Source organism: Bombina bombina, chromosome 1 (assembly GCF_027579735.1).
Source record: "Bombina bombina isolate aBomBom1 chromosome 1, aBomBom1.pri, whole genome shotgun sequence".
NCBI lineage: Eukaryota > Metazoa > Chordata > Amphibia > Anura > Bombinatoridae > Bombina > Bombina bombina.
The window spans coordinates 854,028,118-854,091,905 of record NC_069499.1 but is presented as its reverse complement, the minus strand read 5'-3'; the positions used below and the strand labels follow the sequence as shown (position 1 = coordinate 854,091,905).

Genomic DNA, 63,788 nt, shown 5'->3' with positions numbered 1-63,788 from the left:
TTTGTATAATGCGATACTAGGTGGGAGAGCAAAATTATCTAATCGCTTCGCAGAAGCGAATGTGACAGTCATACCGAAACAGGATAGAGACCCGTTACTGACGGCATCATATCGTCCAATTTCCCTACTAAACGTAGACTATAAATTGTTTACTAAAATATTGGCCAATAGACTTGCAGGAGTACTCCCTTTCCTAGTACATAGAGACCAAACCGGGTTTGTGCAGGGTAGATCTGCGGTTCGGAATATGAGACAACTCCAATTAATACTTGCCCATTTTTGGGGTAAGAGTATTGAAGCCCAACATAGGAATGACGAAGATGCTTGCCTGATCCTGGTGGATGCGGAAAAGGCATTCGATAAGATGCTTTGGGATCACCTCTTTACGGTGATGGGGAGATTCGGAGTGCAGGGTCCTTTTCTGACGGCTATTAAAGCTATTTACAGTAACCCCCAGGCAGCGATCTTGATCAATGGAACACCGTCTGAACCATTTTTCCTCATGAGGGGTACGAGGCAGGGGTGTCCCCTCTCTCCACTCCTTTTCGACTTGGCATTGGAACCCCTAGCGATTAAAATTAGGAAAGACACTCTGGGGATTAACATAGGCAAGGAAGTTATTCACTTATCTCTCTTTGCGGACGACATGATATTATACACGCGAGACCCTAGAACACATATTCCCACTATCATGCAGATTATATCAGACTTTAGTGACATATCAGGGTATAAATAAATAAGGATAAATCCGAACTGTTATGGTTGCATAATGGAAACCCCTCTATCCCCTGAGGGACAATTTCAAAATCATCCACGGCCCCTTTAAGTACCTAGGCATCACGCTGACTAGCAACCCTGCCAATTGGTATAGAGCAAACTTCACGCCACTGTTGAAAGAACTAAAGCAGTTGCTGGTGAATTGGGAGGGGTTACCGCTAACATTATCCGGGAGAGTGGGGTTAATTAAAATGATTTTATTCCCCAAACTTTTGTACACTTTACAGATGTTGCCGGAACTGCTGCATAAGCAGGATCTTAAAGCCTTAAATAGGGATATTCTCCATTTTCTATGGAAGGGGAAGAAACACAGATTGAGCTATCATAAAATGACGTGCCAACCTGCAATGGGAGGCTTTGGACTCCCAAACATTGAACATTACAACTGGGCAGCCTTGGCCAAGTATGTAATGGATTGGCTAGTTGATGGGAACTACTTTACTAACTATGCACTCGAATCAGAACTTATTAGTCCATGGTCCCTGAAGATGCTACCACATATGTCGCATGCACAGATCCAACCCATAGCTAGGGAGATACCCCCTCTATACCAGCCTATAAGGGCCTGGTGGAAGATGTGCAGAACGCTTAACGTTTCACACAAACATACAATTTATTTACCGTTGCAGGGTAACCCAGACTTCCCTGCAGGGTTCACGACAAAACCCTTTAAACAGTGGGAGAGATGGGGGATCACTATGGTTCAGCAAACATTAATGGATGATAGAAAATCAATTCGGCCCTTCAGAGACCTTCAAAAAGACTATAATATTCCCAACACACACCACTTTGCATACCTCCAGATGCGACACTATGTCCAGAACCTGCTGAGAACAGGATCCATGCCTGACACTGCCTGTAGCATATACAGACTTCTGACACTGACGAAGGGGGGGATGACCTCCATCTCATGCGCATACAGTGCCCTTCAAACTGAACCTAATAACGTGCTTAAAACACACCTCCAGAATACCTGGAGCACACTGATGGGTCACGATGTGACAGATCACGATATAGAACAGAGTATATCTAGAGTGAGAAAAGCCACTTTATCGAATGACTTACGCGAATCACACACAAAATTGATCCACAATGTGTACATCACACCCAAGATGTTCCACAGATGGGTACAAAGCTCTTCGGGTCTGTGCCCGAAATGTGCATATAAAGATCCTGATGTATTACATATGATAAAGACTTGTCCAAAGCTAACTAAATTCTGGGGTATGACGCGGAGATGGGTTGAGAGTAGTATTGGAGTGAGATTTAGCTTAACGATAGAAATGGTTATCTTACTACATTCACAGACAAAATTAGGGAAGCATTCAGAGTTCATCCACAATGTAGTTTTGCATGCCAGAAAACTCATCCTCCAACAGTGGATGATGTCTACCTCGCCCAGCCTGCTGCAACTCAAAGGGGCTCTAAGAAAACAGATGATCTGCGAACAGTTAGACACACAAGGGGACATTACACGACGGACGAAGAAATTCATGACTAAGTGGGAACCTTTTATAGATACCCTAGATCTCACACATCAAAGACAGGTCCTATACCCACTTAAAAACTCTGATTACATTTTGAATGCTCAATTACTGGGAAAGTGGAACATCTTCAACTAAGTAGATAAACATACTGATATGAGAATAGCTGAGTGGAGTCGGAGAGGGTAGCCCTGGAGGGCGCCCCGGGGGAGGTCAGAAGTGCACATTTTGGTAGAGGTGTGAAAGGAAGGGGGAAGGTATGGGTAGAGGGAGTTAATTTTTCATTATTTGATGTTTGTAATTGTCCTCTTCTGGAGATCAGACAGGGAGCTCTCTGTCTAGAGGTAAGCCGGATCCCGCAATACAAGAGACTTTTGGAGGACCCCAAAAGAGGACAATGGTTCTTACATGAGGAGAGTAATAGGAAATACGCTAGCTTGATAAGGAGAGCTCCTAGATCACGAGTTTGTTATCTTAGATGTCAAATATATATTCCAAGGATAAAGGTAGGGACAAGATAGGGGGAGAGGGTGTGGGAGGGAGAAGGAGAAGTATTATGTTAAAAATCAAAACCCAGTGCTGTGGAAGGCTAATTGTTCACTGCTTAAATGTATGCTGGTTTTAATGTTCTTGTTTTTCATTTGTGGCCTGTCTGCTGTACTGGAAAAATAAAATATTTAAAAAAAAACATGCCAGCAAACGTTTAAAATACACTTTTATAAGAGTATGTATCTCTATTAATAAGCCTGATACCAGTCTCTATCACTGCATTTAAGGCTTTACTTACATTACTTCGGTATCAGCAGCATTTTCTAGCAAATTCCATCCCTAGAAAAATATTTTAATTGCACATACCTTATTACAGGAAAACCTGCACGCTATTCCCCCTCTGAAGTTACCTCACTCCTCAGAATATGTGAGAACAGCAAAGGATCTTAGTTACTTCTGCCAAGATCATAGAAAACGCAGGCAGATTCTTCTTCTAAATACTGCCTGAGATAAACAGTACACTCCGGTACAATTTAAAAATAACAAACTTTTGATTGAAGAAATAAACTAAGTATAAAACACCACAGTCCTCTTACGACCTCCATCTTAGTTGAAAGTTGCAAGAGAATGACTGGATATGGCAGTGAGGGGAGGAGCTATATAACAGCTCTGCTGTGGGTGATCCTCTTGCAACTTCCTGTTGGGAAGGAGAATATCCCACAAGTAATGGATGATCCGTGGACTGGATACACTTAACAAGAGAAATAAAAATAAAAAACATGAATGACATGGTTATCACAAATTCTGGATTTACTGCTTACCATTTAGCAAGAGGGCTCATGATCTGAGGATGGTCACATATAAAGGTTGGGTTGATGCAGGTTACCTCCAAGAAATCACCAACCAGCTGCAACACACACAAAAAAGACAAATGCAAATTTAAAAAAAAAATAAAAAACAAAAAAAACACCCCACTACACACATTTATTAGTAGTAATTGTTATTACTAGTAATGCAGAAATATTTGTTAGACGTAACATCATTTATCAGCTGACTGGATAACTGCTGATTACTCCATCACGAAAATTAGAAATCTGTAAACTGCAAAGAACATGGCTGATATAGGCCATTTGCACCATTTTAAAAACCATTCTGACCTATCTAGGGACTGGAGAGTGGAACACTTCACAAAAAAAATTGGCGTTATACAATTTACTGCTACCTATATGGCTTTTTAATAACCATATAATATTGATCATTAAAATAAATTGGTATCACATCTAAACCAAATATTTAACATAAGCAGCAGTTTTAGCTCATATTCTAGTTCAAGAGAGGGAGGCAAGTCAGCTCACTATAGCGGCTCAAGTGAGGACACCTCATTCTCAGTATTTTATGTAGAGATGTTGTTCGATTTCCTCCTTTTTCCCCAAACTAAATGAACAAAAACCGCAACAAAAAAATGAACAGCATTCCAGACCAAACAATAGAAATATTATGTTGGCAATGCATACACTTTAAACTAAAGACCATTTAGTCTTCCGTTTTAGTGTAAATTTGCAAAATGATAGTGACACTTGAGAATCAGGCTGACTTTCATTTCATATGGGAGATGTATAATACATATAGTATACATTAGCTACTCCCCTCCCCCATTTAACTTTGACATGTAGACAGATGCCTATATACATATAGCTAGTGGCAGTAAGAGCTCTTTCCCTCAATTCTTTATAAACACCTACATGTAGAAAAGATATGCTCTGTTAATAGGGACTATTAACCAGTTAGTTAATGTTGAATTATGCTGATGACCCCCCCCCCACTTCCGAGGACACAGTTGCAATTCAGATCTGTGTACACAATCTTCCCCCACAGTTTTATAATTTTATAGTTTATTCAAAACACTTACAGGGTTCTTCTTATTCTGTTATTCCCATCTAGTGAAGAGATCCAAGAGTGTCCACTAATTATCATTATGGGTTTATCTCTCAGTTAATAATATACACTAGGGCCTATTAAACAATATACATTTGAGACAGATATCTGCTCACTTCTTGTTCTCTACTAGTTAATAAATCTGATCACATCAAGTTCTTTACCAGTTAATACAATCATATTCCTATAGGTTATATTACCAAGGAAAATGGGGTCCCAGAGTGGCCTCTGATGGTGTTAAGCGAATCATTGAATATAAATAAAACTGGAGGTTTTGCAAATAAGGTAAGGATAGTTTATGCAGCTGTTCTCAAGATATACATGTTCTAAGTGCCATACAGATAATAGTATTATAATTGTTGTTTTGTCTGCAAAAATGTCTCTAAATTTACATGTCAAATGTTTCTGCACATTTTATTATCTGTATACCTGCTGTGTTTCATGTTTAAAACTCAATAAAAATATAAAAAAAAAAAATTAAAAAAAAGGGAAGCAAATTTGTGCTTCCTGTAGACTCAGCCCATTTGAACAGGGATGTTCTTCAGCACAACGGGTTATGGTTTCTATTATAAAAAACAAAAGCTTGAAATACAATACAAAATTTAATATTCTGCAGCTGGTACTGAAAGCAGATTAAGAAAAATTACAGTGTGCAATTAAAGGGACAGTCTAGTATAAATTAAACTTTCATTATTCAGATAGGACTTTTAATTTTAATCAACTTTCCAATTTACTTTTATCGTCAAATTTGCTTTTTTCTCTTGGTAATCTTAGTTTAAACTAAACATAGGTAGGCTCATATGCTAATTTCTAAGCCTTTGAGGGCTGCCTCTTATCACATGCTTTTTAAATCTCTTTTCAATACAAAGAGACAGAAAGTACACGTGGGCCATATAGATAACACTGTGATCAGGCACAGGGGTTATTTAAGATCTAGCACAACACAATGCTAAATGCAAGACGATAATAAACAGTCAGTCATGTGAACAGGGGGCTGGAAGAAGGTTCCTAGATACAAGGTAATCACAGGACGTAAAAAGTATATTAATATAACTGTAGAAATAAAAAGAGCGCACAAAAGACTCAAGTGTAGATTTTATTAGAAGAGTTTGCACACAAGATAAGTTACACTTACTAGAAATATAGTTTAAAACGGCATTCAGAGTTCAACTCTCTTTCCTCTGCTTAAGAAGCCGCTCCACACTACTGCCTAGGAAGTCAGTGTCTCCAGGTGTTTGCAAAACCGGCGTCTGTAACAGGGCTTTCCGGATGCCCTTGCTAACTGCCCGTCTGCCAATAGGAAGGAGTGGTTTAAGTTGAAGTCGGAGCGTCGGACCTGTCAACCGATACCTGACGAGTTTCCCCCAGTCAGCGGGTGGGCTTTTTCAAAGATAAAATACGCGTCAGGTACCGGTTGACAGGTCCGACGCCCCAACTTCGACTTAAACCGCTCCTTCCTATTGGCAGATGAGCAGTTAGCAAGGGCATCCGGAAAGCCCTGTTACAGACGCCGGTTTTGCAAACACCTGGAGACACTGACTTCCTAGGCAGCAGTGTGGAGCGGCTTCTTAAGCAGAGGAAAGAGAGTTGAACTCTGAAAGCCGTTTTAAACTATATTTCTAGTAAGTGTAACTTATCTTGTGTGCAAACTCTTCTAATAAAATCTACACTTGAGTCTTGTGTGCGCTCTCTCTTTTTATTTCTACATGTATCATCGTTCCCACGACTGAGGTTTGGATCTACCTAGTTTGATTTGAGCTGCACAGGAGAAGACTCGTGTTTGGATATCAAAGTGGTACTTATTTTAAAGGGACATACTACCCTGTTTTCTGAAGACTCTTTATATGTGATAATATATAAGAACATACAAGAGGTACTGTTGGATTGGAAATACAAACAGTGTGCAATATTTTGTTTTACTGTTGGATTGAAAACACAAACAGTGTGTAATACTTTGCAATATTTTGTGTCACTTTTGAATATTTTTTTGCGGTTCAGTTTTATTCTTATTCAATCGAGTTTTTTATCTAATTGTTTTTTATTTTTTGCATCTGGCTACATTTATTGCTACTATTTTAAATTAAGGTGCTGCTAATTTAAGGTGCTGCTAATTTTAGGTGCTGCTAATTTTCAAGAGGTGTTAGTGTGAACTTATGTTTTGATAATTTCAATGAATTTTTAGTATTTTAGGATTTTCTAACACTATTTTATAATATCTTTTTAGCGGATCGACTTGTGCACATATTTATATTTACATTTTTATTTCTATTTAAAATTTCAACTTGTATATTTGTGAATACAAATATTTTAATCTATTTATTTTTATATATACACATATATCTATTCATATCGAGTACTGTATCAGTACATATAGCGCAATTTACTTTTTCTTTGTTTTAGTCCTATATTAATACAACTGTTGGCTATGCAAAACTGGGGAATGGGTAATAAAGGGATTATCTATCTTTTAAAGCAAATTCTATGATCGACTGTCCCTTTAACATGCAACTATACCAGTTGTTCCGTGCAGTAGTATACTGTTAAAACAACAAACCACTTTTAAAACAAGTGCACAATTTGCTAACCTTATCTAGTAGCCTGGCAGTGGATCTTGGAGCCGCGCACTCAACTTCTTTTGCTACACAGAGATCATCAAGGAACTTGCGTGTTACTGTTCAAAAGAAGCAATACACATTGTAACTAGCTGATAAAGATAGAGACACTTATTTGGGATAAGGTGTAAGCAAACAATCAGAATTGTATGAGAACACAAACTTTTTTTTTTTTTAGTTCTGATACGAATGACATGTCATAATGCAATTTGCTACTTTAAAGGGATATTCCAACCAAAATTGAAAACCACATGGATGCATTTTGATATTGAACAGAATAAATGTTGTAATATACATGCATTAGCAAAAATGCTTCTAATAAAAGCTATAGCTGTTTCAAGTGTATTTAAGTATGCACCGTGCACCAGCATTTTATACACAGCACTTGCTCAGAGAGCCTAAGGTGCTTGTATCATCTGATAATGATTCCATTTGTTAATTGCTGACATGATACAAGCCCCACTGGTGCTCTGAGCAGCTGCATTGTTTAAAATGTGGGTGCAGAGACAATATCTAGCTATGCTTCCCATGCACATGCAGATAAAAATGCTAACACTAAAACATTGATAACTTTTACTAGAAGCATTTTTGCCAATACATGTATATTGCAAATATGTTTCTTTTCAAAGATGTAATAAATCAACGTGCATTTAAATTTTGACTGGAATGTCCCTTTAAGTCATCTTTTCTTTAAGATTTCCTTTGATATGTATCCAATCAATATAGTTTATTGGTTACCAGAGAGACGTAATGGGGGTTAGTTTTTGTGTAGAGTATAGAATCCTTAGGATATAAAACATGTAAAGCTAGTCAGCACTACACAGGTACTAATTTTGACGTAAAGTTGCAGGAAAAGGTCTGAGAACCCTTTGGAATTGCCTGGTTCTCTTCACTGATGAAGAATTTCAATTATAGACCAACACAGTCTGACTAAACCAATAATACACAAACAGTTGTACTTTTCACATTTTTATTGAAGACATTGGAGTGATCCTTCACAGTGTGGGCTGTAAAAAGTAAGTGAACACCAGTGTTAAGGGATACTAAACCCAATTTTTTTTCTTTTACGATGTAGAAAGAGCATGTCATTTTAAACAACTTTCCAATTTACTTCTATTATCTAATTGGCTTTATTCTCTTGATATCATTTGCTGAAAAGCATATCTAGATAGGCAAATAGAGATTACTCAGGACTGTTGATACTCTCCCTAGGAGTGGGTACCCTACAAAGATCACAACGGCAATCCTAAAAGAGATGAGAAGCCTAATGTAACAAAGATCTCCATAAAACTCTACAAGCTGCGAAAGTCTTTGTGTCCTCTATCAGAAAAACACTGAAGAACAGTCTTCATGGAAGGACACCATAATGGAAACCACTGAGGTCATAAAATAAACGAATAAATAAATAAATTGCAGCATGTCTACAAAAGTATGCCCAAGATCACCTGAATGCTCAACACTTATGGGAAAATGTGCTGTGGACAGAGGATACAAAACGTTGAACTTTCTAGTAAAAATGGACAACTTTGTGTAAGAAAAAAAGGGCACTGCACACAAACACCAAAACCTCATCCCAGCTGTGAAGTATGTTGGAGGGGGCATCATGGTTTGGGGCTGCTTTTCTGCCTCTGTGTCTTACAATCATTGAGAGAACAATTAATTAAAAAGTGTATCGAGACATTTTACTGGGGAATGTGAGGGCAGCAGATCTTAAAGTGATGGTAAACTCTCCCCTTTATAAAATCAGATCTGGAATGTAAGCACTATTTTAGATGGAGTTTAATTCATTAGCTGTAATGAAGATGCAGTATAACTTAGTTATTAACATAGATATGAAAATCAAATACTGCATGCTCCTCCGCCCACTTCAAAAGTAAACTTTTCTGTGAGCTAACAGATTGAATTGTTGTCCAATCAGCGCTCTCCCCATATGGCACTTTTGTTGTAGCTAGAGCATTGATTGGAGAGTAATTCAATCATTTAGCTGACAGGAAAATTGACTTTTGAAGTGGGTGGTGTAACGTGGGGTAATTGAATTTCATATCTATATTAATAACTAAGTTATAGCGCATCTTCATTGCACATGATGAATAAAACCCCATCTAAAATAGCGCTTACATTCCAGATCTGATTTTTAAAAGGGGAGAGTTTACCATCACTTTAACCCAATTGAGATGCTGTGGCATAACCTGAAGAGGGCTGTGCAATGAACACAAGCCAGAAATATTGATGAGCTGAAAGATTTATAGGAAGGTAGGGTCCAAAAGTCATCCTCTGTGTTGTGCAGGTTAAGCATCTACAGGAAACATTTGGTGGAGGTTGTTGCTGCTGCTAAAGGAGGATCTACGAGTTACTAAATTCAAGGGTTCACTTTTTTCCAGCCTGCACTGTGAATTTAGTCAATGTCTTTAATAAACATTTGAAATGTACAACTGCTTGAGTCTTATTAGTGGAGTCAAATTGTGTTTGGTTATCATTGTGATTTAGATAAAGATCATACCACATTTTATGAGTAATCCAGCTAATTCCAAAGGGTTCACAATCTTTTTCTTGTAACTGTGTGGTGAAAATGTTGGTATCCCCCCCCCCCCCCCCACCACCACTTTTTTTTTGGAAAAAGTTTTTGGTTATCATATTTACTTCATGGCATAAAAATATTCATAGATTATGTCAAGGACAAGCCTAGAAAAAAACAAAAAGAAAGTTCTCTGGGGGATTCCATCTCAGATTACTTGTGCATGTTCATAAGAAACATTTCTTAGACTGCAACCCTCCCAAAAAAATAAAATAAAAGGAAGGTTAAGAACCAAGATTTCAGACAATTCACTTAAAGTGAAGGTAAACTTTGGCGAATGAAAGCCCGTTTTTAAAAATACTATTAAAAACAGGGGCACTTTCATTCATCAAAGTTTACAAATCAGCCGTTTTGATTAAAAACTTACCTTTGTTTCTTTTCACAGTTACAGCAGCTTTCCCCTCCTGGAAATCGTCTCTTCACACGTCAGCAATGACTAATACGGCTTCCTCCAATCATGGCTTTCCCCCCAAGGGTGGTTATTGCCTGAGACCATGCTGTGATTGGATGAAAGCCGGATTAGTCATTGCTGACGTGTGAAGAGAGGATTTCCAGGAGGGAGAAGTTGCTGTAGCTGTGAAAATTTTTTAATCAAAACGGCTGATTTGTAAACTTTGATGAATGAAAGTGCCCGTGTTTTTAAATATCGGACTTTCATTCATCAAAGTTTACCTTCACTTTAAAGGAAACAGCCTTCCCGAGCCAATGAAGAGAGTCATTTGTGCGCAGCGACCATCAGCAGCCATCTCCCAGTATTGCATTGCTGATCGTGAGCCTACCTAGGTATGCTTTTCAACAAAGACAATGACTAATGAGAACAAAGCAAATTAGATAACTGAAGTAAACTGTAAATATGTTTAAAATTGCATGCTCTATTTAAATAATGAAACGTTCATTTTGACTTTAGTGTCTCTTTAAAGAGTAATTTTTTCCTGAAGATCAGGATGAAACCACATTTTTATGCAAAACACAATTTATGCTTACCTGATAAATTTATTTCTCTTGTGGTGTATCCAGTCCACGGATCATCCATTACTTGTGGGATATTCTCATTCCCAACAGGAAGTTGCAAGAGGACACCCACAGCAGAGCTGTAATATAGCTCCTCCCCTGTCATAGCCAGTCATTCGACCGAAAACAAGCCGAGAAAGGAGGAACCATAGGGTGCAGTGGTTACTGTAGTTTAAATTTAAAAATTACCTGCCTTAAAATGACAGGGCGGGCCATGGACTGGATACACCACAAGAGAAATAAATTTATCAGGTAAGCATAAATTGTGTTTTCTCTTGTAAGGTGTATCCAGTCCACGGATCATCCATTACTTGTGGGATACCAATACCAAAGCTAAAGTACACGGATGAAGGGAGGGACAAGGCAGGAACTTAAATGGAAGGAACCACTGCCCGTAAAACCTCTCCCCCAAATATAGCCTCCGAAGAAGCAAAAGTATCAAATTTGTAAAATTTTGAAAAAATATGAAGCGAAGACCAAGTCGTCGCCTTGCAAATCTGATCAAAAGAAGCCTCATTTTTAAAGGCCCAAGTGGAAGCCACAGCTCTAGTGGAATGAGCTGTAATCCTTTCAGGAGGTTGCTGTCCAGCAGTCTCATAGGCTAAGCGGATTAAGCTTCTTAGTCAAAAAGAAAAAGAGGTTGCTGAAGCCTTTTGACCTCTCCTCTGTCCAGAGTAGACAACAAACAAAGCAGATGTTTGACGAAAATCTTTAGTAGCTTGTAAGTAAAACTTTAAAGCACGGACCATGTCCAAATTGTGTAACACAAGGATGGAACAACAATCTCTTGATTGATATTCTTGTTAGATACCACCTTAGGTAAGAACCCAGGTTTGGTACGCAGGACTACCTTATCCGTATGAAAAATCAGATAAGGAGAATCACATTGTAAGGCAGATAGCTCAGAGACCCTACGAGCCGAGGAAATAGCTACCAAAAAAAAGAACTTTCCAAGATAAAAGCTTGATATCTATGGAATGAAGAAGTTCAAACGGAACTCCTTGAAGAACCTTAAGAACCAAGTTTAAGCTCCATGGTGGAGCAACAGGTTTAAACACAGGCTTGATTCTAACTAAAGCCTGACAAAATGCCTGAACGTCTGGAACATCTGCCAGACGCTTAACGAGCTGACAATACTTTTTCCAAACCTTCTTGGAGAAAAGATAATATCCTAGCAATCCTGACCTTACTCCATGAGTAACCCTTGGATTCACACCAATAAAGATATCTACGCGATACCTTATGGTAAATTTTCCTGGTGACAGGCTTTCGTGCCTGTCTTAAGGTATCAATAACTGACTCGGAGAAGTCAAGCGTTCAATCTCCAGGCAGTCAGCCTCAGAGAAATTAGATTTGGATGGTTGAAAGGACCCTGAAGTAGAAGGTCCTGTTTCAGAGGCAGAGACCATGGTGGAAAGGATGACATGTCCACTAGATCTGCATACCAGGTCCTGCGTGGCCACGCAGGTGCTATCAGAATCACCGATGCTCTCTCCTGCTTGATCTTGGCAATCAGTCGAGGGAGCAGAGGAAACGGTGGAAACACATAAGCCAGGCTGAAAGACCAGGGTGCTGCTAGAGCATCTATCAGTGTCGCCTTGGGATCCCTGGACCTGGATCCGTAACACGGAAGCTTGGCGTTCTGGCGAGACGCCATGAGATCCAGTTCTGGTTTGCCCCAACGATGAATCAGTTGTGCAAATGCCTCCGGATGGAGTTCCCACTCTCCCGGATGAAAAGTCTGACGACTTAGAAAATCTGCCTCCCAGTGCTCTAAACCTGGGATATGGATAGCTAATAGGTGACAAGAATGAATCTCTGCCCAACGAATTTTTGAAACTTCTAACATCTCTAGGGAACTTCTCGTTCTCCCTTGATGGTTGATGTAAGCTACAGTCGTGATGTTGTCCGACTGAAATCTGATGTACCTCAGAGTTGCTAACTGAGGCCAAGCCTGAAGAGCCTTGAATATCGCTCTTAGTTCCAGAATATTTAATGGAAGGAGAGACTCCTCCTGAGTCCACGATCCCTGAGCCTTCAGGGAGTTCCAGACTGCACCCCAACCTAGAAGGCTGGCATCTGTCGTAACAATTGTCCAATCTGGCCTGCGAAAGGTCATACCTTTGGACAGATGGACCCGAGATAGCCATCAGAGAAGAGAATCCCTGGTCTCTTGGTCCAGATTCAGTTGAGGGGACAAATCTGTGTAATCCCCACTCCACTGACTGAGCATGCATAGTTGCAGCGGTCTGAGATGTAAGCGTGCAAACGGCACTATGTCCATTGCCGCTACCATTAAGCCGATTACTTCCATACACTGAACCACCGAAGGGCGCGGAATGGAATGAAGAACCCGGCAGGAATTTAGAAGCTTTGATAACCTGGACTCAGTCAGGTGAATTTTAATTTCTACAGAATCTATCAGAGTCCCTAGAAAGGAAACTCTTGTGAGTGGGGATAGAGAACTTTTCCTCGTTCACTTTCCACCCATGCGACCACAGAAATGCCAGTACACGTCCGTATGAGACTTGGCAATTTGGAAGTTTGACGCCTGTATCAGGATGTCGTCTAAATAAGGGGCTACTGCTATGCCCCGCGGCCTTAGGACCGCCATAAGTGACCCTAGAACCTTTGTAAAGATTCTTGGGGCTGTAGCTAATCCCAAGGGAAGAGCTACAACTGGTAATGCCCGTCTTAAAAGGCAAACCTGAGAAACCGATGATGATCTTTGTGTATCGGAATGTGAAGATAAGCATCCTTTAGATCCACTGTAGTCATATATTGACCCTCCTGGATCAGTGGTAGGATGGAACGAATAGTTGCCATCTTGAACGACGGAACTTTGAGGAATTTGTTTAAGATCTTTAGATCCAAAATTGGTCTGAAGGTTCCCTCTTTTTTGGGAACCACAAACAGATTTGAGTAAAAACCCTGTCCCTGTTCCTCCTTTGGAACTGGATGGATCACTCCCATAACTAGGAGGACTCGTACACAGTGTAAGAATGCCTCTCTCTTTATCTGGTGTGCAGATAATTGTGAAAGGTGAAATCTCCCTTTTGGGGGGGAAGCTTTGAAGTCCAGAAGATATCCCTGGGATATAATTTCCAACGCCCAGGGATCCTGAACATCTCTTGCCCACGCCTGGGCAAAGAGTGAAAGTCTGCACCCTACTAGATCCGTTCCCGGATAGGGGGCCGTTCCTTCATGCTGTCTTAGAGGCAGCAGCAGGCTTTTTTACCTGCTTACCTTTTTTCCATGTCAGGTTTGGTCTCCAGACCGTCTTGGATTGAGCAAAAGTTCCCTCTTGTTTATTATTAGAGGAAGTTGATGCCGCACCTGCCTTGACGTTTTGAAAGGCACGAAAATTAGACTGTTTGGCCCTAGATTTGGACCTGTCCTGAGGAAGGGCATGACCTTTTCCTCCAGTGATATCAGCAATAATCTCCTTCAACCAGGCCCGAATAGGGTCTGCCCCTTGAATGGAATGTTAAGTAGCTTAGATTTTGAAGTCACGTCAGCTGACCATGATCTAAGCCATAGCGCTCTGCGCGCCTGTATAGCAAAACCAGAATTCTTAGCCGTTAGTTTAGTCAAATGAACAATGGCATCAGAATAAAAGAATTGACTAGCTTAAGTGCTCTAAGTTTGCCAAGTATGTCATCCAATGGAGTCGCTACCTGTAAAGCCTCTTCCAGAGACTCAAACCAGTACGCCGCAGCAGCAGTGACAGGGGCAATGCATGCAAGGGGCTGTAGGATAAAACCTTGTTGAATAAATATTTTCTTAAGGTAACCTCTAATTTTTTATCCATTGGATCTAAAAAAAAAAAAAAAAAAAAAAAAAAAAAAAAAAAAAAAAAGCACAACTGTCCTCGGTTCCACCATGGCTTTTAAACATAATAAACAAGGAGTTTCTTCTATGTCAGACATGTTTATACAGAATAGCAATGAGACTAGCAAGCTTGGAAAACACTTTAAATCAAGTTAACAAGCAAATATAAAAAACGGTACTGTGCCTTTAAGAGAAACAAATTTTGTCAGAATTTGAAAAACAGTGAAAAAATGCAGTAAATCAAACGAAATTTTTACAGTGTGTATAATAGGCTAACAGAGCATTGTACCCACTTGCAAATGGATGATTAACCCCTTAGTTCAAAAAACGGATAAAAAAAAACGAAAGACGTTTTTTTAACAGTCACAACCAACTGCCACAGCAAGCTGTGGCCCTACCTTCCCCAATAAACGACTTTGGAAAGCCTTTGGGCCCTTTAGAGATGTCCTATAGCATTCAGAGGGCCTTTGAGGGAAGCTGGATGTCACAGTTTGTAATTTTAACTGCACCAACTGTAACTTTTATACTACAACAGTGGAAATTGTTTCTAGTCAAAATTTAAGCTAGCCATGTGGAAAAAACTAGGCCCCAATAAAGTTTTATCACCAAAGCATATATAAAAACGATTAAACATGCCAGCAAACGTTTTATATTGCAATTTTATAAGGGTATTACTCCTGAGAGTAAGCATGATACCAGTCGTTATTAAATCACTGTATTCAGGCTTAACTTACATTAATCCGGTATCAGCAGCATTTTCTAGTGTTTTCCATCTCTAGAAAAAAATATAACTGCACATACCTGATAGCAGAATAAACTGCACGCCATTCTCTCGCTGAAGTTACCTCATCTGTGTAATCCCCTCAGACATATGTGAGAATAGCAATGGATCTTAGTTACAACCTGCTAAGATCATAGAAACCTCAGGCAGATTCTTCTTCTATTTACTGCCTGAGATAAAATAGCACAACACCGGTACTATTTAAAAATAACAAACTTTTGATTGAAGAAAATAAACTAGCTATATTTAACCACTCTCTCCTACAACGTCCTAGCTTGTTGAGAGTTACAAGAGAATGACTGGCTATGACAGTTAGGGGAGGAGCTATATAACAGCTTTGCTGTGGGTGTCCTCTTGCAACTTCCTGTTGGGAATGAGAATATCCCACAAGTAATGGATGATCCGTGGACTGGATACACCTTACAAGAGAAATATTGTTAATATATATTTTAACTGTTGACGTTTATCTCCTTGATAAAAAAAAACAAAACTGAATTTAACGTCCCTTTAAAGACAATTAGATTTGTAGGTCTTGTTACAGCAGAAATGTTGAATTGTGGTTTCCAAAGTTTAAAACCAACAAAAGACATTGCAGGCTTAGATTTGCTTTTCTTGGATCCATTTTGCTCATATTTAGATGTTAGATAGTACTACAGTAAAACATTTACAACATCCCTTTAAAAATGGGCAGCGGCAATAGATGTTGTAAATTCAGTTAAAAACAATTTGTAATTACCTTCTGTTTCAAACTGATCCAGCGGTGGGAACTTTACTCCTAATTCTTTTTCCAGCTCCTGAACCATGCTAATCTTCTTAAAGGGAGGAGTGAAGTCTATTTCTTGGGCCGGACCTTCCGGGCCCTCAGGATGATACGTCACCTTGTAACCACCAGTTAGGTGTTTAACCATACCTAAGAACAAAAGCAAAAAGAAATCAGGTTACAGCGCTATTCAAGGCAGACTGCATCAAGACAGGTCTCTCCAATTTGTCATCATACCTGAAAGCAGTTTTTCTGTGATTTCCATGAGGTCATGATAGTCTGCATATGCCATATAAAATTCACAGGTAGTGAACTCTGGATTGTGGGTCAAGTCAATTCCTTCATTTCGGAATTGTCTGCCTATTTCATATACTCTATCAATACCACCAACCACAAGCATCTGTACAAGTGGAAAAATAAGTAATGTAAACAAAGAACATTTTAGTTTCAATACCAAGCTTTTATGGGGACATAATGAATAATTCCACTTTTTTTTTTTTTTTTTTAAATAAATAACCACACACACCTAAAACAACTTTGCAATATACTTTCATTATATTATTGATTTTTCATGTAATTAAATGGGACATGAAATACAAAAAGGTTTATTTCACGATTCAGATAGAACATACAATTTTAAGAAACTTTCCAATGTATTTCTATTATTACATTTACTTTGTACTCTTAATATCCTTTGTTAAAGGAGCTGCAAGCTATTATTGGGAGCTATCTGACCACATCAGGCGAGTTAAGACATTTATGCAGCCACCAATCAACAGCTAACTCTCCCAGTAGTGCACTGCTGCTCCTGAGCTTTTAAACAAAGGATATCAAAAGAGTAAAGTAAATTAAAGAAAATAAGTAAATTGGAAAGTTGTTTAAAATTGCATGTTCTACAAAAGATAGAATGTGGGTTTTCAGTCCCTTTAAACTATACATATGGTGTATTTTTCAATTTCTTATAAGAACAGTCAACACTAAAATTATTATTGTTTAAAAAAAGATAGATAATGCATTTACTACCCAATTACCCAGCTTTGCACAACCAAAATATACTTTATAACCTTTAAACCTCTAAATTTCTGCCTGTTTCTAAGCCACTACAGACAGCCTCTTAATCACATGCTTTTTTATTTGCTTTTCACAACAGGAGACAGCTAGTTCATGTGGGCCATAGAGACAACATCGTGTTCACGCCCAAGGAGTTATTTAAGATTTAGCAGAACATAGTACAAGTCAATAAAAAAAGTCATGTGATCAGGGGGCTGTCAGAAGATGCTTAGATACAAGATAATCACAGAGGTAAAAAGTACTTTAATACAGCTGTGTTGGTTATGCAAAACTGGGGAATGGGTAATAAAAAGGGATGATCTATCTTTTTAAACAATACAAATTCTAACGTAGACTGTCCCTTTAAACAGATTGAAATATTTTATTTTTGCAGGAGCACATGTATGTTTGCCGCTAACTGAATCAACTGAAGAGATAAGGTGAAGAATACTCAAGACTTTTCTAAGTGTGTGAGTTTAAATACTTATAAATATTACTACACATTCTGAAATAGTGTTTACCTGCATATATTTGAACTATACATATCTTTAAAAGAGGATTTGTATTACCTTGTGGTACAGTTCTGGTGCTATTCTCATGTACAGGTTCATATCCAAATCGTTGTGATAAGTGATAAATGGTTTTGCAACAGCACCGCCAGGAATCATGTTCATCATCGGGGTTTCAATCTGAGAACAAAAAAAAAGGTTAAATAGGTTTAAATAAATAAAAATATATAAAAAAAAAAACTACATCTAATTAATAATCAATAAATACCTCAAGGAAACCTAAGTCATCAAGAAATTTTCTGAGGTAGGTGATAATTTTTGCACGAACAATAAACTTCTGTTTTACGTAGTCATTTAGAATGAGATCCAAGTAACGCTGGCGAAATCTGGTCTCCTGAAATGGACAAAAAACAAAAATAGTGGGCAGAAGACTCCCCAAGGACCTAAAATAATACATTCAAAATCACATTATATACATATAGACACTTTTTTGTCAGAAAATATTCTCTAAATAGAAATATACTGTTATGTTAATTTTGAACACTAAATAAAAGATATAATGAATTAAACACATATTAGCCTTCTATTTAAGAAACTTACAAACAATATAAAAATGCAAATGTGTGAACAAAATGCTGTATACTATCGATTTTTGTATTTTGTTAATTGATAAAACTAAAATAATGAATTTTTCTATTTGTGAAAGAATTCTTACTTTACAGCATTTGTGCACAGTAGTGTATATAAATCGGGACTTCAAATCTAGGCAAAATAAATTTGTTTCTGTGCATACTTTAAACATAGGCTATACCTTGTCCTTCAATCCAAAGTGCAGATGAGGCAACATGTGCAGGCAAGGTGAAAGCAGAGTTATCTCCTGCGGGATTATACTGAGTTCTCCCTTTTTAGTTTTTCCAGGGTTTCCTTTCACCCCAATAATATCACCCCGGCGTAACTTGTTATTAATTGACATGAACTCTTCTTCAGATTTGTAAAATCTGTGGTTAGAAAATAAAGTTATAAGTCTAATTGACAATATAAAAAATACAATTGGCCTGCTTAAAGGGATTTTCTAGTCCACTTTAAAGTTAAAGGAATAGTATAGTCAAAATGAAACTCATGACTGATAGAAAGATGCTTAAAATTGCATGCTCTAATTTACTCCTATTAATTTTTCTTCATTCTCTTGGTATCTTTATTTGAATGTAAGCTTAGAAGCCAACCCATTTTTAGGTTCAGCACCTGGGTAGCACTTGCTACATTTGGACACCGATCAGAAAGTGCTACCCAGGATCTGAACCAAAAATGGGTCAGCTCATATGCTTACATTCTTGGATTTTCAAATAAAAAAAGATACAAAAAGAAGAAAATTAATAGGAGTAAATTAGAAAATTGCATGCTCTGAATCATGAAAGTTTAATTTTGACTAGACTATCCCTTTAAGTTTAAATTGAGAGGCAGGGGTGACATAACCCATTGTTACCTTGCTAAAAAAAAAAAAAAAAATCCTTTTAAAAATGCTCCAGGCCTTCCTACCAGTCATAAAACATGAATTTTGATGAATTACAGACATATTGCTTCGGGATTGGCTGGGAATCTACCTACAGCCAGTCTGGATTAACCAAGCCAGCTGGTGAGCAATGCAAGACCACCGATTGTTAGCTACATATTTACAATGCTCCTAATTGGCTCACCGGTTAGGTTTTACTCCGCAGCACCAACGAACTGTTAAACAAGGAGCATTCCTGTAGAAAACTGCTCTAACATTAACATAAGATTAATGTTAACATGGTAATTATAGTGGACTAGAATGTCCCTTTAACATTATATTTTTAAATAAGCTTCCTTTGTCATCATTTCAGACAATATTTCCAAGCTACATTAGATATTAACTGGTTTCTTATGGACTATTTTATAACGACGGACACTAACAAAACATCTAAATTCAGGAAACCATTTTCAACCAGGGGAACAAAACTAACGTTTAGACATTCATCAGGAAAGGGATCCAATCCACTGTTGCAGACACAAACATATAGAAGTTTATTAATGTCAAAGAAATATACTTTAGATACAAAGTAAAGAAAAAAATTTAAACCAAATTTGAAGATCTGCATCTTAATTCAGAAACTACTTGGAATATTTTATTGACGATAGATAGAATGTTTTGTGAAAATGATGGGAGTTTGCACTGGGCTTAGTAAAGATATGTTAACATGAAAATTAGTTAAAGGGGCATTCCAGCCAAAATTGGAATCATTTTTGTAATATACACGCATTAGCAAAAATGCTTCTAGTAAAAGTTATAGCTGTTTCAAAAGTGAATTTAAGTATGCACCGTGCACCAGCATTTCAAACGAACACAGCACTAAGGTGCTTGTACCACCTGGTATAGACTCAATTTGTTAATTGCTGACATGCTACAAGTCCCACTAATACTCTGAGCAACTGCAGTATTTAAAAACAGAATTTATGCTTACCTGATAAAATTACTTTCTCCAACGGTGTGTCCGGTCCACGGCGTCATCCTTACTTGTGGGAATATCTCTTCCCCAACAGGAAATGGCAAAGAGTCCCAGCAAAGCTGGCCATATAGTCCCTCCTAGGCTCCGCCCACCCCAGTCATTCGAACGACGGACAGGAGGAAAAAATAGGAGAAACCATATGGTGTCGTGGTGACTGTAGTTAGAGAAAATAATTCATCGGACCTGATTAAAAAACCAGGGCGGGCCGTGGACCGGACACACCGTTGGAGAAAGTAATTTATCAGGTAAGCATAAATTCTGTTTTCTCCAACATTGGTGTGTCCGGTCCACGGCGTCATCCTTACTTGTGGGAACCAATACCAAAGCTTTAGGACACGGATGAAGGGAGGGAGCAAATCAGGTCACCTAAATGGAAGGCACCACGGCTTGCAAAACCTCTCCCCCAAAAATAGCCTCCGAAGAAGCAAAAGTATCAAATTTGTAAAATTTGGCAAAAGTGTGCAGTGAAGACCAAGTCGCTGCCTTACATATCTGATCAACAGAAGCCTCGTTCTTGAAGGCCCATGTGGAAGCTACAGCCCTAGTGGAGTGAGCTGTGATTCTTTCAGGAGGCTGCCGTCCGGCAGTCTCATAAGCCAATCGGATGATGCTTTTAAGTCAAAAAGAAAGAGTGGTAGAAGTTGCTTTTTGACCTCTCCTTTTACCAGAATAGACGACAAACAGAGAAGAAGTTTGTCTGAAGTCTTTCGTAGCTTCTAAGTAGAATTTTAGAGCACGGACTACATCTAAATTGTGTAGCAAAGGTTCCTTCTTTGAAACTGGATTCGGACACAAAGAAGGTACAACTATCTCCTGATTAATATTTTTGTTGGAAACAACCTTTGGTAGAAAACCAGGCTTAGTACGCAAAACAACCTTATCTGAATGCAACACCAGATAGGGTGGAGTACATTGTAGAGCAGATAACTCAGAAACTCTTCTAGCAGAAGAAATAGCAACCAAAAACAAACCTTTCCAAGATAACAACTTAATATCTACGGAATGTAAAGGTTCAAACGGAACCCCTTGAAGAACTGAAAGAACTAGATTTAAACTCCAGGAAGGAGTCAAAGGTCTGTAAACAGGCTTGATCCGAACCAAAGCCTGAACAAATGCTTGAACATCTGGCACAACTGCCAGTCGTTTGTGCAGTAGGACAGAAAGCAGAAATCTGTCCCTTTAGAGAACTTGCAGATAATCCTTTATCCAAACCTTCTTGTAGAAAGGAAAGAATCCTAGGAATCTTTATCTTATTCCATGGGAATCCCTTGGATTCACACCAGCAGATATATCTTTTCCATATTTTATGGTAAATCTTTCTAGTTACCGGTTTTCTGGCTTGAACCAGAGTATCTATCACTGAATCTGAAAACCCACGCTTTGATAGAATCAAGCATTCAATCTCCAAGCTGTCAGCTGGAGGGAGACCAGATTTGGATGTTAGAATGGACCCTGAACAAGAAGGTCCTGTCTCAAAAGGTAGCTTCCATGGTAGAACCGATGACATATTCACCAGGTCTGCATACCAAGTCCTGCGTGGCCACGCAGGAGCTATCAAAATCACAGAGGCCCTCTCCAGTTTGATCCTGGCTACCAGCCTGGGAATGAGAGGAAACGGTGGAAACACATAAGCTAGGTTGAAGGTCCAAGGCGCTACTAGTGCATCCACTATAGTCGCCTTGGGATCCCTGGATCTGGACCCGTAGCAAGGAACCTTGAAGTTCTGACGGGACGCCATCAGATCCATATCTGGAATGCCCCATAGTTGCGTCAACTGGGCAAAGATCTCCGGGTGGAGTTCCCACTCCCCCAGATGGAATGTCTGACGACTCAAATAATCCGCTTCCCAGTTTTCCACACCTGGAACGTGGATCGCAGATAGGTGGCAGGAGTGATTCTCCACCCATTGTATTATTTTGGTCACTTTTTTCATCGCCAGGGAACTCCTTGTTCGCCCCTGATGATTGAGATACGCAACAGTCGTCATGTTGTCTGATTGGAATCTTATGAATATGGCCTTTGCTAGCTGAGGCCAAGCCTGGAGAGCATTGAATATCGCTCTTAGTTCCAGAATGTTTATCGGGAGAAGAGACTCTTCCCGAGACCACAGTCCCTGAGCTTTCAGGGATTCCCAGACCGCGCCCCAGCCCACTAGGCTGGCGTCGGTCGTGACGATGACCCACTCTGGACTGCGGAAGCTCATTCCCTGGGATAGGTGATCCTGGGTTAGCCACCAACGGAGTGAGTCTCTGGTCTTCTGATCTACTTGAATCACTGGAGACAAGTCTGTATAATCCCCATTCCACTGTTTCAGCATGCACAGTTGTAATGGTCTTAGATGAATTCGCGCAAAAGGAACTATGTCCATTGCTGCAACCATCAATCCTACTACTTCCATGCACTGAGCTACGGAAGGACGAGGAATAGAATGAAGAACTAGAAGTTTTGACTTTCTGACATCTGTCAAGAAAATCCTCATTTCTAAGGAATCCATTATTGTCCCCAAGAAGGGAACTCTTGTCAACGGAGACAGGGAACTTTTTCTATGTTCACCTTCCATCCGTGAGATCTGAGAAAGGCCAGAACGATGTCTGAGTGAGCCTTTGAAAGAGACGACGCTTGTACTAGAATGTCGTCCAAGTACGGTACTACTGCAATGCCCCTTGGTCTTAGAACCGCTAGAAGGGATCCGAGTACCTTTGGGAAAATCCTTGGAGCAGTGGCTAACCCGAATGGGAGGGCCACAAACTGGTAATGTTTGTCCAGAAAGGCGAACCTTAGGAACTGATGATGTTCCTTGTGGATAGGGATATGTAGATACGCATCCTTTAGATCCACGGTAGTCATAAATTGACCTTCCTGAATTGTGGGTAGAATCGTTCGAATGGTTTCCATCTTGAACGATTGTACTCTGAGAAATTTGTTTAGGATCTTTAGATCCAGGATTGGTCTGAAAGTTCCCTCTTTTTTGGGAACCACAAACAGATTTGAGTAAAATCCCATTCCTTGTTCCGCCGTTGGAACTGGGTGTATCACTCCCATCTTTAACAGGTCTTCTACACAATGTAAGAATGCCTGTCTCTTTATTTGGTTTGAGGATAAGTGAGACATGTGGAACCTTCCCCTTGGGGGTAGTTCCTCGAATTCCAGAAGATAACCCTGAGAAACTATTTCTAGCGTCCAGGGATCCTGAACATCTCTTGCCTGAGCAAAGAGAGAGAGAGTCTGCACCCCACTAGATCCGGTCCCGGATCGGGGGCTACTCCTTCATGCTGTTTTGTTAGCAGCGGCAGGCTTCTTGGCCTGCTTACCCTTGTTCCAGCCTTGCATCAGTTTCCAGGCTGGTTTGGTCTGTGAGGTATTACCCTCTTGCTTAGAGGATGCAGAATTAGAGCCCGGTCGGTTCCTGAAATTACGAAAGGAACGAAAATTAGACTTATTCTTGGCTTTGAAAGGCCTATCTTGTGGGAGGGCGTGGCCCTTTCCCCCAGTGATTTCTGAGATAATCTCTTTCAATTCTGGTCCGAAGAGAGTTTTACCCTTGAAGGGGATATTAAGCAATTTTGTCTTGGATGATACATCTGCTGACCAAGACTTTAGCCAAAACGCTCTGCGCGCCACAATTGCAAACCCTGAATTTTTCGCCGCTAATCTAGCTATTTGCAAAGCGGCATCTAAAATAAAAGAGTTAGCCAATTTAAGTGCGTGAACTCTGTCCATAACCTCCTCATATGGAGTCTCTCTACTGAGCGACTTTTCTAGTTCCTCGAACCAGAACCACGCTGCTGTAGTGACAGGAACAATGCACGAAATGGGTTGAAGAAGGTAACCTTGCTGTATAAAGATCTTTTTAAGCAAACCCTCCAATTTTTTATCCATAGGATCTTTGAAAGCACAATTATCCTCGATAGGAATAGTAGTGCGCTTGTTTAGAGTAGAAACTGCCCCCTCGACCTTAGGGACTGTCTGCCATAAGTCCTTTCTGGGGTCGACCATAGGAAATAATTTCTTTAATATAGGAGGGGGAACAAAAGGTATGCCGGGCTTCTCCCATTCCTTATTCACTATGTCCGCCACCCGCTTGGGTATAGGAAAAGCGTCGGGGTGCACCGGAACCTCTAGGAACTTGTCCATCTTGCATAATTTTTCTGGAATGACCAGGTTGTCACAATCATCCAGAGTAGATAATACCTCCTTAAGCAGTGCACGGAGATGTTCTAATTTAAATTTAAATGTCACAACATCAGGTTCAGCCTGTTGGGAAATTTTTCTTGAATCTGAAATTTCCCCGTCTGACAAAACCTCCCTCATGGCCCCTTCAGATTGGTGTGAGGGTATGACAGAACAATTATCAGCGCCTTCCTGCTCTTCAGTATTTAAAACAGAGCAATCAGGCTTTCTCTGATATGCAGGCATTTTGGATAAAATATTTGCTATGGAGTTATCCATTACAGCCGTCAATTGTTGCATGGTAATAAGCATTGGCGCGCTAGAAGTACTAGGTGCCTTCTGCGTGGGCAAAACTGGTGTAGACACAGAAGGAGATGATGCAGAACCATGTCTACTCCCTTCATCTGATGAATCATCTTGGGCAACTTCATTATCTGTGACAGTACTGTCCTTACTTTGTTTGGACGCTTTAGCACAATTATCACATAATTTAGAAGGGGGAAGACACATTGACTTTCATACATATAGAACATAGCTTATCTGAAGGCACAGACATGTTAAACAGGCTTAAACTTGTCAGCAAAACACAAAAACCTTTTAAATCAAAACCGTTACTGTCTCTTTAAATTTTAAACAGAGGACACTTTATTACTGAATATGTGAAAAAATATGAAGGAATAGTTCAAAATTTACCAAAATTTCACCACAGTGTCTTAAAGCATTAAAAGTATTGCACACCAATTTTCAGAGCTTAAACCCTTAAAATAACGAAACTGGAGCCGGTTACAGTTTTAATCCCTCTACAGTCCCAGCTACAGCCTTTGCTGCGACTCTACCAAGCCCAGAGGGGAATACGATACCAAATGACGCCTTCTAGGAACTTTTCCAACTATTTTCAGGTCCTCACACATGCATCTGCATGTCTTGCTCTCAAAAACAACTGTGCAGTAATGGCTCAGCCTACAACTGCGAAGGCCCTTCCTGACTGGAAAAGGTGTCTAACATAGTGCCTGACGTTAAAAAACGTTCCCCAAGTTTATAAATGTGAAATACCAGCATAAACATGTATAAAATGCCCAAATAAAGCAATCGATTTTGCCCATAAAAGTGTCTACCAGTTTTATAGCCCATATTAAGCCCTTTATTCTGCTTGAGACTAAGAAAATGGATTACCGGTCCCCATGAGGGGAAATGACAGCCTTCCAGCATTACACAGTCTTGTTAGAAATATGGCTAGTCATACCTTAAGCAGAAAAGTCTGCTGTTTCCCCCAACTGAAGTTACTTCATCTCAACAGTCCTATGTGGAAACAGCAATCGATTTTAGTTACTGTCTGCTAAAATCATCTTCCTCTCACAAACAGAATTCTTCATCTCTTTCTGTTTCAGAGCAAATAGTACATACCAGCACTATTTTAAAATAACAAACTCTTGATAGTAGAATAAAAAACTACAACTAAACACCACACACTCTTAACCATCTCCGTGGAGATGTTGCCTGTGCAACGGCAAAGAGAATGACTGGTGTGGGCGGAGCCTAGGAGGGCTATATGGCCAGCTTTGCTGGGACTCTTTGCCATTTCCTGTTGGGGAAGAGATATTCCCACAAGTAAGGATGACGCCGTGGACCGGACACACCAATGTTGGAGAAATAATGGTGCACCTAGAATATCTTATTATGCTTCACATGCACGTGCAAAGAAAAAAATGCTGACACTAAAACAGTGATAACTTTTACTAGAAGTATTTCTATGTGCATTTATATTTTGACTGGAATGTCCCTTTAAATTAATTACAGAATATAATGGCATAAAGCCAAAATAGCTATAGTTTATTTTTTTAAGGATCCAGGCATCCTTTCTTTAAAATAAAAAAAAATTGTTGCAAGGGCTCTCACACCAATACAAAAACAGTGTATTAACAAGAAAAAATACCCTCTTAACTGCATGCACATATAATGACTTACTTAGAGTTAGCCATCACTTGCAGCTTCACACTTTCTCCGCGAAGATCATAAAAGATTAACTTGGCACCAGAAATACGTTTGGCATGGACCCTACCTAAAAAAACAAAAATTTAGCACGGACTATATGAACATAACATTTTGCACAAGTCTGAATGCGACCACACTGCTTGATGCTGTTAATATGTAACTTGTTAGAGCATATCCTTTTAGCATTAGTGATCCGATATAAGTGTGTGTGTGCGTGTAAGTCCCAGTCCGGAGCCACAATAACTGCATCTCCCGAGCAGGACACATCTGGCGACTGAGTTGGGCAACTGCCATTCCTGACTGGCATAGTTCCTGTTGCTCCAGAGCAGAGTTTTACCTGTGTTTAATCCCATTTGTGGAATACATAGTTATCTAGGATCACTTACTTTAAATTGCTATTAAATACAGAATTGCATAATTGACAGATACATAACAAAAAGACAATGTAATAAGCACTGCACTTACTCTGAATTTCAAATGAGCAGTATTTTTTTTTTCCTGGCAATTTTCAAAAACCTTAAATTTCCCTCCCATTTTGTATAATGCAATAGCCATCAGCCAATCACAGATTCACTGAAATGTTGCACATGCTCAGTAAGAGCCGGTGTCTCAAAGTGTGCATATACAAAGACTGTGCACAATTTGATAATGCAAATAAAAATAATTTTTTGTTGTTAACCCCTTAGGGACCACAACGTACCAATTACAGCCCTCCACCCTGTACCCTCCCATCCACTGTTCTGGTAACCGGAAATAGGGAGGTTTCGCTGTTGGGTATGTCGCTAGTCATTAAGCGGTTAAATTGTATGCTCTGAATCATTAAAGTTTATTTTTTAATTTAGTGTCCCTTTAAGCTTACATGTTATAACAAATCAGAGTATGTCATTTTTGCATTAGGGTGTCCCGTTAAAGGAGCGGCTTTAATTAATGTTAATCCTTCAAATAAGCAGAACATTTACTTACCTGCTACACTGACCACTTCTGTTAAATGGTCCCCAATCTGTAAATTACTGTATTTCTGAACGAAGTCTGCGAGGGATAAGTCCACGTGAAACTTGTGTGGATAGGGATCATCTTTTGTGCCTTTTAGCTGCTGAATCGCTTGTGTACGTATCTTATAATATTGCTAGAAAGAGGGGGTAGGAAATTTATATGAATGTCAAAAAATTTACAACATACAAAAAAAATAAAAAAAATTGGTTATTGAAAGTATTTCATTATGAACATGTATATAATTTATTTTTCTGCCTTACAATCTAAAATAAATTAAAAATAGTGCTTGTTCCACTTTCTTTCATGGAGGTTATGGTTAATACGGTTATATATTTTCTGTGAACTAGTGACCTCCCCCTCCCCCCACCTTCCTAACCTTATTCTGGTAGTCATTTGCCCTATTAAGGCAGATTATCAGTTTTGCTTCAACAATTATAATAGGGAAAAGTATTCTTCGCAATAGCAGTGGGCATACTAGGTAGCTTATGTATGAATATAAATGGGTACATATAAATATACTTCTAGTGACAGTAACCATAAAAAAATTAATGCACTATGTGCAGAATTATGTAACATCATCCTAGCAACACATTCAAAAATGAGATGCGCGAGATTAAACCCCCCCCCCCAAGGTACTTACCTTCCGCTCCTCACCAGCCACACTCAACTATGAACATTATAAAATCTTTTTCATGGTCTTACAGTAGAATCAAGAGAACTAATCATGTTACTATAAATATGCCTAATGACATTTTTCATGCTTGTACTGTATTCATATAGCAATTGTTTTGTATTGTACTAAAAAAAAAAAAAAAAAGCCTCACGGATGCGCGGTGTAGTTACAGCACGCCCGATTACGGTGACACTGAACTAACTGTAGCGCCCTCCTGCAGCTGTAGGCTGCTTTACCCAGTGTGGGAGCACACTTCATTTAATTAAATGGTGCGATCAGGCACGCTTTTGAAAAGAAGAATAAAAAAAATAAAGAATAAAAAAACTATACAGAATCAGAAGAGGCTGGCAAGGAGCGGAAGGTAAGTATACCTTTGGGGGTGTTAAATCTCTCACATCTATCGATTTTGAAGGCTTCGCTAGGATAATGTTACAAAAATCTGCATAATGCAGAATCAATTAACTTTAAAAAAAAAAAAAAAAAAAGGATTACTGTCCCTTTAACTATTAAAAAGGAATGTGTCTGTATAAATACATTATTAGCTATGCTGAATCAGTGCTAACCCACCTTAAGGTAAGAGGACAGAGCTACCTCAATCTCTGACGAACTACATATTTGCAATAAATTCACTGCAATATTCTTTACATGTGTATTAGTTTGTGATTGGTAAGCAAATCATACAACAATATAGTCATTTGACAAAATAAAGCTGCATTATTTTTTTCAGCATTCTCAGCTATGAAGGTACATAAAGTTTACAATTTGTGTTTTAAGTCCCTTTAAAAGGGATACTGAACTCAAATTTGTTCTTTCATGATTCGGATAGAGCACGGGTCAGCAACCTTGGCTCTCCAGATGTTTTGGAACTACATTTCCCATGATGCTAAAACATTCTTTAGGCTGAGCATCATGGGAAATGTAGTTCCAAAACATCAGGAGAGCCAAGGCTGCTGACCCCTGAGAGAGGGTATGCAATTTTAAGCAACTTTCTAATTTACTCCAATAAGCATTTTTTCTTTATTCTATTTCTATCTTTATTTGAAAAAGCAGGACTGTAAGCTTACGAGCCGGGCCATTTTTGGTTCAGCCCCCTGGATGGCGCTTGATGATTGGTTGGGTACATTTAGCCACCAATCAGCAAGCTGTACCCATGTGCTAAAACCAAAGTCGGGCCGACTCGTAAGTTTAAATTCCTGCTTTCTTTCATGTAATTAGCAAGAGTCCATGAGCTAGTGACGTATGGGATATACATTCCTACCAGGAGGGGCAAAGTTTCCCAAACCTCAAAATGCCTATAAATTACACCCCTCACCACACCCACAATTCAGTTTTACAAACTTTGCCTCCTATGGAGGTGGTGAAGTAAGTTTGTGCTAGATTCTACGTTGATATGCGCTCCGCAGCAGGTTGGAGCCCGGTTTTCCTCAGCGTGCAGTGAATGTCAGAGGGATGTGAGGAGAGTATTGCCTATTTGAATTCAATGATCTCCTTCTACGGGGTCTATTTCATAGGTTCTCTGTTATCGGTCGTAGAGATTCATCTCTTACCTCCCTTTTCAGATCGACGATATACTCTTATATATACCATTACCTCTACTGATTCTCGTTTCAGTACTGGTTTGGCTTTCTACTACATGTAGATAAGTGTCCTGGGGTAAGTAAGTCTTATTTTCTGTGACACTCTAAGCTATGGTTGGGCACTTTTATATAAAGTTCTAAATATATGTATTCAAACATTTATTTGCCTTGACTCAGGATGTTCAACGTTCCTTATTTCAGACAGTCAGTTTCATATTTGGGATCATGCATATGAATAAATCAATTTTTTTCTTACCTTAAAATTTGACTTTTTTCCCTGTGGGCTGTTAGGCTCGCGGGGGGCAGAAAATGCTTCATTTTATTGCGTCATTTTTGGCGCAGACTCTTTTGGCGCAAATTTTTTTTTCTGTTTCCGCCGTCATACGTGTCGCCGGAAGTTGCGTCATTTTTTACTTTTTTTGCGCCAAAGGTGTCGTCGTTCCGGATGTGGCGTCATTTTTGGCGCCAAAAGCATTTAGGCGCCAAATAATGTGGGCGTCTTTTTTGGCGTCACTATTGTCTCCACAATATTTAAGTCTCATTATTTATTGCTTCTGGTTGCTAGAAGCTTGTTCACTGGCATTTTTTCCCATTCCTGAAACTGTCATTTAAGGAATTTCATCAATTTTGCTTTATATGTTGTTTTTTCTATTACATACTTCTGTAAAAACGCTGCCTGGTGCTGGATCTACCAAAGTTAAGTGTATCTGCTGTAAACTTGTGGTATCTGTTCCTCCAGCTGTTGTTTGTAATGAATGTCATGACAAACTTGTTAATGCAGATAATATTTCCTTTAGTAATGTTACATTACCTGTTGCTGTTCCGTCAACATCTAATACTCAGAGTGTTCCTGTTAACATAAGAGATTTTGTTTCTAAATCCATTAAGAAGGCTATGTCTGTTATTCCTCCTTCTAGTAAACGTAAAAGGTCTTTTAAAACTTCTCATTTTTCAGATGAATTTTTAAATGAACATCATCATTCTGATTCTGATAATGGTTTCTCTGGTTCAGAGGATTCTGTCTCAGAGGTTGATGCTGATAAATCTTCATATTTATTCAAAATGGAATTTATTCGTTCTTTGCTTAAAGAAGTCTTAATTGCATTAGATATAGAGGATTCTGGTCCTCTTGATACTAAATCTAAACGTTTAAATAAGGTTTTTAAATCTCCTGTAGTTATTCCAGAAGTTTTTCCTGTCCCTGATGCTATTTCTGAAGTAATCTCCAGGGAATGGAATAATTTGGGTAATTCATGTACTCCTTCTAAACGTTTTAAGCAATTATATCCTGTGCCATCTGACAGATTAGAGTTTTGGGACAAAATCCCTAAGGTTGATGGGGCTGTCTCTACTCTTGCTAAGCGTACTACTATTCCTACGGCAGATGGTACTTCCTTTAAGGATCCTTTAGATAGGAAGATTGAATCCTTTCTAAGAAAAGCTTACTTATGTTCAGGTAATCTTCTTAGACCTGCTATATCTTTAGCGGATGTTGCTGCAGCTTCAACTTTTTGGTTAGAAGCTTTAGCGCAACAAGTAACAGATCATAATTCTCATAGCATTGTTAATCTTCTTCAACATGTTAATAATTTTATTTGTGATGCCATCTTTGATATCATTAGAGTTGATGTCAGGTATATGTCTAGCTATTTTAGCTAGAAGAGCTTTATGGCTTAAATCTTGGAATGCTGATATGTCTTCTAAGTCTACTCTGCTTTCCCTTTCTTTCCAGGGTAATAAATTATTTGGTTCTCAGTTGGATTCTATTATCTCAACTGTTACTGGAGGGAAAGGAACTTTTTTACCACAGGATAAAAAATCTAAAGGTAAATTTAGGTCTAATAATCGTTTTCGTTCCTTTCGTCACAATAAGGAACAAAAGCCTGATCCTTCACCCACAGGAGCGGTATCAGTTTGGAAACCATCTCCAGTCTGGAATAAATCCAAGCCTTTTAGAAAACCAAAGCCAGCTCCCAAGTCCACATGAAGGTGCGGCCCTCATTCCAGCTCAGCTGGTAGGGGGCAGATTACGATTTTTCAAAGAAATTTGGATCAATTCAATTCACAATCTTTGGATTCAGAACATTGTTTCAGAAGGGTACAGAATTGGCTTTAAGATAAGGCCTCCTGCAAAGAGATTTTTTCTTTCCCGTGTCTCAGTAAATCCAGCGAAGGCTCTAGCATTTCTGAAATGTGTTTCAGATCTAGAGTTGGCTGGAGTAATTATGCCAGTTCCAGTTCTGGAACAGGGGCTGGGGTTTTATTCAAATCTCTTCATTGTACCAAAGAAGGAGAATTCCTTCAGACCAGTTCTGGATCTAAAAATATTGAATCGTTATGTAAGGATACCAACATTCAAAATGGTAACTATAAGGACTATCCTGCCTTTTGTTCAGCAAGGGCATTATATGTCCACAATAGATTTACAGGATGCATATCTGCATATTCCAATTCATCCAGATCACTATCCGTTTCTGAGATTCTCTTTCCTAGACAAGCATTACCAGTTTGTGGCTCTGCCGTTTGGCCTAGCAACAGCTCCAAGAATTTTTACAAAGGTTCTCGGTGCCCTTCTGTCTGTAATCAGAGAACAGGGTATTGTGGTATTTCCTTATTTGGACGATATCTTGGTACTTGCTCAGTCTTCACATTTAGCAGAATCTCATACGAATCGACTTGTGTTGTTTCTTCAAGATCATGGTTGGAGGATTAATTTACCGAAAAGTTCATTGATTCCTCAGACAAGGGTAACCTTTTTAGGTTTCCAGATAGATTCATAGATCCATGACTCTGTCTCTGACAGACAAGAGACGTCTAAAATTGATCTCAGCTTGTCGAAACCTTCAATCACAATCATTCCCTTCGGTAGCCTTATGCATGGAAATTCTAGGTCTTATGATTGCTGCATCGGACGCGATCCCCTTTGCTCGTTTTCACATGCGACCTCTTCAGCTCTGTATGCTGAACCAGTGGTGCAGGGATTACACAAAGATATCTCAATTAATATCTTTAAAACCGATTGTACGACACTCTCCGACGTGGTGGACAGATCACCATCGTTTAGTTCAGGGGGCTTCTTTTGTTCTTCCGACCTGGACTGTAATTTCAACAGATGCAAGTCTTACAGGTTGGGGAGCTGACAGCACAAGGGGTTTGGGAATCTCAGGAGGTGAGATTGCAAATCAATATTTTGGAAACTCCGTGAAATTTTCAGAGCTCTTCAGTCATGGCCTCTTCTAAAGAGAGAATCGTTCATTTGTTTTCAGACAGACAATGTCACAACTGTGGCATATATCAATCATCAACGAGGGACTCACAGCCCTCTGGCTATGAAAGAAGTATCTCGAATACTGGTATGGGCGGAATCCAGCTCCTGTCTAATTTCTGCGGTTCATATCCCAGGTATAGACAATTGGGAAGCGGATTATCTCAGTTGCCAACCGTTACATCCGGGCGAATGGTCTCTTCACCCAGAGGTATTTCTTCAGATTGTTCAAATGTGGGGACTTCCAGAAATAGATCTGATGGCTTCTCATCTAAACAAGAAACTTCACAGGTATCTGTCCAGATCCAGGGATCTTCAAGCGGAAGCAGTGGATGCATTGTCACTTCCTTGGAAGTATCATCCTGCCTATATCTTTCCGCCTCTAGTTCTTCTTCCAAGAGTAATCTCCAAGATTCTGAAGGAATGCTCGTTTGTTCTGCTGGTGGCTCCAGCATGGCCTCACAGGTTTTGGTATGCGGATCTTGTCCGGATGGCCTCTTGCCAACCGTGGACTCTTCCGTTAAGACCAGACGTTCTGTCGCAAGGTCCTTTTTCCCATCAGGATCTCAAATCCTTAAATTTAAAAAGGTATGGAGATTGAACGCTTGATTCTTAGTCAAAGAGGTTTCTCTGACTCTGTGATTAATACTATGTTACAGGCTCGTAAATCTGTATCTAGGAAGATATATTATAGAGTCTGGAAGACTTACATTTCTTGGTGTCTCATTTTTCCTGGCATTCTTTTAGAATTCCGAGAATTTTACAGTTTCTTCAGGATGGTTTGGCTAAAGGTTTGTCTGCAAGTTCCTTGAAAGGACAAATCTCTGCTCTTTCTGTTCTTTTTCACAGAAAGATTGCTAATCTTCCTGATATTCATTGTTTTGTACAAGCTTTGGTTCGTATAAAACCTGTTATTAAGTCAATTTCTCCTCCTTGGAGTTTGAATTTGGTTCTGGGGGCTCTTCAAGCTCCTCCGTTTGAACCTATGCATTCACTGGACATTAAATTACTTTTTTGGAAAGTTTTGTTTCTTTTGGCCATCTCTTCTGCTAGAAGAGTTTCTGAATTATCTGCTCTTTCTTGTGAGTCTCCTTTTCTGATTTTTCATCAGGATAAGGCGGTGTTGCGAACTTCTTTTAAATTTTTACCTAAGGTTGTGAATTCTAACAACATTAGTAGAGAAATTGTGGTTCCTTCATTGTGTCCTAATCCTAAGAATTCTAAGGAGAGATCATTGCATTCTTTGGATGTAGTTAGAGCTTTGAAATATTATGTTGAAGCTACTAAGAATTTCCGAAAGACTTCTAGTCTATTTGTTATCTTTTCCGATTCTAGGAAAGGTCAGAAGGCCTCTGCCATTTCTTTGGCATCTTGGTTGAAATCTTTAATTCATCATGCTTATGTCGAGTCGGGTAAAACTCCGCCTCAAAGGATTACAGCTGATTCTACTAGGTCAGTTTTTACTTCCTGGGCGTTTAGGAATGAAGCTTCGTTTGATCAGATTTGCAAAGCAGCAACTTGGTCTTCTTTGCATACTTTTACTAAATTCTACCATGTGTTTTCTTCTTCTGAAGCAGTTTTTGGTAGAAAAGTTCTTCAGGCAGCTGTTTCAGTTTGATTCTTCTGCTTATAATTTCAGTTTTTTTCATTATAAGATTTAAACTTTATTTTGGGTGTGGATTATTTTCAGCGGAATTGGCTGTCTTTATTTTATCCCTCCCTCTCTAGTGACTCTTGCGTGGAAGATCCACATCTTGGGTATTCATTATCCCATACGTCACTAGCTCATGGACTCTTGCCAATTACATGAAAGAAAACATAATTTATGTAAGAACTTACCTGATAAATTAATTTCTTTCATATTAGCAAGAGTCCATGAGGTCCACCCTTTTTGTGGTGGTTATGATTTTTTTGTATAAAGCACAATTATTCCAATTCCTTATTTTTTATGCTTTCGCACTTTTGTCTTATCACCCCACTTCTTGGCTATGCGTTAAACTGATTTGTGGGTGTGGTGAGGGGTGTATTTATAGGCATTTTAAGGTTTGGGAAACTTTGCCCCTCCTGGTAGGAATGTATATCCCATACGTCACTAGCTCATGGACTCTTGCTAATATGAAAGAAATGAATTTATCAGGTAAGTTCTTACATAAATTATGTTTTTTCAAATAAAGATACCAAGATAACAAAAACAAATTGATAACAGGAGTAAATTAGAAAGTTGCTTAAGATTGCATGCTCTATCTGAATCATGAAAAAAAATTGGGTTCAGTGTTCCCAATCTAAAATGTTATTGACAAAAATATTGGAAGAACTTACATTAGGGTCTAGCGTTTCTTCATCAACAGCCGCTTCCTCTTCACTGGGCAGCTTCTCATTTTGATCCTTTTGTTTAGTTTCCTTTTCAGCAGCTTTTTTTTCTGCTTTCATTCGTCTTTTCAGCTCACTAAAACGAGAGCAAAGTATGTGATTTAACAAAATGCAGAACTATTATATGGCCCCCTAACATCTTGCATGGAGACAATTTAACTCCAGTATTCCAATCCATCACAAAACCTTTTCTTGGTATGCTTTATGGACTTTCTCAAATTGAACAGCTAAAACAACTTTCACTTAAATTAAGCATGATCTACAGAATGTCAGTTTAAGATTGCATGACATTTTACGAAGCTTATAAAATGCGGATTATAAAAATTCACAACCAGATATGAAATTATTAATTGCACATTTTGTGTAACGCTGATAAATCCCCAAGCTCACTTTAAAGGGATAGGAAACCCCAAAATTTGATTTCATGATATGGATAAAAACATACAACTTTCCAATTTACTACAAAATTTGCTTCATTCTCTTGTTATCCATTGCTGAAGGAACAGCATCGCACTACTGGCAGCTAGCTGAACACAATTAGCCAATCACAACAGACAAATATGTGCAGGCCTTAATCAGCAGCTAGCTCCCACTAATGTGTAGGATATGTGTGTATTCTTTTTCAACAAGGGATACCAAGGAGAACAAAGCATATTTGAAAATAGAAGTGAATTTAAAAGTATCTTAAAATAACATTCTTCTATCTGAATCATGCAAGTTTAATTCCACTAAGATGCCACTATTTTTTATTGTCGGGTGATAGTGTTTTCTAAATTTTGAGTAAATACTGTCTTGAAAAATGGTAACTGAATAGTTAAATGTTATTGATAGTTTAAAGAAACATTGTGCTCAATATTTTTATTATCAAAATGAAAGAGCAACATTAAAGCAAAAATATGAAGCTGTTTAAACAAAAACAGTGGGATTTGTTGTGCAATATCAGTCAATGAGCAATATTTAAAATTAAAAAAAAAAATATTGAAACACGGCTCTTTTCAACAAAGACACAACAAAATATTGCTAAATGTCCAATTCTGAAGCATTTCAATGACATACTGAATATTTAGTAACCCAGTACAAATCATTTTAATAACTAGTGTGAATCCCTTTATGTGAAGCAGGAGATTCATAAAGAAAAATGTTGGCGAGATTCATCCAAACCAAATTTTAAGCACCAACCTTTTTTTCTTATGAAGTTCCTGGTCCTTGTAGAGAGGAGAAAAATTGGAAAGATGCTTTCCCAGGATTTGATCCTTAAGTATTCTGTGCACCCTGACTGGGCTCTTAACCAGCCTGAGCAGAGCAGATAGCAGCATTGTACACAACTCCCAACCCTCACTTGGCAAATATCTGGTGATTAGCACCTAACAGAAACAACAAGCAGGATTCTCAGACCAAGCATTTATCCCCATGAATATGTAAATAACACACATGTTTAACTACAGAATTACACAAATAAAAGTTATTTTTAACATGAGATAGTTATGTATTTTATTTACAAAAAGGGTAATAAAGTGTGTGTGTGTATACATATATATATATATATATATATATATATATATATATATATATATATATATATATATATATATATTATTTTTTTATTACACACACACTTAAGACAAACATTTTGTTTTTATTGAAACTATGCATGTTACATGAATTTCATAGTTCATCAAGGGTGTCAAAAATACATAAATATTGAGAACATTTGGTTTCTAACCATTTCAACAAACAAAATGCATCAAATGCATCTTCAAGGCCACAGTATTTCAGGCTCGCACAAACAGGCCTAAAAAGCTAGTCAAAGGGATATGAAACCCACATTTCTCCTTTCATGATTCAGATAGAGCATGCAATTTTAAGCAACTTTCTAATTTATTCCTATTAATTTTTCTTCATTTTCTTGGCATCTTGATTTGAAAACGCAGAAATGTAAGCTTAGGAGTTGGCCCATTTTTGGTTCAGAACCTGGGTAGCACTTGTTGATTGGTGGCTCAATGTAGCCACCAATCAGCAGGGGCTACCCAGGGTTCTGAACCAATAATGGGCCGACTCCTAAACTTTAATTTCTGCTTTTTCAAATAGATATAAAGAGAAATAATAAAAATTGATAACAGGAGTAAATAAGAAAGTTGCTTAAAATTGCATGCTCTGAATTATGAAAGAAGACATTTGGGTTTAATATCCCTTTAACCCCTTAAGGACTGGGAATTTCATACTAAAATTTCCCCCCAAAAAATGAAGCATTTTTGCCATCACCCCATTTAAACAGACATTGAGCTTTTTTTTAAATATATATTTACCTATCAAAACTATATATATCTATATATATATCTATATATATATATATATATATATATATATATCTATATATATATATATATCTATATATATATATATATCTATATATATATATATCTATATATATATATATCTATATATATATATATATCTATATATATATATCTATATCTATATATCTATATATATATATCTATATATATATATATATCTATATATATATCTATATATATATCTATATATATATATATATATATATATATATATATATATATATATATATATATATATATATATATATATATATATATATATATATATATATATATATATATATATATATATATATATATATATATATATATATATATATATATATATATATATATATATATATATATATATATTGTTCTTAGCAGACAACCCAAAGTATTAATCTAGGCCCATTTTGGTATGTTTCATGCCACCATTTCACCGCCAAATGCAATCAAATAAAAACATTTAACTTTTTCACAAACTTTAGGTTTCCCACTGAAATTATTTAAATACCACTTGTGCAATTATGGTACAAATGGTTGTAAAAGCTTCTCTGGGACCCCCTTGGTTCACAAATGGACATATGGCTTTATTTTTGCTTTTTGGTAAATAAAAGGCCGTTCATTGCAGCTGCGCACCACACATTCCCAGCAGTGAAGGGGTTAATCAGGTAGCTTGAAAGGTTAATTTTAGCTTTAGTGTAGAGATTACCCTCCCACCTGACACTTCTCACCCCCTGATACCTCCCAAACAGCTCTCTTCCCTCCCCCACTAGTCAACCCCATCTTAAAGGGACAGTATACACCAATTTTCATATAACTGCATGTAATAGAGACACTACTATAAAGAATAATATGCACAGATACTAGGGCTGCACGTTTAATCGCAAATGCGTTTTTTAGCCCCGCCCCCTATGAAGTACAGGAGGGGGCTCATACAGGCTAGCTCTCCGCTGCCGAGTAAACCGGGTCTGTCTTTCCCTGTGCAAGAACCTTCTCTCCCCTCTCACTATGGCTGACTGGACTCGAGCTTCAAAGTCTGGACTCCTGGACCACCTTCTGCATGATCTGCTGAGCTAACAGGGGAAAGCCTAATCCTGACATCAGACCTTGTGGAGCGCTCAATGGTCTCAGTAATGGCACTGAGCTGGCCCCAAGCTCTCCCCGCAGAAGATAGGCTATGTCATTTGCCCGTAGAAAGCAACGATCCACTCATTCAATGGGAAAAAAAAAAAAAAAAAAAAAAACACTTTATGCTTTTAAACAAGTTTTGAATAAACGGAAGCTCCAAGGATAGAACATAGCGGGCGCAGCCCTAGTGCTGCGCCCGCTATGTTCTATCCTTGGAGCTTCCGTTTATGCTTTTAAACAAGTTTTGAATTGAGCATTTTTTTACCCATTGAAGGAGTGGATTGTTGCTTTCTACAGTACTACTATTATCCAAATGTGGACGAAGAAAAGCAGGCACTGCATCAAGGTATCCATAAACCCAAAATCCTTTATTAAGAAAAAGTTAAAAAGTTCACAGCTACATCCGCTGTATATCACGCATATAGTACAAGGCAGGAGTATGTGGGACACATAAGCTGTCTAACTAGTTTCGCGTCCCTGCAGGACGCTTATTCATAGACATGAATGTCTAGGTTTCGCCACTGCTACGGCACTCCGTTGGATCTCTGTGGGAAGACTTTTTCTTTACCGACTGGCGTCACTTCTGGTTTCCTTGCCGGGTCCCTGGTTGTTGCTTGGAACGCCGCCAATTTGTTTACTACTATTATCCAGTTGATCTTTACCTTCCTACAGAGTTCCGTAGCACCACCCGGTCACCTAACTTTACTCTAAACGCTGACGTCATTGGAAGCGTCCGTGTGTACCGCATGAGAAGCGGAGACGCTAACAGGCGAGAGGAGGGTCAGTGGATTGTGAACCACATACCATCTTGAGACACTGAGTCCCTCTACGCAACAGCGCACACAACAGCATTACAGGAGCCAGACGCCTGGGGTTGGCTTACCCTGAAGTATTGACTGGGATTATGGGGAGTGAGTACGGAGCACTTCCTGAGTAAAAGAAGTGCTGACTTTAAAACACTGAACCCCTCCCTTTATTCTTTATACTGATCTAAAAATGCAGTATAAAAGCTCTGTGTGATACCATGTACCCAGTGTTCCTGTCTCACAAGAGCGTCGGGCCGTATGTGTGGCGGGGGGCAGAGCCTTACGCGTTTCGAAACACTATTGGTTTCTTCGTCAGAGGTAGGGGCCGCCCCCCTCCTATCTGGCTTTTTATTGCGTAAGAATGGCTCCAAGTAAGAGTAATTGATCCTAGCGCCGCCATCTTTGTTTATGGCAAAAACCCATTTGCTAATAGTGAGTTTACATGGATGGTCTCATATGTTAATTCTTTACAAGATCTTCATATATTTAAAACAAAGTGCAATGTATCTTTACATTAATTACAATATTTCCACAGTGCACTTCCTATATATCGAAAAGGTTAAAAAAAAGTATATATATATATATATATATATATATATATATATATATATATATAAGGCGTATCTCTCTACATTCTTCTATTGAATTATAATTTTAAACTCATATTAAACAATGCAAAATATATGTGTATAAAAAAAGAGTGGTATATAGATAAATATATAGCTAATTACTACCAAGTCCTATTTTTCTATATATATATCTATACTTGGTTCTCTATAAACCTTAAACCTGTACTTATTTAAAGAACTCCCAGTTTATACACAATATCGTTAAAAACCTGTTACAATAAAAGATAACGAAAAAACGATAAAAATAGGGTTAAAAAATGATTATAAATATAGCAGCACCACATAATTAGTGTGTTAAGTCACATATTAACTATTCAGGGACAATCTTTTATGAGGTTGGAAGTAATTGGGTATTGACATTCTTTATCTATGTGCTTATAGATGTTTAGCTATTAGGTTCAGAATTCCACATGGAGATAAATATGGGGCAAAGATTTTTTCTTTTTTCTTTAAAGGAAGGCAGCTAGATCTATGTCTTTATTTAACCCATTTGGTTCCAGTGTGTTTAACGTGAAAACCCAGAATGTTTCTCTCTTCCTTAGTTCTAAAAGTCTGCTGCCTCCTCTAATCCCCGTGTCTACCTGTTCTATTGCTTTTATAAAGAAGTCATTTTTATTTCTATTATGAACTTGATTAAAATGTTGGATCAGAGGAGTATTAAGACTACCAGCTTCAATATTTTTAATATGTTCCAAACATCTGGTTTTGAGATTTCTCTTTGTACGCCCTATATACCTAAGTGGAGTACTGCATGTACACTCCAACATGTACACTACATAGTCAGACTTACAGTTGAGTAGTTTTTTTATTTTAAACTGTTCCACTTCACTAGTTTTAATTGCAAATTTATTGTATTCCTTCGATGAATGTGTGTGTTCACAGCAGACACAGTTCTTTCTAAAACATTTATGGAATCCCTTTATAACTGATGTAGTTATTTTGTTTCTTTGGAAAGTTTCCTTTTTCTTTCTTATCACACTGGGGGCTATTGTTGACTTAAGACTTAAATTCTTTTTGTAAATGACATCAGGTGTGTTCCCGATAGCCTCTTTTAAGAGTGGGTCTTTCTGCAAAATCCCCCAGTGCTTTTTTAAAATGTTTTTTATTTGCCAATATCCATCATTGAATGTTGTTACAAATTTAATTTTACTTTTGTTTTTATTTTTTCCTTTATTTTTTTGGGCATTTGTATTATGTACCAAAGCGTGTCTGTCTAATCGCTTGGCTTTTTTATATGCACTTTGTACAACTGTGTCTGGATACTTTTTTTCCTTAAATTTTTGTTGTAACTGTTCTGCCTCTTTCTCAAAGTTCTCTAGTTCTGTACAATTTCTTCTGAGTCGCTGAAATTGGTATGGTATGGTATGTTCTCTATCCACCCTGGATGGTGAGAAATGGGTTTTTGCCATAAACAAAGATGGCGGCGCTAGGATCAATTACTCTTACTTGGAGCCATTCTTACGCAATAAAAAGCCAGATAGGAGGGGGGCGGCCCCTACCTCTGACGAAGAAACCAATAGTGTTTCGAAACGCGTAAGGCTCCGCCCCCCGCCACACGTACGGCCCGACGCTCTTGTGAGACAGGAACACTGGGTACATGGTATCACACAGAACTGTGTGATCGTTACCTAAGTGTTACCTGGTGTAGAGTGGGCCTAGTCTTTTTGCTACAGATAAGCAGCTCAATAACGGAGGGATTCTGAGGTATACAAACATTGATACTGATCCCATCCGTTCGTGCTGCATTCACTTCACAGCCATTGTAGTGGCTTTTTAAACAATATATGTGTTTGTGGTTATTCACTTGTACAAATAAATTTGTTAATCCTAAACTTAACTGTGCGGTTTAAGGCATATATTTCTTGTTATATAACCCTATTATCCCCACACTGTGAGTGTACCTGGTTTACACTTTTAAAGAAACTACAGTACTGGAGGGAATACAGGGGACAACTGGAAAAAAGGAAAACAGAAGGAGAGATCGATTGTACCAACCTATACCGGTGTCTTTTCTATACCTCATACTGACTGAGGTTAAATCACGTGAGTGGTTCTATTTTCTTTGTTTTGCTCTAATACACTAGTCAAAACAGGCTTCACTAGGGGTGCCTATCTTGTGCGCTTCTCTACGCTCTATTGTTTCAGAAATCTACTGGGAGGATCCACTTGCTCAAGAGGACTCTCTCTTTATCAGAAGAAGCTGCAGAGATTACGCAGGCACTGGGGAACCGATACAACAGTAGTCCTCATATTGACTGGATTGTATGCAACCCATTGATTTACAATAGACTTGGTGTTGGACTAAGATTGTATCTGAAAAAAGCTTTTGAATTGGGACTGTATCTATTACTTTGCATTATTACAGATATATCATAGATATTGCATAACTAACTGTATATACCTACATAAGAGTAATACGAACCGTGGTCCATTTACAGCTAGATACCACTTTTATTATTCAGCACAAAACCCTGAGCACAGACATTCACCGCTTTTCTACTATATATATATATATATATATATATATATATATATATATATATATATATATATATATATATATATATATATATATATATATATATATACACACACACACATATATACACACACACACACTGTAATGTACCTCATTTACCCCACCTTCCCTCCACGACCTTTCCCCTACCCTCTTTTACCCTTTCTTGATTCTAGGACCCGCCCCCCCCCAACCTTCTGTTCCCCCTACTTCCCGCTCTCTGCATTTATTTTTTTCTGTAGCGTATCAGTCCCACAAGTTCCCGCCCCTCCCTCCAGCGATGGGCCACCCAACCGCCTCCCTCCTAAACCTCCCATACCACCAACGATCGGCACCAACGCTACAGAGAGGGACACAGAGTGTGTCTCTCTGCATCGGTAACTCTGCAACTCTACTTCTGCACTGCCCCACTTGTGGGGCATAGAGAAATGGCACAATCTCGCTACTGTTAGCAAGATCCTGGCAGAGAGGCCCAGGACAGCATCGTCATACAGGGTACGGTGCTGGTCCTTACGAGTTTAAATAGCTGTAGTCTTAAAACTGAAACGAATAAGCCTCTCTGACACCTAATGTGTGGCAGAGTTAAATCTTCCCAATCCAAATCGATTGCTTGTGCAGTATTAAAGCAGCTATGAAGCTGGACGGACATGTTCCCGTGAGCAAATTATATATATATATATATATATATATATATATATATATATATATATATATATATATATATATATATATTTTCCCACTGTTGGTCTGAGGACGGGCAGCTTTACCCAAAAACATTCACTAATTAAAAGGGATTATTTATCAAGTCTTTTGGAGTGCACTTTGTTTCACAGATATTTTGATAGGTTTTGCTGCACCCAAGGCTGCTGTGGAATACTGATCTCATTATTATATATTTTTCTCATCAGCATATAAGCTCTCAATTTTAAAAGATATTAGTACAGTATAAACGTTTAAAAGCATTTACAATAGTCCTGAATATATATATATATATATATATATATATATATATATATATATATATTATTTTTATTTTTTTGCAGCATCTTAATAGTATTTTTGGCAATCTTATTTTCTTGCTATGTGGCCAGTTAGCGTGCAATATAAAATGGCTTTTGTACTGTAAGATCACAGATCAAAATTCTGCTAAATCCAGTTTCCAGAGTTATTACATTTACAAAAAAAAAAAACTAACAAAATAATGAACCCATTTAACAAATTGTTCTACTACACATAATTAACATTTTACAGGGCATTACATTTAGAGTTTGATGTCCATTTAAACAATCATAATTGGTAAGTTTTTTCTTTGGTTGGCTAACTGAGGTTGAACTGTCACCCTGTTAAACTGAACATGGCAGTTTTTGAACTTTCACAGAAGGGCATGTTAGGAAATATTAATACTTGATAACAAATGAGACATTCTAAATTATTGTGTTTGGAAGAGAAATAATACATCCACAAAGGAAGTTTAACCCCTTCCTGACAGTACTTGTTACAATGTAAACTGATAAGTGAAAATTTAAATCAAGAGATCGTTTATGCGAGCGCGTGAATTCAATGATGGGGTCAGGTGGGAGTGTCTATGACGCTAGGTACGCCCTACAGCTCACGGTCCGTTAGGAAGTCATTATGGCTTCAGTACTGCCAAACCGCTAGGACGTTCCATGCCATCCTAGCAGCACTAAAGCCCACTGCAGTTAGGATGGCATGGAGCGTCCTAACAGCAGGAAGAGGTTAAATGGACAGCAGGAGATATGGGGAAGTGACTACAGTTTATTTGGTTGAAGTGCTTTGTTATTATTACATATTTTAAGTTCTGTTTCCATAGAAATGTGTCTGTGTGACTATTTCAACCTGAAGGGGGAACCTAGCTAATGGATTTTTTTTTTGTTCAGTTTCGATTTACTGGAACAGTTATACAGTCTTTGCCAATAATTCCCCACCCAGAATAATAATTAACAAAGCCTAACAATACAAACAGGGTATCAGAATAGTTGGAATATAATACATTCTTGTTATGCTCTTTAATTTTAGCGGTTATTAAAAAGGGACAGTAACAAAAAAAAAAATTGCTGTTTTTTTGTAAATTATCAATTCCTTAAGGATTTATTTAGAATCATGCTAAACAAGATAAAATTAAAGAAATATAAAAAAAAGGTAGTTAGTGTTGCCACCTCCATACCCACAATAAAGGGTGCAAGCATTAGTAAAAAGGGCATTAACCCTTTCATGACAGGACTAAAGTGCCTACATCGGAACTGTTCCGATGTAGACAAATTGAAACCACATGATTGCGAGATTTAAATTATTGGATTGTGTCTGGGGGGGCGTCCCTACAACCCTAGGAACACCCTCCAGACCGCAATCAAATCCTGGAAGCACAGAAGGCTTCAGGACAGCCGTTAGCTATGACGTTCTATTCCATCATAACGGCTTTAAAGCCCAGTGTAATTATGATGGAATAGAACAGCATAACAGCATCAAAAGGTTAAATATCCCTGTACTGGAAAATAAGCAACTTTTTATAATGCAAACAGGACATATCACTATCCATCATGGTGGTATTTTTTTTTTTATTCACCCATTGAACTTCTACCCCACAGACCATCTGCACAGACACAATCTTCACATATAGTTTTAAAATCAAAATAATAATCTATATAGCGAATCATGTCCGCCCGACATATAGTAAATTTACCCCATACTATCCATATTCTAAATTATTATGATTAGAAGAGAACCGATTCACCCACAAAAGAAGAAGTTTTTATACTAGTATTTAAATGGCCAGCGGGAGATATGGGGAAGTGACTACAGGTGCTTTTTTTTTAGCTGAAGTGCTTTGTTATGGTTAAATATTTTAAAGGGATAGGAAAGTCAAAATTAAAAAATGTGCACGATTCAGATAGAGAATGTCATTTTGAGACACTAATTCACTTCTATTTTCAAATGTGCCTTGTTCTCTTGGGATCCCTTGATAAAAAAGAATACCCACATATCCTACACTAGTGAGAGCTAACTGCTGATCGGTACCTGAAAATATTTGTCTTTTGTAATTAGCTAACTAGATGTGTTTAGCTAGCTGTGAGTTGTGCAATGCTGCTCCTGCAACAAAGGATAACAAGAGATTGTGAAGCAAATTTGATAGAAGTTAATTGGAAACTTCTTTAAAATTGAATGTTCTCTCCAAAGCATGAAAGAAAACGTTGGGGGTTTCATGTCCCTTTAAGCTCTGTTTCCATAGAAATGTGTGACTATTTTAACCGGAAGGAGTAGCTTAAAGTGAAAGTAAATCCTAGCGTTTTACAAACGCTAGGATTGACTATTGAAACAAATAAAGAGGACTTTCATTTATGAAGTATAAAGATACTTCATACAGAAAGCTCCTTTGTTTCAATCGATCACCGTTCTTAGCTCCTACGGTAAGCCCACGGCTAAAAAATAATTTTGCTAAGAGGTGATGTTTTCACCTCTTAGCCAGTAGCCGTGCGGTAAATCCGGCTTGGCGCCCATGGGAGCCGGATTTACCGCACGGCTATTGGCTAAGAGGTGAAAACGTCACCTCTTAGCAAAATATTTCTTTAGCCGTGGGCTGCTGTAGCAGCGAAGGACGGAAAGTTGAAATGAATAAAGGCACTTTCTACATGAAGTATCTTAAACTTCATGAATGAAAGTCCTCTGTTTCAATAGTCAATCCTAGCGTATGTAAAAGGCTAGGATTGACTTTCACTTTAATGGATCTTTTTTTGTTCTTTCAGTTTCGATTGACTGGAACAGTTATACAGTCTTTGCCAACAATTCCCCACCCAGAATTGTAATTAATAAAGCCTGATATTACACAATTAGATAAACAGGGTATCAGAATGTTTGTAATATACTTGTTCTGCGCTATAACTTTAGCCGTTATTAAAAGGCAAATATATAGCAAGTTATTATTTTAATTATCCATTTTGCCAATTCCATACCCACAATAAAGATTGCAAGTACTAGTAAAATGGCATTTAATGTCCTTTTGCTGAAAAACAAGCATTTTTTTTTTCTTACCCAATAGACCATCTGTGCACAGACTTGACAGTTTTAAAACGAAAAAAAAAGTATATATATATATATAAAAATCTGAGGTCACCTTGTTCCCATTATCTGCACTACATATAAGGTTGAGATCATATTACACAATTTATTTATTTTTTTAAATAATGAAGGCGAGCTTGAGCACTTTTGCCCTTTAGGTAGAAAACAGTTCAGAGGTTCAGAGTAGTAGACATAAAAATGTGGCTTGACAATGGAAACACTACTTCAACGATATTTTAACTACCAATAAGAACACGTAAATTCTCAGAATTAAAATATGCCATTTCAAGCTGCCTTTTATGTATTGATGCGATATTAGTTTATTTCCACACACACACACATATATATATATTTATTTATATTTATTTTTTTCTCCAGAATACCCCTGAACAGTTTATCAACTTCGTAATGAAGTCATTGACTACTTTGCAGCTCTGCTTATACTATTAAAAAAAAAAACTTCAGATGGAGAAAGTGAGGGTACAAACTACACTACCAGTTACATCTAGCTAAGTTACTGGTGTGTTTCAGTAATCACAGCTCTTCAGTTTTGTTAAATGGGTTATAGAAAATAAAAGAACTGTGACAGTCACGCTGACTTATAACACAAGCTTTCTCTACAGTTACATCAGCCGGTGAAATGGTGCTGGGACTTGTAGTCCCACGCGAGCTCTCACAATACATCGGCATGTTTTTTCGAACTACCCTTCCCAAGATTCCCTATTCCCTTCACAAATGGTAAAGCCGCAACAGAACACGTTTCAATCAAAATATATCACAAACTGCACGCTAACTTTGACAGCCAAATATATTAACCCTCTACCCCTTCAATCTTGAGCAAACCCCAAGCTCACTTTTTGCTCAGCTTGCTTTCGCCGTCAGCCGGTGTTAAACTCTGAACGTCCGCCATGTTGCCTACTACCAGAAAGAAACCTCTTCCGCAGCGCAGAGAAGAATGGGAAATGTCAGAAAGCAAAGCTGTACTAAGAACAAGAGCCTTTCCTCCTCTGTGGGAGGGGTTTGGTGACGTATTACTCGAAGTACAACTTCAAGCAGATCCTTCAACTTCAAATACACTGGAATGCAAGCTGCCCTTTCATATGTTGCAATACAGTGAAATATTAGGGCAATGATTATATATAAAAAGTATTTTACAGATTATGTTTTCCTTATCATAGGAATGTGTGGATGATTTTTACATTTTCTTAGAACATAGAAACAGTGATTAACACTTTAATCTAAACTTCAAAGGCTTAACACACTCATATTAACCCAGAACATTTATTTTAGAGAAAATCACATGCTCTGGTTCATCAGAGCATGTCATTTTAAGACTATTGACCCTACAATACAGGATTAAACACACAGTAGTAGTGCTGTTAAAGAACTGGGGTGCGATCACATATACGGCGCAGGTTTCGGCGCAAGCGTGGGAACCTGCGCCGCCCGTAATCTCACCTCGCACATCAGGGTATTACATATACCCTGTGGGCAGTTGATAAAGTGTCGTAAGTCTGATGAACTAGCGATGTCCAGAAATAAGCGTAAATACAAATTTCAGGAGTTGCTATAGTGACTTACGGCACTTTAGAAACTGCCGGCGCCTAAGAAAAGTAAAGGAAATATCAAATCTCCCGTAACAGTCTAACACGCCTCCCAAAAATAAGCCCGACACGTAAAACCCCTATATCCGCAATCCCCCCCTCTCACTACTAATAATAAATGTATTAACCCCTAGAACGACAACCCCCCACAACGCAATAAGCCTAATTATTAACCCCTAAACTGCCATAGCCCACACCGCAAGTAATAACTAAATTATTAACCCCTAAACTGCCATAGCCCACACCGCAAGTAGTAACTAAATTATTAACCCCTAAACCGCCATAGCCCACACCGCAATTAACCTATTCTAGTATTAACCCCTAAACGGCCATAGCCCACACCGCAATAAACCTATTCTAGTATTAACCCCTAAACCGCCATAGCCCACATAGCCTATTAAATCTATTAACCCCTAATCTGCCGCCGCCAACGTCGCCACCACTATAATGAAGTTATTAACTCCTAAACCTAAGTCTAACCCTAACACCCCCCTAACTTAAATATTATTTAAATAAATCTAAATAATATTACTATTATTAACTAAATTATTCCTATTTAAAACTAAATACTTACCTATAAAATAAACCCTAAGATAGCTACAATATAATTAATAATTACATTGTAGCTATTTTAGGATTTATTTATTTTTTACAGGCAACTTTGTATTTATTTTAACTAGGTACTATAGCTATTAAATAGTTAATAACTATTTAATAGCTACCTAGTTAAAATAACTACAAATTTACCTGTAAAAAAAATCCTAACCTAAGTTACAATTACACCTAACACTACACTATCATTAAATTAATTAAATTAATTAACTACAATTACCTAAATGAAATACAATAAAATAAAATAAACTATAGTACAAAAACAAACACTAAATTACAGAAAGAAAAAAAAAATACAAGAAGTTTAAATTAATTACACTTAATCTAAGCCCCCTAATAAAATAAAAAAGCCCCCAAAAATAATAAAATTCCCTACCCTATACTAAATTACAAATAGCCCTTAAAAGGGCTTTTTGCGGGGCATTGCCCCAAAGTAATCAGCTCTTTTACCTGTAAAAAAAGAAATACAACCCCCCCAACATTAAAACCCACCACCCACACACCCAACCTTACTATAAAACCCACCCAATCCCCCCTTAAAAAACCTAACACTAACCCCTTGAAGGCCACCCTACCTTGAGCCGTCTTCACCCAGCCGGGCAGAAGTCTTCATCCGATCCGGGCAGAAGAGGTCCTACCATTTTGTTTTAAATAGGAATAATTTAGTTAATAATAGTAATATTATTTAGATTTATTTAAATAATATTTAAGTTAGGGGGGTGTTAGGGTTAGACTTAGGTTTAGGGGTTAATAACTTTATTATAGTGTCAGCGATGTTGGCGGCGGCAGATTAGTGGTTAATAGATTTAATAGGCTATGTGGGCTATGGCGGTTTAGGGGTTAATACTAGAATAGGTTTATTGCGGTGTGGGCTATGGCGGTTTAGGGGTTAATACTAGAATAAGTTTATTGCGGTGTGGGCTATGGTGGTTTAGGGGTTAATAGACTTTATTAGTTATTGCGGTGGGGGATTGCGGTTGACAGGTAGATAGACATTGCGCATGCGTTAGGTGTTAGTTTATTTTTCCAGGCATTTTCGAGAGTTACGGTGCTCCCATACTCAGCGCAAGGCCTGCTATGGATGCCTTTTATGGCGAGGTAAAAATGGAGTAAGATTTCTCCATTTTCTCCACGTAAGACCTTGCGCTGGCTATTGGATAGCGATTTACGACGCGGTCCCATGTTAGCGACGGGTGAAATATACGGGCGTAACTTGTATGCTACGCCGTATATGTGATACCAAAAAAGCGCAAAAACCAGCGTTGCCGGCATTTGCGGGCGACGATCTATATGTAATGGAGGCCCTGAGGAGCACTGCTAGTCCAATCAGCAGTACTTGTTGCATATCTGAGTTGTAGACTAGCACTTGAGAGTTTTGTTCGGGATTATCAGCGTTCTGCGGAACGGTGTAAAAGCCGGAACGAGACGGAACAGGCCTTTTATAAAGGAAATTGATTGAAAATACAATGGGATGTGTTAGAGACTCTTGAGAACAGTTTTAGGAACAATAATCTTTGTTTTTGTTTTTTTTTTATAAATAATTTTTATTAGTCTCCAACAACATATGAGATCGGCAATTTACATAGTTATACGCCACGCAGGGCATAATATTCTATAACAATGAAGGTTACTATTAATACATATAAATTACACAACATTAATGTTTTACCGATATACACTAATGGCATAGCTAAAAGAGAAAGAAAAAGCTGTGCCTATATCCTTAACTGATCATTAAGAAAAAATTAAAATATACCAATAAAGTTTGGAGAGTTTTTTCGTATTTTATTCATACGTAACCTTTTAATACTATTGCTGGTTCTAAACTAGAAATTTTATAGGCATGCATCTACCATTAAATTAAAAATGTTCAATTCCTCTAGTATGTATAACAGTAAAGCTCTTATGACCAGCACGTCATTACATAAATAACCACACACATACCAAAATATTCGCACACATACCACATACACAAAAAACACACACATAACACAAATTTTTTTTAAAAAAAAATCCTTCGCCTCCCCCAATCCCCCTCGCACTAATTTTTTGAATTATCCATTTCTCCAAAATGTCAGGTATCTATTTGACAGTGTCAGTTGTTGAAATAGGGGATAATCCCTTAACGGAGCTATCATTTGAATCTGCGTCTATCAGGTTCCTTGGTTATTTGAATCACAACTGCAGAGTCTAAATAAATTATATTTGTTTCACAACTGAAGTACAGGCTATTATATCAGCATAGACTGTTTTACTCAGGGTGATTTTTATAAGGAAGGGCAGTAAGTCTTTATATGGTTATATATTATAGTTATACCATATAAATATTTAGAGACTGAAAGTAAGTATTAGTATTAATAACAACTTTTGACATTGGTTGTGCTCAAACCCAAATGAGAGAGATAGTGTTCATTGTAATAAGCACTGAAGCATGAGAGATGTGAGACACACAGACTGCAGCTGCTGACAGGGGCGTGACCTGCTGCGAGACACAGCACACAGAATAATGCTTGCAGCGTGGATATCTGAACACAGACCAGTGAGTGTAATAGGTGCTGTGAGACACGCTGAGTTGTAAGGAGCTGTATGGCACGCTGAGATGAATGAAGCTGTGTGACGTCACGTAAAGTCCGTTACTGTCCGGTATGAGAATGAATCAAAGAAAGTTCATAGAATTAAATGAAACATACGTTGCAAAACATAGTAATATCTGAGAGACAAAGTCAATTTAGATAAGTTCAAGAGAAAACATGAAATTTGTAATTAGACGTTACTTAAGGCATCCAAGGTAAATTAGATTTGATACAAATACCGTAGCGGTAGTAGGTAGAATCCTCCTGTTGGAAATTAAGTAGCAATTCCTGTAGAGATGTGGAGTTGAAATAAATTAATACTTCTTGGAATAGCAAACTTCAGGATGAATGAGACTAGTTGTTATTAGTCCCTTTATGAGACCAAACTGCAACTGGTATTTGTAATCCCAAATGTTAAAGTAGTAGAAGTAAATCTTCTTTTGATAAGTATATAGCTTATAAGAAACAGAGCACTAGTTTCAGCAAACAATACTCAACAACTAAGCACTTGTTTGGGGCGGGGTGATGCCTTAAGTACAGGTGAGGAAGGTGAGTTGAGGCAAAAAGTAAAAGCAGGACTGGAATCCTTACAGATCCCCCCCCTCAAGCAAGCCGACCACGGGTTGAAATTTAGGTCTACTTGGATAGCGTCTATGGAAACGAGCAATAAGCTTCGGAGCATTAATGTGTGCATGAGGTTCCCAAGTGTCATCCTCTGGGGCGAACCCTTTCCATCGGACCAGATACTGTAATTCTCCATTATAATGTCTTGAGTCCAAAAGATCATAAACTTCATAGACATCAGTGTCCAATTGAATAGGAGAAGAGGGTAGAAGAGGTACATCGGGCTTATCTCCCAAGTAGGGTTTCAATAATGATACATGGAAAGTTGGGTGGATGTGTAAAGAATCAGGTAGGTCAAGCCGGACGGCATTTTCATTGATGATGTGTAGAATTCTGAATGGGCCAAGGAACAACCCAGCCAATTTTTTACTTGGTAAGTGCATTTTAATGTTTTTGGAAGATAACCAAACATAGTCCCCTATGGAATATTTCGGAGAAGCTCTACGACGTAAATCATAAAATTTCTTCTGAGAAGCCTGAGCTTGTTTGATGTTATCACGTAAGTGTAGGAAATTTTCAGCTATGTTTTGTGTTAACACATCAACAGATGGTGAGTCATGTGTAGAGGTCGTTTGGATAGTGAATCTTGGATTAAAACCATAATTGGCGAAAAAGGGAGAGTAATTTGTAGTGCTGTTAATGGTATTATTATAGGCAAATTCAGCCATAGAGAGAAAAGAAGTCCATTTATTTTGATGATATGAGCAATAGCAACGTAGATATTGCTCAAGCCACTGATTGAGTCTCTCAGTTTGGCTGTTAGTCTGAGGGTGGAAGGCTGTGCTTAACCGTTGATCGATTTGGAGTGCTTTAGTGAGTGCTTTCCAGAAGCGTGAGGTGAATTGGGTTCCTCTATCAGTAGTTAAAATGGAGGGTAACCCGTGGTATCGTACAATGTGGTTTAGAAATAAGTATGCTGTTTCAATGGAAGTGGGTAACTTGTGATAAGGAATAAAATGTGCCATTTTAGTAAAATGATCTGTAACAACTAAAATGGTAGTTTGTCCAGAACTAGGTGGTAAATCAACTATAAAATCCATTCCCAAATGAGACCAAGGAGATTCCGGTACTTCCAGAGGAATTAAATAGCCATAGGGAGGTCTCCTTTCTGGTTTTGATACTGTACAGGTTGTACAATGTTGTATATATTCCTTTATACTGGTTTTCATTGATGGCCACCAGTAACTTCTGGAGATGAGCTCATGTGTACGTTTGATACCTGGATGACCAATTAGTGGAGGGTCATGATGATCTTTGATTATTTTCTGTCTGAAACGTTCTGGAATATATAGTTTAGAACCATGAAAGTAAAAACCATTCTGGAGGCTTAGGCTATCTAGTAGGGTTTGGTCTTCTGAAGATAGATCAGATTGGTATTCCTTATCCTGTTGAGATAGGATAGCAAGGAAGCGAGTAGGGGGAAGAATGCTAGTAGGAGAGTCTTCTTGTATAGGTCTTGAATCTCGTCGAGAGAGTGCATCTGCCTTCCCATTTTTTGATCCCGGCCTGTACATGATTTGAAAATTGAAACGACTAAAGTAGAGACTCCATCTCACTTGACGTCCAGATAAAGTTTTGTTATTTTGTAGATATTCCAAATTCAGGTGATCCGTGTAAATCACTATAGGTAGGGAGGTACCTTCAAGAAGATGTCTCCAGAATTCAAAGGCTCTTTTAATGGCTAGAAGTTCCTTGTCCCCAATGGAATAATTGATCTCTGCTGAAGTCATAATTTTTGAATAGAACCCAACTGGGTGTAGTGGTTCTGTAGGAGACTGTCTTTGGGAGAGGACAGCGCCAAGAGCATAATCTGAAGAATCCACCTCTAGGGTATATTGAAGGTTTGGATCAGGATATTTCAGAATGGGAGCAGATGAAAAGGAATTCTTCAGGAAGCTGAACGCATCATCCTGTTCTTTAGTCCACTGGAAAGAGCAATTAGCACTAGTTAATTTAGTCAGAGGTTTCGCAATTTTTGAGAAATTGCGAATTAACTTTCTGTAATAGTTACTGAAGCCAAGAAACTTTTGTAGTTCTTTCCGTGTTGAAGGTGTGGGCCATGATTTTACTGCTTCCACTTTGTTATCTTGCATTTGAATCCCATTTGGGCTGATGGAGTAACCCAGGAACTCTATTTTGTTGGTGTGGAAAATACATTTTTCCAATTTGGCGTAGAGCCGATGGACTTGGAGTCTTGCTAAAACCCAACTAACATGTTTGATATGTTCTTCTAGATTTGTGGAATAGATTAGAATGTCATCTAGGTAGACAACAACACATGTGTCAAGGAGATCATGGAAAATGTCATTAATAAAGAACTGGAAAGTTGCGGGTGCGTTAGTTAAGCCGAAGGGCATAACTAGATATTCAAACAACCCATACCTAGTTCTAAAAGCGGTAAGCCACTCATCCCCCTCTCGGATACGCACTAAATTGTACGCCCCTCTCAAATCTAATTTAGTAAAAATCTGAGCATGCCTGAGTCTTTCTATGAGTTCAGGAATGAGGGGGAGAGGGTATCGGTTTTTTATGGTTATTTTGTTCAATTGTCTGAAGTCAATGATAGGCCGAAGAGATTGGTCTTTGTTCCGCACAAAAAACATTCCTGCACCAGCAGGAGAAACCGAAGGACGGATAAACCCTTTCTTTAGATTTTCATCTAGGTAAGTCTTTAGATGATCTAGTTCTGGTTGACAAAGTGGGTATAAATGTCCAATAGGTGGTGTGGTTCCAGGTTTCAGTTCAATAGGGCAGTCATAGATTCTGTGTGGGGGAAGGGTATCTGCTTCCTTCTTACTGAAGACTTCAGAGAACTGCTTGTACATTTCTGGTATCAGAGTTTCTGATGTGGAGGATAAACTGTGAAAAAAGGTTCTATGGCAAGTCTGTTGACAGAAATCAGAATTTAATTGAACATTTAAGGATTTCCAATTAATATCAGGTTCGTGTAGCTGTAACCAAGCTAGCCCAAGTACTATTGGGAATAATGGAGAAGTGATTACATCAAAAGTGAGATGTTCATGATGTGTTTTTAATGTGGTGACAGAGAGCGGGATGGTGTGATGTGTAATCGGCCCTGATGATATCTCAGAGCCATCAACCACACGAAGGAAAATAGGAAACAACTTTTTTATCAATGGTATTTTATTTTTTGAAACCAGAGAACTGTCAATGTAGTTTCCTTGTGCTCCTGTATCCAAGATGGCTGGAATGGTCAATTGCTTATTTGCCCACTGTAGAGAAAGAAGTAAAGAACAATGAAGAGGGTTTTTATGCTTTGACTGGAGAGAAAGATTGGTATGGTACTTACTCTTCTTGTTCTGTGGCAAAGAGGGGCAATCCTTTAAAGTATGAGATGAGGATGCGCAATACATGCAGAAGCCTCTAGTCTTCCTTCTGATGCGTTCTTCAGGAGTTAGAGGTCCTCTAATAAAACTTATATCCATTGCTTCAGCACCAGTTGAACCAGTATGAGGACTGTTAGAAGTGGGATGGTTTAGAACCTTATCCTTCTTGTAAACTATTTCAGGGTATTGACGTTCAAATCTTCTTTCACGTAATCTCCTATCAATTTGCCTGCTGAGCTTCATAAGGCCTTCCAATGTTTCAGGTAACTCAGTTCGGGCTAATTCATCTTTTACTGCGTCAGAGAGTCCAAGCCTGAACTGGTTTTTTAAAGCAATGGTGTTCCATTGAGAGTCAATAGAATATTGCTTGAATTCTGTTATGTAACATTCAACAGGTTTGATACCTTGTTTTAGGTTCCTCATCTTTTTCTCAGCAGTATACTGTAGGTTAGAATCATAGTATAATTCATCCATGATATCCAGAAAAGATGAAAAAGATGAGAGAACAGCATTATTTGTCTCAAAGAGAGTGTCTGCCCAAATGCGAGGTTCACCTCTTAAATAGCTTATCATTGTAAGGACTTTAACCCTATCATTTGGGTATGTTCTAGGTTTAAGGGTGAAATTAAGCAGACAAGCATTTTTAAATTGATGGTATAAATTCCTATCTCCATTGAAAAAAATCTGGAGATGCAATAAATGGTTCTGACAGATTGTCAGGAAGGCTCTGGTTAGTAGAGACAGTGTCTTTTATTACTTTTCTTAAAGTTTCATTTTCTAATTGTAACTCTCTAAAGGCTTGACTAAGTTGGTCAACTCTTTGTGTTAAATTATAAACAATTTGAGGAAGCTCTGCTGGATCCATTATTTATGGCTTAGTTGTTATATCAGGTTCCTTGGTTATTTGAATCACAACTGCAGAGTCTAAATAAATTATATTTGTTTCACAACTGAAGTACAGGCTATTATATCAGCATAGACTGTTTTACTCAGGGTGATTTTTATAAGGAAGGGCAGTAAGTCTTTATATGGTTATATATTATAGTTATACCATATAAATATTTAGAGACTGAAAGTAAGTATTAGTATTAATAACAACTTTTGACATTGGTTGTGCTCAAACCCAAATGAGAGAGATAGTGTTCATTGTAATAAGCACTGAAGCATGAGAGATGTGAGACACACAGACCGCAGCTGCTGACAGGGGCGTGACCTGCTGCGAGACACAGCACACAGAATAATGCTTGCAGCGTGGATATCTGAACACAGACCAGTGAGTGTAATAGGTGCTGTGAGACACGCTGAGTTGTAAGGAGCTGTATGGCACGCTGAGATGAATGAAGCTGTGTGACGTCACGTAAAGTCCGTTACTGTCCGGTATGAGAATGAATCAAAGAAAGTTCATAGAATTAAATGAAACATACGTTGCAAAACATAGTAATATCTGAGAGACAATGTCAATTTAGATAAGTTCAAGAGAAAACATGAAATTTGTAATTAGACGTTACTTAAGGCATCCAAGGTAAATTAGATTTGATACAAATACCGTAGCGGTAGTAGGTAGAATCCTCCTGTTGGAAATTAAGTAGCAATTCCTGTAGAGATGTGGAGTTGAAATAAATTAATACTTCTTGGAATAGCAAACTTCAGGATGAATGAGGCTAGTTGTTATTAGTCCCTTTATGAGACCAAACTGCAGCTGGTATTTGTAATCCCAAATGTTAAAGTTGTAGAAGTAAATCTTCTTTTGATAAGTATATAGCTTATAAGAAACAGAGCACTGGTTTCAGCAAACAATACTCAACAACTAAGCACTTGTTTGGGGCGGGGTGATGCCTTAAGTACAGGTGAGGAAGGTGAGTTGAGGCAAAAAGTAAAAGCAGGACTGGAATCCTTACAGCGTCTGATCTGGAAGTGATAGTATAAGATTTTCCCATTTAGCCAAAAATATTTTTAACTTAGCATCTAAAAAAATTAAAGGATCTTTTATATCTGTTGCCAGTTGAAACAGCATATTATTAACAAATGCTGTAATACCAGGTGCTCTTTTGTCTTTCCAACTTCTTAGAATCATCTGTTTTGCAACTAATATAGCAGTATTAACTAGATGCTTATTCTGTAATTCCTTTTCATACATGAGGAATAACACATGTTCTACTTTAAGTTCAACTCTAATAGATATAAATTTATTCAGCCAATACCCTATCTTACACCAAAACTGCTGAATCTTCGGACAATAATAAAAAGCATGTGGTAAGTCAGCTTCTGTAGAATTACATCTTGGACATTTAGTAAAACCTTGTCTATTCCATTTAGACATTTGCTTCAGTGTTAAATACGCTCTATTTATTAATTTGGTATGTGATTCTCTAAATGAAATATCACGGGTATACTCTCTGTAATTAAACTAAAACTCTTTTTAAAATGTTCAAATTTTAAAATTCTAATCTCTAGGCTCCATTTCGCATAGAGATCTAATATTTTGTCTTTAGCTTCCAGAGAGATTATAGTTTTATATAGATAGGAAATTGAATGTTTCCCGGACCGATAAATGTCAATAGTTTATACTCCTAAAACTATTTGGATTGTAATCTGCCAGTTTATTGTAATCCACAAAATGGCGAATTTGTAAATAGGCAAAGAAGTGAGTTCTATTCAAATTATATTGTTTAACTAAAGAGTCAAAGGTTTTAACAGATTTAGTCTGCGTATCAATAATTTGATATACTTGAGTCAAAGAGACATGAAACCCACATTTTTTCTTTCATGATTTACTAACAGAATGTGGTTTTAAACAACTTTCCAATTTACTTCTATTATCTAATTTGCTTGCTTCTCTTGATATCATACATAAATACTTAATTTTTCCAAGTGCTTGTTTAAAAGGATTTGAAAGCATACTATTTCTTGTTTTTAAGATCCACAAGATTTCTGACTTATTTAGATTTATTTTATACACTGAAAATTTACTAAATTTACCAATTGAATCAAGGATGAGAGGAATATTTATCCTAGTATTTCTGATGTAGAAAAGGATATCATCTGCATACATGGATAAAGTGAATTTCTTTTCACCCATAAAAATCCCTTCTAATCTTTCCTACAGTATATGGCCAGAGGTTCCAATGCTATATTAAACAACAATGGTGATAAGGGACAGCTCTGTCTGGTTCCTTTCTGTAGTGTTAAACTTGGGGAGATTAGACCATTTATGTTTATATAAGACATTGGCTCTTGGTAAGTTAATTTGATATAATTGATAAAGTTCCCTGCTATCCCAAATTTGTCTAAGGCCGTAAACAGATGGTCCCATGAAATACAGTCAAACGCCTTTTCGGCGTCTACTGTCAACAAGGCGAAGTCCAATTGTCTACAGTTTTTATCTTTCTTACTGGCAAGCATCTGTTCTATTAGAAACATGGCAGTTCTTATATTCTTCTGCGCTGTTCTCCCCTGCATAAAACCAGTCTGGTCTGAGTGAATTTGTTCCCCCAAAATTCCCTTGAGCCTATTTGCCATAACACAAGCTGCAATTTTGTAATCCGCATTAAGTAGGGAAATTGGGCGGTATGCATCCATTAATTCTGGATCTTTATCTTTTTTATGGATCAATGTAATGTTTGCTGCTGCATAATATCTAGAGGGTTTAATATTATTACAAAAATAGGTGTTAAATAGTCTTGCCAAAATGTGTATGATCTCCTCCTGTAATGTTTTATAAAATTCAATTGGCATTTGGTCTGGGCCGGGTGCTTTGCCATTTGCCGAGTTTTTTATAACTTGTATAATTTCTTCAATAGTTATCTCCTTATTAAGCTGGTTTAACTGTTCTATACTGATCTTAGGAGTATTAATGTTCTCCCAGAAACTCGCTTTTGTCTGCCGTATAGATTGTTTGGAAAAAAGCATGAAACTGGGATACTATATCTTTAGGAGACGTATATTTTTTCCTGTTTACTTTAATAGCTCCAATATAGTTATTTTTTTCCTACTTTTTACTAGGTTGGCTAGAGATTTAGCCATCTTCGGGAGAACCTATTAAATTTAGCTTTGTTATTGATATCCCTTTGTATTAGTTGCTGATTCAAAAAAGTTTCTCTTTCTAGCTTCGCTTTTTGATACTCTACCCAGTTTTCCTTATTAGAGTTTTCTAGATATCTTGAATATTAATTTTCTAATTGATTGGCTAATTGGGTTTCCCTTTTACCTAACACCTTCTTTCTTGTAATCATATAGGCCTTAATTTGTCCTCTGAAGTAAGCTTTAGCTATCTCCCAAAAAATTTCTAATTTTGATAAGTAGTTTTTTTTTTTATAATAAATTTTATTTGGTTTTTGAATTAGAAATAACAATGGGGACACACAGGTCCCCTGCTCTGATAAACACATACAAAGGATCGGACATGCAGGTCCGGTTACAAATGCTATCAAAACATTGATATATGAGGGAGTTTGGGGTGAAAATAGTTCACCCAAATTGAACCCCAATGTGGGCTCTGAATATGGGGGGGGAAGGGGAGCTATAGCTAGAGCGTGTGAAGTTAAGTACTCCAGAGGCCAATATTAAGGACACTTTCACATTTCAGGAAGAGAAAATTACATTCCAGCTATACATAGTATTATATCAATCTCTCTGTGTACTATAAACAGGGCCGGCGCTCCCACTAGGCAAACTAGGCAGTTGCCTAGGGCGCACTGCCGTCTAGGGTGCAGCCGGCCCCAAAGTATAACTGTGGTGTGAATCGTGATGCGACCGCCATGACTTCTACATGTAAATACAGTGTAACTTTCCGTAAATTGGTGCAGGCTGCATCTGTACCGTGCAGCAGTAAACATAGTAGTACAGATGTGCTTCCTATGTAGCGGCTGTCCATGGTACCTACAGGTTGAGACACACCCCCTTCCCCCACTCTGGTTCTGCTCAATCAAAACTCTATGCCCTGCCCTCCACGTCCAGGTTGAACCCCCATCCTGCTCACGCTGCTCCCAGGGCACACCCACGCCCCTGTCGCCACTCCTGCCGCCTCCACACAAGCCAGTTAGGGACAGAGCATGGGAGACTTGCATTGACAAGGTAGCAGAGATTTTAAGTGTTATTTTTTAATGTCTCTTTGTATATACACCATATTAGCAGAATATTAGTACACACACCAATCATGCAATCATGTACCTAAGTTTTATTTATTTGGGTCTTAAAAGGGATGTTGTATGTCTGGAAGCGGGGGGGTTCACAAGTGCCAGAATACATAGTTTAGTCACAGCTTGCTCTGAAGGCTGTGAATACAAATCCTTTAGTTTAGGAGCTTTTTTTTTTAAATTGTTTAAGTTGTACTTAACACACCAGACAACATGCTTAACAAAAAAATAAAAATAAGAAAAATAAGTTAACAACTGAGGCAAGAGTAAGATCTTTGGTCAGTAAGCCCCTTATTGCTTTTGGTTCTTTGATATAACAGTCTCTTTAACAGGTCAAAATGTTTTCATATTATATGATATAAAAATAGATAGAGCAATACAGGAGGTTGCAACTGGCAAGCTAATTCCTCATATATATATATATATATATATATATATATAGGGAGTGCAGAATTATTAGGCAAATGAGTATTTTGACCACATCATCCTCTTTATGCATGTTGTCTTACTCCAAGCTGTATAGGCTCGAAAGCCTACTACCAATTAAGCATATTAGGTGATGTGCATCTCTGTAATGAGAAGGGGTGTGGTCTAATGACATCAACACCCTATATCAGGTGTGCATAATTATTAGGCAACTTCCTTTCCTTTGGCAAAATGGGTCAAAAGAAGGACTTGACAGGCTCAGAAAAGTCAAAAATAGTGAGATAACTTGCAGAGGGATGCAGCACTCTTAAAATTGCAAAGCTTCTGAAGCGTGATCATCGAACAATCAAGCGTTTCATTCAAAATAGTCAACAGGGTCGCAAGAAGCGTGTGGAAAAACCAAGGCGCAAAATAACTGCCCATGAACTGAGAAAAGTCAAGCGTGCAGCTGCCAAGATGCCACTTGCCACCAGTTTGGCCATATTTCAGAGCTGCAACATCACTGGAGTGCCCAAAAGCAAAAGGTGTGCAATACTCAGAGACATGGCCAAGGTAAGAAAGGCTGAAAGACGACCACCACTGAACAAAACACACAAGCTGAAACGTCAAGACTGGGCCAAGAAATATCTCAAGACTGATTTTTCTAAGGTTTTATGGACTGATGAAATGAGAGTGAGTCTTGATGGGCCAGATGGATGGGCCTGTGGCTGGATTGGTAAAGGGCAGAGAGCTCCAGTCCGACTCAGACGCCAGCAAGGTGGAGGTGGAGTACTAGTTTGGGCTGGTATCATCAAAGATGAGCTTGTGGGGCCTTTTCGGGTTGAGGATGGAGTCAAGCTCAACTCCCAGTCCTACTGCCAGTTTCTGGAAGACACCTTCTTCAAGCAGTGGTACAGGAAGAAGTCTGCATCCTTCAAGAAAAACATGATTTTCATGCAGGACAATGCTCCATCACACGCGTCCAAGTACTCCACAGCGTGGCTGGCAAGAAAGGGTAAAAAAGAAGAAAATCTAATGACATGGCCTCCTTGTTCACCTGATCTGAACCCCATTGAGAACCTGTGGTCCATCATCAAATGTGAGATTTACAAGGAGGGAAAACAGTACACCTCTCTGAACAGTGTCTGGGAGGCTGTGGTTGCTGCTGCACGCAATGTTGATGGTGAACAGATCAAAACACTGACAGAATCCATGGATGGCAGGCTTTTGAGTGTCCTTGCAAAGAAAGGTGGCTATATTGGTCACTGATTTGTTTTTGTTTTGTTTTTGAATGTCAGAAATGTATATTTGTGAATGTTGAGATGTTATATTGGTTTCACTGTTAAAAATAAATAATTGAAATGGGTATATATTTGTTTTTTGTTAAGTTGCCTAATAATTATGCACAGTAATAGTCACCTGCACACACAGATATCCCCATAAAATAGCTATAACTAAAAACAAACTAAAAACTACTTCCAAAACTATTCAGCTTTGATATTAATGAGTTTTTTGAGTTCATTGAGAACATGGTTGTTGTTCAATAATAAAATTAATCCTCAAAAATACAACTTGCCTAATAATTCTGCACTCCCTGTATATATATATATATATATATATATATATATATATATATATATATATATATATATATATCATAGACTGATAATATATTGGGTTCCATTTTACCCCTTGCCAGTAAATTCAGACACTTTTTGTATTGCGTTCAATGGTGCCAGTCCTTGTGGGCTGTCAGCTTGCAGTTCTATTAAACTATTTAAAGAGACATTAAACACTTTGAGATGGTAATGTGAAATGCTAGATCATATATATATATATATATATATATATATATATATATATATATATATATATATATATATATAGCACATGTATGTTATCATTTTTTATTTTATTTTTGGTGAGGGGGGGGGGGGGGCAAGTAGCTGTTCTTGCCTAGGGCGCAAAATAGTCTAGCACCGGCACTGACTATAAATATAGTCAAAGATAACTAAACAAAGCAACATGAAGGAGGTAGCATAGATTGGAAGATCACAAAGGGGTCTTGAGAATGCGTCTAGCACACGCTGTACTTAGGGCCCACCACACCCAGTACCAACCGTACCCAAAACTCACTGTACCTAGCTCAAACAGTAACCAGCAAACTCAGTGTCTATGGCACACAATACCCATCACACAAATGTCGAGCACACGCAGTACCTAGGACATACGGTGCCCAGCACAGACAGCACCCAACACCAGCTGAAACTAATATATATAGTACCTAGCATGCTCTGTACCTAGCCCTTTCAGTACCTAGCCCGTACAGCACATGGTACATACGACACCTGACACAAACGGCACCCGGCACACACAGCACACACAGCACCCGGAACACACACAGTACCTAGCACATACCCAGCACACACAGTACTCAGTATATACCTAGCACATACAGGACCCAGCACATACAGTACCCAGCACAGACAGTACCCAGCACATACAGTACCCAGCACATACCTAGCACACACAGTACCTAGGACATACCTAGCACACACAGTACCTAGCACACACAGTACCTAGCACATACCTAGCACACACAGTACCTAGCA

The 63,788-nt window shown here is 38.1% G+C and overlaps 1 protein-coding gene across 2 annotated transcripts; it reads right to left on the bottom strand.

Annotated features, from left to right (window-relative positions):
* Positions 1 to 3,571: 3,571 nt before the first annotated feature.
* KARS1 (lysyl-tRNA synthetase 1) lies at positions 3,572 to 47,886 on the bottom strand (the record flags this gene model as incomplete). Of its 2 annotated transcripts, XM_053692518.1 has the most annotated exon segments (12): positions 3,572 to 3,657; positions 7,271 to 7,356; positions 16,232 to 16,405; positions 16,493 to 16,655; positions 17,875 to 17,994; positions 18,083 to 18,208; positions 18,626 to 18,812; positions 26,475 to 26,568; positions 27,465 to 27,627; positions 35,329 to 35,455; positions 36,559 to 36,743; positions 47,731 to 47,857. In XM_053692518.1, coding segments are annotated over 11 exon segments (1,463 nt in total), but the record flags the coding sequence as incomplete, so codon positions are not given.
* Positions 47,887 to 63,788: the final 15,902 nt, after the last annotated feature.